This window comes from Sylvia atricapilla, chromosome 5 (genome assembly GCF_009819655.1).
Source record: "Sylvia atricapilla isolate bSylAtr1 chromosome 5, bSylAtr1.pri, whole genome shotgun sequence".
NCBI lineage: Eukaryota > Metazoa > Chordata > Aves > Passeriformes > Sylviidae > Sylvia > Sylvia atricapilla.
This window is the reverse complement of record NC_089144.1, coordinates 16400527-16471711: the sequence shown is the minus strand read 5'-3', so window position 1 is coordinate 16471711 and position 71185 is coordinate 16400527. Positions and strand designations below refer to the sequence as shown.

Below are 71185 nucleotides of genomic sequence, written 5' to 3'. Positions count from 1 at the left end.
CAATTATATCTGCATGTACCTAGTTTACTCTGTGAATGTATAACACAATAGCTGATATATTTCTTTCTAATGTATCCCTTACAGTTAAAACAACCCCCTACTTCCTATTTGGCAGCAGTGACCTTGCTTACTGCCTCCATCTTAGTTTTATTTCTTCCTTCTCCTTACAAACCTTTAATTTATCTCCTTTTCCTACTAGGCTTGGGCTTCTTCCCCTACTATAGCACAGGCAGGTTTAGAAATGGTTTTATGAACTGAATTTACAGAGATAAAGAGCCAGCTCGTGCAAGTCATGTGTACAAAAAAGACCAATTAACCTTGAGAATCAATCCTGAAGGAAGCTGGGGAAGATTTCTGCTATTCATAAGCCTATGGTGCTTTTTCTTTCCCCTCTTTTCTTTGAAATGTGCTATTGGGTCAAGCTGTAAAGAAACTCCATTGACTTCAATGGTGCAAATGAAATTACATTTTGATACTGAGTTTGTCTCAGTAGTTTTCTTTGAAGAATGCATGTTCTAGGAAAAAAAGCACAGAGACAAGTTGTAACTTCAGTAAAGATGTAACAGGCTGACTTTGGACCAAAGAAATTTCTTTTAATCAAGAGAATTGTAGAAATCTTTGCAATTTACATTTTTCACAACTTGCTCTCTGGAGCAGAAATTCAGTTCTGTGAAGTTGGATGTAAATGCACGAGGGGTCGTTTTACAGAGTGTTAGTGTAGATAGGAGTTATCAAAATAGAGCAAGTTATTTGTTTAAAGAAAGAGAACATAGGCAGCAGAGATAAAGACAAATGTTGGCAACCAGTTCTGTTATGCTGAAGGATAATTTGGTGATAATACCAAAGATTTAAATGAAAAGTGGCTTCTAGATATGGAGTGAAACCTTTATATTTGTATTGAAGGTATAAAATACATTGGAATCTCTCATTGCTTTCTTGGAACATTACATTCACAGAACACTGACTTTATTTTTTTTTTAATGTACAAATGTGCTATATATAGATCCCCTTGACTTCAATAAACAAGTGACTCTTGGTTTAGAGAGCACTTCTCACCAGTCTAAATAAGATCTCATGTCTGACATGCTGCAAGTTGGGAATTGCATTGAATTTATAATTTTCTCTCCAACTTTTACAAGACTTTATTAATGTCAAGCTAAAGGAAAAGAATTATCATTTGGTTATTGAATCATACTTTGGAGTTAAAAAGAGATCATATTAGGGAAATTCAAGGAAGGAAGCTCTTACTACTAACAGGAAACTGATAAGAAACCTCCAGTGAAGCCAAGTAGGAGTCTGGAAATTCATGGATATTTGCAAATTGCAATGTGGCAATCCTGAAAAGCATTGAAGTTGTCCTTGAAGTCGATAAGAGATGAGAAAGCTTCTCTCCTCAGCTGAACTCCAGTACAATTTTTAGTTCTGAAGCAAATATTGTTGGGGTTTTATTTTAAAAAAGTCTGAAATGCAAATCTCCCTCAGCTTCTCCTAAAGGAGGATGGATTCAAAGTGTGCTGAAGGCAGGGGAAGTTTTTCCTCTGAATTCAGGGGTTTCTTGAACTGCTCTGTGTCCTTCTCTCCCATCCATTTCTCACTTAGAGCCTGTGCTATTGCTTCTGTGTTTTAGCTTCTTCACAATGAAAACACAGAGCTGCTCCTTTCGTAGTTGGCTTGGCAGCAGTGTCATAGGATACTGTTAGACTGAAATACATTAGAGATATGAGGATGTATAAGCAGCTCCAGTCTATCTTGAACCTCATCCTCAGTCTGCCCTTGATGTCCAGTAATGCTGTGTATAAATACACACATGGTTAAAGGAGTGAGGTTGGGTGATAGACCTGAAGGTTTTTATAATTTGGATAATGTAAAAATGCAGTGAGGTCCACATTGTTATTAAAACTTTTCACCAAGACATTTCAGAAATGGTGGGTGGCAGTGGAGCTTTCCTTCTCTTAGTTCAGTTGTGTGATTCCCCTTGGAGCTCATTCCTGCCCCAGGGAGATTTCTTCTGGGATGAGGTGGGGACAGGTGTGTCTCAGTGGTCCCTTTTAAAGTAGTTTTTTCTTTGTGGAGAATTTTCCTTTTAAATGAGATTTTTCTTTCTCTCATTTATTTTCTTTATCCATACTAGATTTATTGGTTCACAGAGTGAGGGTCCTGCTGTCAGCTTTGCTCTGCTCAGTTTGCCTTACTTGGCACTCCAGAAATGTGGCAAATGCAGTCAGACAGAAAAGACCCCAAAGTGTGAGCTGTTTCTCCAGCAAAGCCGGGGACTCTTCCAGCCACTTCAGAAACAAGTAACACATGTTTTATCACAAAGTTTTTCTGCTGACAGATCATGTTACATTTTTTTCTTACCAATTGATGGAGTACCAAATCCCCAGTGGCAGGAGGACTTTGTGGATCAAATCCCAGGTGTCCTTTCAGAGCTTCATTCTTTAAAGGCTGCAGCTTTATTACTCTGTGGAAGTGAAGACAGTTTGGTGTATTGTATGGTTTGGTCCTGAGTAAGGCTTTTTTTGTTTTCCTGCTTGAAACTAGTTGAAAGATAGTTACTGATTTGGTGGATTTGGATGGTGTCCCTTTTCTGAGTCAGTTAAAAGCTAAATTTCTCTGGAACCAGCTGTTTCTCTGCTCAGCAAAACTCAGAACAAGCACACTCCAGTTCAATATGGAAGTCAAGCTTCATTTTTAAAACAAAAAAATGTAAAAGAAATCTGAAAATGACAAGGCCAGATGTTAAGAGTTTGTCTACTTGGAGGTTAAAGTATTCTGTACCATTTGAGTGAAAAAATGGATCTTCTATATATAGAATGGCTAGTGAGGATATGAGGGCCATAAACATTTTCTAAAATGGTTCAGTTTGAAAAGTTTACAATAATGTGGTCACTTTCCGCAAAATATCTGAGGAAACTGATGTTTTTCCAAAGAGCAATTTTTCAACCAGAAACTCCCAGCCAGTTCCTGTCCATAAGTACTGATCTGACTGAGCCAGAGCCTCTGCCATGATTTAAGGGCAGATGAGGTCCTCCTGGATGAGGAATTTGCCCTGCTGTGGTCTGGAGCATTTTGGCAGCAGCAGAAGCTTTGGGGGATCCTGAGGCCCTGGGAAAGCATCTTCCAGAGACCTGCCATTATTGTATTCCCTGCTTCAGCAGGAGGATGGGAGGGGATCTGCCTATCCTGGATGTATTTATGGGGTAAGTCAATGTTTTTTTGGGGGTGATAACTTCTCTGGTAAACACTAAGCACCTCCTTTCCCAAGTTTAAAAACAGGTTTTTTTACCTCTAAATTTCCTCCTGCTCCTATTCCCAGAACAATTTATTTTCTGTCTTTTCATGTATAGCCTCTTAGCTTTAAGCTTACAAATGTCCTGTGTTTGTGCTGAATATAATCTGCTTAATAGAGAATGATTGCCTGAGGCTACAGACCTTAACCAAGCATTAGGCAGATCTAATTCAGCTGTGGTGCTTATTGGCCTGCAAAAGCCAGTTTGTGTTTGGTTTTTGTTTGTTTTTTCCGAGGTTTTTAAAATTTATTTTTTATTTTTTATTATTACTTCCCCTTTCCTGGCTACCTAAATCTTCAGAGAATCCTTAGTCATGTGTTAAAGCTTGCTTGGCCTGAGGAGTTAATCCTTTCTAAAACAAGCCTTTTCTCACTCACATGTGTGGGTATTCATGAAAGCTTGGTGTAAATCCAGGAGAGTTTTCTTCAGAAACTCACGGCCTTTGCTAAGGAAAGCACATTATTCACCTAAGGAAGAGACCACCAAATATTTTCAACATATTTTATTTTTGCGCTCTGTAATATTTTTCTCATATATCATAATTTTAATTTAGACTTAATCTCTGCCTTAATTTTGGGTGAGTAAATTGTTGAATTGCTGGAAATTTGTTTCTTTCTCTAAGCCAGTGAGCAGAGGTTCCTCTGCCCCATCTTCCTGCAGCAGCACCCAACCTGAGCTCCACGGGTTAAGAACTACTGTCTGCTCCGTGATTTTTAGTAGGATTTGAGATGCAAATAAATCTGTGCCTCCCTTTCTTCTTTTCCTAAATTCTGCTCATGAAAAATGACTTTCTTGCTGTTTGGGCTCACATTCATTTCCATGAGCTCACTGGTTCATCAGGACTTTAGGGGGAGCCTATGACTGAACATGATTGTAAAAGAGCTTTTTTTTTTCCTTTCGGATTTAGGATGAAAGTGAAATGGTTGTGGGAACTGCAATATTGAATAATAAGACATTTTTTTTTTAAAAAAGAATTATGTATGAGATCCTCTTAGGCAAAAAGATAAACTTTACTTGCATGTGAGTCCTAGAAAACCTTTGTGCTTTTATGACTAATAAATTATATTAGAAATTTTCCTTTCCAAGCCACCCAGCTAGGGTTGTACTAAAAAAAAAAAAAAAATCCATGAGCTCCAGGCACAAGTAATTACACTGCAAACACTCCAGTTGTCCTGGAGAGACTGTACAGTCCTCTGTGACCCCAGTTACAGCCCTGTGTGCACATCTTCCCTTTCAGCTCTGCCTGCAGCCTCACAGGTCACCTGCCCCAGGAGGGGAGGATCAGTTAAGTTGGGCTTTCCTAAGCAAGTTATTCTCTGATTTACTGCAGAGATCTAGATATTTAGCTGCTGGTTCATGTTCTGCACTACATGGGCTGTCTTCAGATGATTTAGCACTGTGGGAGCTCTGTTACTGCCCAGGACCCAAGTGGGTGAAATATCTATGAGAGGAAATATCCTAAATCACCTGGGTGGTGAGCTGTGCCCTGCAGGCTACAGGTTTTCACCACTAACCCCGAGGTTGGACCTTGTTTTGCAAAGAGTTTCCCATGGGCAAAAAAAGACCTTAAAAAGCTGCTTTCCCACTTCTGTCTCCCATCATCTAACATGATGCAGCTATGCAGCTTATGATTTGGGTAGCATGTGGTTGTAGAAGAAAAAGGTAATTAGAACTTGATTATGTGCCTGGTAGCATCATCTGCAGCGTTTTTCCTTCTTTAAAAGCTACTCTTGTGTAAGTGCAATGGCCCTGTGCAAACAGCTGATGGTGGCCACATCATTACTATTCCAAAATACTGAGAATCATTCTCTGTGCAGGATGTGACAATAGTGTTCAATGGTCCAGTTACACTCACTTCTGTCTACAAAATTTTGGTCCTGGCTTTTCATAGTGTTTTCTCTATTTGGGTCACTAGCAGTGAGAGCTGGTGTGCAGCTCCTGGCAGCTGAGGGGTTGCAGGCAGGACCAACCACTGGTGCTCACAAATTGCTTCTGGGCAGCAGATGATGAGGATGGGAATTGTCTGAGTGTCTGCAGTGTGCTGCATTTCACAGTTGCACAGCTGTAGTGAATGGCAGAAAGGAAAAAGGCATCAGGATGAGCACCATTATTCTCCAGTGTGCGTTTATCACTGGACTCAGGCAATGAACAACATTTTCTCTGTCCTCTCTGTGAGTGGGATGAGGACATCTCCCTAAGGTTTGATGAGGCACCTCCCAAATCCACAAGAGGGTTGTTTTTGGTTGCAGCTCTGTGATTTGCCCTGTCAGGTTGTGCCTCTTCACCTGGTACCCTAAAGTCCTTCCTGGCTTTAAACACAAGGATAATCCCGGGATTACACCTTCTTCTTCACTCTACAGGGCACCCATCACCCACCATTGCTATCCTATGGCTCTTTGGTCTCCACAAGGAGGATATGACCCTTGCATCCCTCAGTGGTTCTGCTTCCAGACTGTGGCTTTCTCACCCAGCCAGCAGCTGTGTTGCTCTGCCAGCATGGGGAAAACATCTCAGAGCTTCTCCTCTGGCCTGGCTTCTGCTGCTTGCTGATGGCCCTGCCCTTCCTCATACGTGATTTTTATCAGTAAGGGCCAGTTAAATCACTAATGCCATAATTTGTCTGCCCACATGATTCCCAAGCACCTCACATTTTGCTGTGTAATAACTCAGAGGCACTTGTTTCTTTGAGGCTGTCTCTGTGAATCACTGTAATGTATTTGCACAGTGAAAAGGATTTGGAATTAATGTAGCCTGAATTGTGGCTATTGATTTAGTTCCCCTTCCAGTTTGGCACTGTGTTTTTAACAAAGGAATGCTGGCCAATCAGTTCATATTGTGCTGAATCATTGTTCAGGGGTGTTTTTTATTTTAATATCCTTGGAACGGTGGAGTGGCAATAGTGGTGCTCCAGGGGCAACTGAGCTCCAAAGGGATCAGCCACTCCTGGGTTTAATTTTGTCCTGATTTACTGCAGCATCATATAGTTAATTAAAAAAAAAATAAATCAAAAAGCAGAGCAAACCCCCAAGCTTGGGCAGATGGCCTGTGCTGGTAATCCTTCATCATAATGGCTCCTGACAGAGCCGCTGTGGCTCACTGCTTCTCAGGGTTTTCCATCAGAGAGAACAGTTTTCCTGGGTATGAAACTTGGTTTGCTTCACTTGGGCATCTCTCACAGAAAAAGACAACACAGGAGAGGGAATGACTTTTTTGGGAAGGGAAGCAGCCTCATTCCTGTTAAGATGATCTGCCAGTTTTTTGCTTACCACTTGTGTTTATGTATTTTTTAAAGTATGTTTCAGCCTTTGAATTGGAAAGCTTTTGTAGAGGCTGAAGGTAAAAGCCTACAGAAGCAAAACAGCTTAAAATGGTCACCGATCTTCACAAGAGACTGACACGTGAGTTAGGGAGTCTGGTGTTGCTCACTGGGGATTTGATTAAGCAGTTAATTCCTTCTCTTTATGGATTCCATGGATGAAATTGTAATACTTCTGCAGGAAATCCCCGGGATCCTTCACTGGGGGTTTCCTGCAGACCCCCCCAGGTTATTTTCTTCAGGAAAGCCCCAGAATGCCTCCTTGACTTTGCCATCTCTTGTGTTGGATTTTCCAGTGCTGTTGGAGGTGTCAGGTGGATAGAAAGGCTGTAACTGAGACTTGCTGCCTTTGCTTTTCTGCCTGTCTGTATAAGCGTCAAATACTCAGCCAGTGGTGGAAGATTCATAATTACTTCTCTGTCTCTGTGCCTGGTGGTGCAGAGTTGTATATTGATTTGCTGTAGTTGAGATGAGCAAATAATTACGATGTTTCATTACGAACATTGAATTATGGCATTTGGCAGCCAGTTGTTTGGTGTGTGACAGGTTGTGAATAGATATGATAGGACATTGCAGGGATATAGGCACGTGGAAGACAGTATTTTGGGAAGGCATGGGGTGGCTTTGTCAGGGCTGCTCCATCCCTGGAGTCTCCCTGAGGGCTGCAGGAGACCCTTAATTCACAGTGATTGGGGTTGTCTCTGCCCTGGGTGTTAGAATTAATTAGTGTTGATGTGATAAAGGTTCTGTGGGTTGTGCTGTGGTTGTATTCTGAGTCCTGACAAAATTTGATGTCCACAGTATTTCAAATGAGAGAAAATGTCCACTCGGTTGGTTTTGTGCCTTCTTATTGCTTTTTTTTTTTTTTTTTTTTTTTTTTTTTTTTTTTTTTTTTTTTTTTTCTTAGAAGCAGAGGTTATTCTGGGTGGGATTTGCAGTCTTCCCCATTAAATGTGGAAGATTTCTAATGCATTTCGACAAGCGCAGTTTTAGCCGGAAAGCCAACCATGTCCTGTTGCATGGTGATTTCAGAATGAAATATCCTTTGCTTTTCAACTGAGCAAACCTCATCTCTCCTTCCTCTTCCATTCTCCTTTCTCTGCCCCTTCCTTCCAGCTATCAGAAGGAATGACTTTGACATCCTGAGTGGTTTCAGCTTAAAGACTCTCAGGTGACAGGGACTCCTCTGAGATGACATGTACCATCCTCTGGAGGCTCCAACTCTCTCTTTGGACAATCAGAGACATTTAGACTCTTTTAAATGAGGACAGCAAACTTCCATACTCTGAACTCAGAGCAGATTTGATACTGTTGAAATAGGTACAGTTTGTAGAGAAAATAGTAGAGAAAAATGGAAATGTAATCATGCTATAGCTGTGCTTAATTCTGATTTTCAAAGCCAATTAAAAATATGTTAAGTTGTCACTTCAAGATATAAGCATGTTATGCCCATAAAACATCTCCTAATTTCCACTGTTCTTCCTTCAATGTTGAGCCTTGCTTAAAACTTCAGAGCTCACAAAGTACACTGTGGTCAGTGGTGGGAGGAGGCTGTGGGAACCTATGCCAGCACTAGCCTGAGAAATGCAGAGTTCACACTATTTGGAAATCAGCTGCTTTATGTGCAAATTGCCTTTCAGTATATTATTATTCTTTTTTATTTTATTTTATTTTTTTTTTATTTTTTCACCTTGACTACATTAACCTTGTGCTGGCAGCATGGGGCTGGCTGACAAAAGATGGATGATGGTGGTGGCCTGGCACAGCAGCCCACAAGCCTGTGCCTGCAGAGGGGAAGCGTGTTTGCTCAGTGAAGGCACGTTGAGCAGCACTACCTGCCTAATTGGCTGGAGAACCCTGTGCCCCTGACTTCATGTGATGAGCTTTCCTTGACAAGTAAACAGATGGATTATCAAGAAAGCTTTGCAGAATGATAAAAGTGGGGCTAAATGTTCCCATTTTGTTGCTTTTTGAAGCTCTGCAGAGCTGCTGTTTGGAATTGCCATGGCAAGGGCTGCTGCAAGATCTCCTCCCACGGTGAAAGCAACTCCCTTCCAGCAGTCCCTTAGGCAGGATCAACACTACAGATTTAGAAAGCTCTTAACGAAGAGTTTGATCCAGTCTTTTGACCCTCAGGAGACCTGCATTTAATTTTCTTGTGTGTAACTTGCCACAGCACTCGGGGCATGATTCCAAGCTGGTGAAGAGCTGCTGTTGTAACAGGTGCCTGAATAGGAGTAAAGCTCTTTTATAACTTTTACAAATAAGGACCTAAATGTCCTGGCTCTTAGCTCCTGGACAGAATTACATTTGGGATAAGAACACTTGTCTTCACTGAAAGTGTTAAAGGCCAGGTGGGATGGGGCTTTGAGCAACCTTGTCTAGTATGTGGCATCCCTGCCCCATGCCAGGGAGGTTGGAATTAGATGATGTTTAAGCTCATTTCCAATCCAAACGATTTTGTAATTTTGTTAGAAAGATGCTTTGAGGATAAAATCACCAGAGCACCCAAGCTGTGCTTCAGTGTTCTGTGTTACAAGGAAGCAGATGTAAGCTAAACTCTCAATTAGAGGATTTTTTAATAGACTCTGATTTCTGATCTTACATCTAGAGCTGACAAGAGCGCTACAGAGCAAGTATGGACACCAGGGCTGTTCTCACCCATTTCACTGGGTGTCACCACTACCTCAGAATTTAAATTTTTCCAGTTAAGGTAGGAATATGAACCCCTGCAGATAGATCCTGCTTTGGACATGAATTTGCAGCAAGCTTAGTGACTGCCAGCTGGTTCAGAGCTCATGTGCTGAACTTGCAGCAGGCTGAGAAAACTTTTGCTTAATGGAGACTGACTTGAGTAATCTTTCTTCCCTCCTACACTGGCCTCAGGTGACACTCCAGCTTTGGGGAGAGGGATAGGTTTGTTCTATTCTTACAATTTCAGACTTTCCTTGTATTTTGTCTTTGGTGCTTTTGGTTGGTTCCTGTAGATTTTGATGTTAGGGCGTGCAGCTGCCTCCCCAGCTGCATGGCAGGGATGTGGAGCCGGACTGTGGATCTGTCTTGGAGCAGTGCAGTGAGCCTGAGCCTTCTGTTCTGTAAATCTCTGATCATTTACTTCCTTACACAATGAAACTGATGATAAACTCAGAGGGAGTCATCTGCAAATCCTGCAGCTCCAGTTTCTGTGCTCTGTCGTGGCGATCAGCACGGTCTTGTTTCTATTTTGAGCCTCAATTGATTGAACTTCTGTTTGCTGGGTTTTGGCTCCATTTCTCCACACTACCTGAAAAGGAGCTGAGGGAGCAAACAGGTTTCCTGAGCTATTGTTACTGCCTGGAGCAGGTCCAAACAGCTTGACCACCCCACGCAGCCATCGAGGGCTGGCCAAGGGGACTGGGACAAGAGGGGAGCCTGGCATCTGCTCCTTGCTGGAAGGATCAGGCTGAGCTGGCTTGGCAAGGACACAAGGAAAATTCTCACTGGAATCTCTGATGTCACGAGAGAGGGAAGAGGGTTGTCTTTGCCCCAGGAAAAGAGTTGTAAATTGTGTTTCCTGCTCCTCTTGCTGAAGGGTATTTCCATCCAAATCTTTTGTGACCTCTTCCCATGGGAGTTTTGCACAGAAGTAGGAAAAAGAAATAATGAAAGGGGAGAAAGCAATTATGTGGAGTTTGTGAGGAAATATTACTGCAGCTGTTTTAGATGGAGCTTTAGGTCACAGTCCTTAAAGGAAAGGGAAGAAGAGCCTTTGGTTGTTTGAGGTTTGTCCTGTGGGTCTGAATGCCTCTGTGCTTTGTCCAAAGTGATATATTGTTGCTCCTGTATTTCTGGGGCATCTGTATCCCAACCACTCTGCAAAGACCTGCTCTTGTCTCAGGCCAGGTTAAGGTGGTCTGCTGGCAACTGCTCTGATTCAGAGCCACATGTGCTTTTCCTGAAGTGTGATTTTTCTCTTACCAGAGGCACAGGTTTATCTCCAGCAGCTGAGGTGAAGCACTGAAGCACTCATGGTGCTGTGAATGGGCGGTTGCATTGCCCCCATGATGTGTTTCCTTCTCAGTGTCCATGGGGATATTTTCTATCCAGCTCTAGTTCCTGAACTTGTTTCCTTGCTCCTGACAATCCCTTGTGGCTGGTCTGAACCTGTGTAGAGGTTAATTGGAGTGGAGTTTGTTCATTGTTTGTTGGGGTGCTGCAGAGACAGAGGCTGCAGGAGAGATCATGAGGCTGGAGTAGCTCTGGGTGAGGAGAACAGATTTGTAATCAACAGAAAGGAACAGATGCCTTTAGTTGTAGTGCCTATATTTATATTTGATGTTAATATTGCTCCCAGAGCATTAGCACTTCAGTGACATGTAACACAACTTGAAAGCATCTGGGGAGGGAGGGGATAAAAGAAATAGGTTTTTCGAATCCCATGAGGAGATCCAGCCTTTAGCCACAAGGTTTCAGTGGGCGTTAGCAAGCAGAGAAGGCAGAAGTTAGCTACAATCTTCCTTCAGAGCACTCTGGGCATTGCCTTGATGTGCCCATGCCACAGACCCTGAGGAGCCCTGGTGGGACCCTGAGAGGGAGCAACATGAGTGTCCAGTGCTCCACCTGCAGCAAGGTGTTGTGTCAGGAAAGGAGCTCTTTCTCAGAGCAGCTTTTGGTTCAAACATGGGGAAAGACATCAAGCCCCTGCTCTGTCCTCCTTGCCATCCGTGTCCTGGTGAGGTCAGTCCCATCCTTGTAGCATCTTCTCGTGCTGGTCCATGGTGGGGTTTACTGGAGGACTTGGAACTGTGAACTGATTGATTCTGTGAGTGCCATTAGTCACCACCAGCACACAGGTGGAAGATGAACGTTAATTCTGCAGCACCTAATGAGCTGTGATCGCTGGAAGAGTTTCAGAGCAGAGACAAGGTGTTTTGGTTCTGGCTGCACCATCAGAGGGTCCCATGGAGCAATGGTCACATACTCCAGGCTTCACCCAAGACCTGTGTGTTACTTTAACAACCTTTTGCCATTCCGTTAGAAGATAAACAAGAAGCTAGAGTCTCCGTGGGTGTAAATCAGTGTGGCTCTGCAGGCAGCAGAACTGTACCAAATTTTTATCAGCCAAGGGGAGATGGAACCTGTGGGTTAAATGATGACAGAATTATTCTTGTGTGAGTTGCTGTGTGTGCATACAAAAATGCACGAGCCTGTGTGTACGTGCCCACACACTCATTAAAGGTGACTTTTTTTTTTTTTTATTTGTTTGTATTTAGTGCACCTTGGAGGCTTTACCTAGACAAGAGTCATAAATGAACTGTCATCAGATCATTAACACATCCCCGACTTGTTAACAAATAATCACATGATTTGTAGTTAAAAAAAAACAGTTGAAAGACACGCTGAGTAATATTCCTCCAGGTCCCCTGGCATGTGCCTATATTAGAAATACATGTGATACAAAGCACAGGACAAAAATGATTGATAGCAGGTTACAGAGCTCTTCATTACAATGAATTAATTGATCACGTCTAGCAGATTTTCCTCCCAGCGGAATTGCTGGATATTGGACATGTCTCTCATTTCTCTTCTACCCCTTCTGTTGGAAACACGCCAGACAGTTTTATACCATCATTTAAATTTATTTGTGACCTGAGAAAGTTGTGTTGCCCTTGAGGCAGGTAACTTTTTAACTTTCAGCTAAAAAGTTTGGTGGTATTTTAGGAGATACAGGGATGGATAATAGAAAAAGTTTTCTGATTAGAGGGAACTCCTCAATCTAGTCCTGGCAGCAGGTCTCACCTGAGAGCTGAGTTGAAATGTTCTTCCTGATGCTTGAACTGCTCTTATTTGACTGGCATCCTATTCTAAACCAAACATTCTCCAAAGATATTAACCAGCACTATTTTTCACATTCCTGAGCAGTGGAACAGTGGAACCCAAGCAGATGCTTGCAGGGAATATCCCTTCAGCCTGGGAAGGGGATTGTTGTGACAGATAATGACAGGGATGTGATGGTAGGGAACTCGAGTGGGAAACTTCTGCAGTTTTCTGTGCCGTACTATTTCACGTCTTATTCCCTCTTTCTGGTAGGTGCTTTTGGTGGCTCTTATATGTGGAATGACCTGCCAGACACAGAAAACAGGTTATTAACCTGCTGTTTTTACAAGCTCTCTCCTGGCAGAGGTGTCCTCCTTGTTGCACTTCTAACTGGCCTATTACAGAGTCTTAAATGTAAAGAAAATAAGTGCTCCAAGCTTTCCATTTCCCTGAAGCCATGCAGACAAGTGGGCAAAATACTGTAAAATTGTGTTAGTAAATTCAAGTCTGTTTTTTGGTTATGCCCTTTGCCTGTGGATAAGGCAGTATTATCTATTTAAGGACTCAGCTTCTGGATTCCACTCCTGACCTGTCTCAGTATTTGGCATTAGGTAAGACAATAAAAAGGGGTCTGGTTCCCAGAATAATTTGCAGAGAAATGTATCATCTCCAGGCGTGCTAAATGAGATTATACTTGTAAGGCAGGTGAGTGAAGACTTCTCTAAGATTCCACCAGCAAGCCAGCAGTTGATGGAGTATGACTTATGCCTCTGGCCCATGATAACCTGCTTGTGCATTCTAAAAGAGACTCAACTCTGTTTGGCAAAGGATTTGATGTCTCCTGCTGTTTTTACAGGGTGCCATTTGCTACATCCATCTCATGCTTTATCTGAGATGAGTTACAGCCCTCAGTCCCCCATCTCCAAATCACCCAAGTCAAACTATGGGGAGATGATGGAGCAGAGTGGAAGGTTTAGCTCCTCCTCTCTCCTTTAGGAAAAGAATATTTTAGGTCTTAAGATACAATGCAAACGTGAATCATCATGACTGATCTTTTTCCTGATGGCTTTCCTGCAAGTTGCTTTTTGCAAAGTGGGGATAGGTGGTTTTGAAACAGGAATCAGCATTTCACCAAAGATGCAGCTAAAGCACAAAGCTTATTCTCTTAACTCTCAATTTTCTATGGTCTGACTGGCATTAAAAAGTCTCTCTTTGATGAAGATTTGTAAGGCTTTGTTGCTAAGAACCAGAATATGCATTTGGAAATTCTATTGAGTGGCTTTGGAGATGTGTATCCCTAGAGACTGTGTTAATTTCCATATTCATTAAAATGTTCTGTGGTGCCTGAGAGACCCAAAGCCTTGAATAATACAGCTGTGGAAGCTGGGAAAAGAGACATAAGTATCAAGGAGTGCAAGGAGCCATCAATTTAATCCAGTCTAAGTCTGTGTGACCAATAGGTCAGTCCCGCTCCTGACTGAAAATGCTTTTCTTCCTCTTTTTGCCTTTTTGCCTTGGCCACCCATTGCCACTCCTTCCTGTGTCCACAGCAGTGCTGACACAGTGTGCAGGGAGCTGTTCTGCTGAAAACTAGGGGAAAAAATGACTTTATGATGGATCAGGTTCTTTTTAGAAGTAGTGCTGACACAAGGGAAAAGAAAAATGTAGTTTGAGGCAGGCAAAGTGCTCAATACTTCTTATTAGCTTATTAAGCCATCACTGGAGATGCCTCTGCCAATAGAGTTTGGCTGAAAATAATCTTTTCGAGGGCCATTTTGTACCTTTCTGTAGAATTTTTTCTTTGGTATCTCCTTCCATGAAAGTCAATGAGATTATTTTAAAAGGGAGAAAGTTTTTTGCCTTCTCTAGAGCTTTACTTGCAAGGATGACAATGACCATTACCTGTTATTTAAACAAAATCAGGGTGATGAGTACATGAGCTGGTTAACTGTGGCTCATCCTGTTGTTCCTTTGAAGTGAATGGATATCTTTTATTGACTTAACTGGGCAACAGATAAGGCACTGGATGAAAGAGACAGTGTTTTACTAGAGGCTGCTTGTTTCTGCAGGTTGCAAAAATAAATAATCCCAGACACTTTCAAAGATGACTGGGCTTTGGCTGCACATAGCTTTTTTGTGAATTTTTATTTAAAAGAAAAGTAAGTTTCTCATAGTCAAAGGGCTGCTGGCTGACCTGACCTTTTCAGACTGAAAATGGTCTCCCTGAAAGAAAAAATAAGGTAATGATAATAAAAACTCTCCTACCCATTAGTAGACTGCTGCTGAAAGGGATTTGACAATGGCTGAAGGAGTGTCAGAGTGAGAAAGCACCATCTCTGCTGGAAGATGACAGTCTCTGACCTGGCTGGTGCCCTGTGAGGCTGGAGAAATCTCCACTGATTCCAGCCAGAGTGAGGGTGCCTGACAGCCAAGAGAGCTGTTCAGAACACAGCCCTGTAGCTTCTTGCTGCTGATGCTGTGTTACATAGGAATTCACTGTCCTTAAGAAACTATCTTCAACAAATCATGTAATAAATATATATAAATGTATAGCACAGTAAATGCGATTTCTCGGAGGGATGCAGCCTGCCTTTGGGGCCAGCCATGCTCTCTGATCTCTTTATACGCTGAAATGGTATCTTTTGGGCTGTGCTTTTCAACAAATAAACTCTTCACCCCCACGTATTTCTCTGAGCTCTTCTGCTCAGCTCCCTTGCTGATGATATCTGCTTCATTAGCTGCCTGATGAATGGTCTGAGTACATTAGCATCATTTTATTGAGCCAATAACTATGAGCTTCACCCTGCAGAGCTGTGCAATATCCAGCACTGGGAGGTTTCTAAAAGGTTAGACAAACTTCTGTCAGGTATAGTTTAGGTGTGGGGGGCAAGAACGTGGACTAAATGGCTTCTGAAATGCCCTTCTAACCCTGCAATCTCTTAATTTAAAACCCTGCTGTAGTAATAGCACATGATTTCTGTGACAAGCATCTCTGAGAGGCTTGGTTGAGAGGTGGACTGGAAGCTGTTCAGGGGCTGCACCAACACATCCAGAATGTCCATGGCAGCCCAGCAGGTGACTGCTGGGTGCAGCAGGAAGAGAAAGCAAGGGCTTGTGCTACCTAACCTCAGATATTTGTGTGCAAAAGAGTCTGTACAAGCCCTGCAGCTGTGGAGGGAGAAACAGATGCAGCTCATGTGTCCTACTCTGAACGTTGGGATATGCTGGAACCACCTCCTGGTTATCTCTCTGGTGATCATCATCCCGTGCTGCAGCAGGCTCACCATGAGCAAAGGAAGTCCTTTGACCTGATTAGTGTGTGAGCTCAATGCCTTTTTCATTCCCATATTGGGAATGAAAATATTCATTGGGACACAATATTCATCCAAACACTGTTTTATCAGTAGTTGTTTGTAAACATTGCTAAGGGTTGTCTCTGTCTTCCTCCTGCTGATGGAGCTGCTCATGGCTCTCTGAACTTCATCCATCATTCTCCAGACATCTGTCCACTGTAGGTCACTCTGCTCACTGGCCGAGGACTGGACATTTATTTTAACACTTTTAGGTTAGAATTCTGGTTTACATTTAAATAGGTTATATAAAAACTTAGTAAAATGTCAAATATTGATGATATATTTTTGCTGAATTCTGGCTTTCATTCAGTAAACCTCTTTAGTTCATCTTTAATTTGCAGATGGCTTTGGCAGTGTTCCAGCCTCAGCTTCTGGTGGTTGAAACCTGGTGCTTGAATTAGATTCAAGATGCAAATAGGCTGATTTTGAGAAAGTCTGAATATATGCAGCTGCCTTGTGAAGTTCTAAGTAATGCAATTAGGGCTGGGATTCTTACTGCCAAAACAGCCTCAAATGAATTAGGGGGTCCAGAAAAGAGAAATGTGGCAGAATACACGTAAATGTCTTTAGGAATTTGGGGATTTGGGAATAATTGAAAGCCTGGCTCTAATTTTCAGCTGAAAATCACTGATATAAGTTATTTCAAAGGAGATTAAAGAAGAATGTGTTCATGTTGGAGAGAAGTGTAGAGCTGGGATTTAGGTCTGGAGGAGTGATGTGACAGCCCTGCTGACACAAGGGTCTGCTGCTTCCTCCTGGTCTGGGGTGATAGGAGCACTGAGGGGCAGCAGGGATATTTGGAATATAATTACAAATAATGACCATGGTAAAAGAGGAGGAAGGGCTAGAAGCTCAAAACTAAGAAGAAATGGGAACTTGCTTCTCCTTTTCAAAGCCTGAATTAGAAGACACTGATAAGCAGCCCTTGAAAGCTCTGGAGCAGTCCCAAAGTATTGAAAGCATAGTCCCTGAGTGTGCTAATGCTGTGGATGCCAGACATGGGAAACAGCCACACAGGGAGAATGCCATGTCTCTGCATCTGTTGTCTTTCAGGGTGACATTTCTTGGTGTAGCAGGCAAGTGAAAATGTTGACTCATTTTCATTGAGATGAGTCAGGGGAAAATCACAGTAGTGCTCAGTGAGCTTGGGTTCCCTTCTTACCTCTGTCTGTAGTCATTCTTTCCTTAAAAGAGGCTTTTATTTGTGAGGAAGATTGAGGGTTTTTTAAATAAATATGCAGCTAATCCCTATTGTACGTGTAAATATAGACAGCACAGAGGTCTGTAAAGATTATGGATGCCCCTTTTGGCAAGCAGTATCTTTTAATAGCATTGTGTGCAGCTAATTGGGTTAAGCAAAGTATCAGTGGAACAAGAAATCCACGATCAGGGAAGGAGTAAGTGTCAGACCTCTTGAGAGTTGTTAGTTAGTAATATTGGCCAGGTAGCACTGAAGATTTTTTTTGTTTTAAATTTTTGGTTTTTTATTTGGCTCAGTGGTGTCTGTGGTTGGAAAACAAGAGGAGTAGAGAAAGCTGTTAAATTGCAGGAGCATTTTGCTACTGTGTGTTGTAACAGATATGGTAAAATGCTCTTGCTCCTGGGCTTCATCCAGTGTTTTCTGCCCAGACTGAGTGTTCAGTGCATTGGGGACTGGTTGTAAGGACTTGTGCCCTCTCTGCTCTTCAGTTCTAATTAAATGGAAGGAGTGCAAGGCATCTCCCATCTAAGTGAAGGCAGGAATGAAGAAACTGGTGCAGAAAAATAGCAGAGGCACTGAAGAGGGTGTTGCTCTTTGTCATGGAGAAAGCTCATTGCCACGGGGACTGTCTGGGAGAAAGCTCTCCAGTCAGTGGAGAAGAAAACGATAGCTGTAGAGTTTCAGAAATGCCCTGAAATAGGTGTTTACTTTAGGACAGAGTATCTGTGCCCTGGAAATGCCTGTGTCAGTCGACGGTTGTGGAGGACTGTGAGATGTCTAGCTCAGATGTAGAGGTCTGGAGACATCAAACATTACACACATTGGGCCTGAGGAGCTGGGCAAGGAGGGCCACTTGGTACCACTTAAAGTGAGGACAAGAACTGTGTGAGATGGGGGCAGTGGAGCTGCAGGGAACACAGGGTGGGACATGTCTCGCTGAGGTGTTGCTCAGCCAGCTCCTGGTGGGCTGGGAGCTGTGATGCCTAAAGTCTGAGCTTTCATGTTTTTCAGATTCTGTGCTGCCCAGAGGTGCAGTTCTGAGCCTCGTATTAAGTGCTAGTCAGCTCTCTTCATAGAGTAGGGAGACAAAACAAATCCTTGTTCTGCTGAAGACCAAGGACAAATTTCAAGCCTGAAAACATAAACAATGGTGGGTTGAAGGGAGGAACAAGAAGGATGAGATCTCACAACCTGAAGCTGTAATTGGACAATTAAACCCCAACATGCAAATGGACCAAAACTTAGAAAAATGTAAGACCTTGTGACAGGTGAAGCATTTTATGGCCATTCTTAATCCACCTTGGGTGTAGCCCTGGTCAGGCTCTTGTCCTGCCCAAGGTGTATCCTGGAGGCCTTTCAATAAATATCTGCTTTATTCACTAGCTCCGCCCAGTCTCTGTTCCAGGTCAGCCTTCCCAAGGCATCAGCTGGGGACGGGCTGCAGGGCAGGAGGTGTGGGTGCCCCAGGAGATCTCTGCTGGAGCTTTGCACAGGATGTGTGTGAGGGTGCCAGGCCACACAATTGATCTCATATTGATGGGTTTTGAGCATAGGGTGCTGGAAAAATTCTGTCGTGTTTCCCTCCCCCGGCAGAGCCGTCACCAGTGCACCATCTCTGATGTCATGTGTGTGCACAAGGGCTTCTTTTTTGTGCAGGGTGTCCTTCAAAAAGGACACTCTTTCTAGGTCGGAGTTTCTTATTACAGCTTTGCATGGTACTGCTGATGTGATTTCAGTAATTCTCCAAGAACAATAAAACAGAATTCAGCACAAAGCAAATGCAGATGACTGTTTTTGGTAGCATTTTTTAGGTTACTATTAACCTTTCATTTGAAATTTAATGCCGAGGACTACACATTGATCCTGAGCAATTTCTTGGAACAGCATCAACTTTCTATTTAGAAAATTGCATTTTTTCCAAGTTTAACCCTATGTGGGATGTTGTTGTTTTTTTTTTTCCTGAGAGACACTTTTCAATGGAAGCTTCCTCTTTGGTTGTGAAATTCAAATTGGTTTTGCCAAACCCTAGGAATTATGATCAGTAAAACAGGAAATGCTATAAGAAATTATAGCTGAACTGGGGGAGGGACATATTTTGAAGATGAAGGCCAAGTGTAGAAAAGTAATAAAACAGAGTCAGAATTACAGTTAAAATGAAAAGAGGCCTGTGGCCAGATGCAGAGATACTGCATGAGTGGATGGAAGTGGGAAAAAACATTGAAAGCAAAGCCAGAATAGTGGCTGGCAACAGATAACATCTGGCAATGGATTTGCCATGAAATTCACTTCAGAGAACTGGTAGGTGAAGAAGTTTTTCCGTCATGGGGCTGGAAGCAGACAATCTTTAATGTTCCTTTCAATATAAGCCATTCTATGATTCTGTGAGGAAATCCCAAGGTAATGGCATTTTTCCATGAGCAGCAAAGGTGTTGTAAGTGTCCCATGGTACTGAGGTGGCTCCGTGGTCAGCCTTCTGTATTTGGAAATTCAAATTCCTGAGGCAGATTGGGAGCACTGAGACGAGTAAGCAGCATTAATGGGCAATTTCCAGTTAACATTCCTGCAAAAATTCTATGTGATGGAAGGTGTGAGTGCTGCAGCCAAGGTGTGCTTCCAGCTCCTAGGGATGGACCTGAGCTATGTTGGGGGCTGAGGACATCACCCTGGCTGCTAAACCAGTTTGGGGTGCTGGATCATGTAGCTGAGCCACAGGTTCCTGCAGCTGCATTCACTCACCATAAGTAGCCGCACTGGTTAATTTAAAGCTGAAGTTGTGAAGTGCTGCCCTGCCTGTGATGCAGCACTAATGTGTTCTGGTTGTAAAAGATGGATACAGCTGGGCCCACAGTGTTTGTTTCATAGAATCATTGAATCACAGAATCATTTATGTTGGGAAAGGAGCTTGAAGATCTCATGCCAAACCCTCCCTGTGCCGTGGGCAGGGACATCTTCCACTATCCCATTTTGCTCAAAGCCCCATCCAACCTGGCCTTAGCCATTTCCTGCAAATATTCAGCTGACTCACATGGAGAAGACTTGAAATTCTCCTCATTTGCTTGCAAAAAACCAAACAATGGTGAGCTTAATACTTCTCCTACTGTTACCATAGTTCTCCAGAGATATTCAGATGTTATGTAGAACTTAATAAAGTTCTACATAAACATCATTAAAGCCTTTGCTATTTTGCATCCAGGTGCAAATAAAAATCTGATTTCTCTGGAATTAATATTTTCATGGCTGAATATTTATCTTTGTAGCTCAATCAGTGGTTTAGAAACCCAACTCACAGCACAGTGGAAAGGAAAACTATTTGTCTCAAAAAAACCAAACCCAGATCAACACATAAAATATGATATAACACACTGCCAACTCTACAAATATACTCAGTTATAATATGTTCTTTCTCCCTTTCATCTCATTATGCAATCTTTCAGGAATACTTAAAAAAATAGTCCTGAATCATCTCAGTATGAAATCTGCCTACAAGGCAACCAGAATACACAAATGTAATAGATTCATCTTCTAGTTCATAAGACATAAGAAAAAAAATCTATTAAATTAAATATACAAGACTGGAATGAAGCAATGAAAAGGATATTGAAGTGCTCTGAGTTACTTTCAGATCCATTTTCTGTTTAATATTAGATTAAAAAAAATTACAGAGTGCAGTTTGGTGTCAACAATCCAGGTTGCTCCCATAGTCACCCTCTCAAAGCATACTTCAGTGATGTTGAACCAGCAGTGAAATCCCTCTGCAGCCAAAGCGGGTCCCAAAAGTGGGGCAGCTCTGAGGGACACGTTGTGCAGTCCAGAAACATCCCCTCTAATGGCTGGATAACTGTCAACTATCAACAGGGATTCAAAATTCAGGACACTAACAAAAATTATAAAGAATAAAAGGCTTCTCCTCTCCTTCCATGTTCAGGCAGATGAGTCAAGTTTCCAACCCTCCAGCTTTAACCAGTCAGGTGAGGTTTCTGGAGACATAGACCCAACACAAATCATTCCCTCTGACAGTAGGAGAAGTATTAAGCTCACTATTGTTTGTTTTCCTGCAAGTAAATGAGGAGAATTGCAAGTCTTCTCCATGTGAGTCAGCTGAATATTTGCAGGAATTAACTAATCTCCATCAGACCCAGCATGCATCAGCTCTCATCCACCTGAGCCCCCTTCTTCTGCTCCATCCTGTACAATGTCAGTTCCCAGGAAAAACAGGAAAAGATTGCCCCCAAATAATCCCTGTGTGCACAGTGTAGCTCCTCCCAGGGCAGTGGCATTAGGGCCTGATGCCTGCAGTCATGGCAGGAAGGCAGATTTCTGCTGCCTCTTGGTTGGGGTTTGCTGTAGTGAGGGTGAGCTGCACCAGCTAAAGATCTCCTGTGCTCCTGCCTGGGGCTGCAGAGACAGCCACTGCCTTCCCTCCTTGGATCATGGCCAGTCCTGCATGGAGAAGACAGACAAATTGAAAGGAGCCCAACAGACTTTATGGGTCACCACACCAGGCTGCCTGCCCCAAGGCTTCTCAAACATCGAGCCTGTGGCTAAATTTTCCTCAGCACCATTCTTTTTGGCAGTACTTTTATGGGCCAGGAAGGGATGGGCAGTGTTGGAAGTGGGGTTCCCCTGAGGAAATGGAGAGGACTCCATCCAAATTAAGTGGCTAGTTTCCCTCTGTAGCCAGTGGGGAGAAATAAATGTTTCTAGGATGTGTTATCTCCTTGTCCCCCCTGCAACAGGTGTCTAAAATAGGCACATGACTAATGACTAATGTTTTACCTTGATTAGCTGCAGAGGGAGCTGGAGGTGGCTTTGCCCATATGGAACCATCTTATGGAGCTTGCCAGGGCATGTCTTTTGAACATGGGTCTTTCCCCTCTGAAGGTGGTTATTCACCATTTCTGTCAGCTCCACCCAAACTGGTTGAAAAATTACATTTTGCTGAGGTTTATTTTAATCATAAACTTCTGGGCTATGAATTTGAAAACAGAGCTATAAACACAAAACTAAAAATGTAATTAAATGGGAGTCTAAGATTTTGTGTGGGATCTGAATCAATGCTATTAATATGACAAATAGCTAATATTCTTTCCTAGCTGATGCTAGGAAATTTCTTACTCTTTTTCTGAGTACTCTTTTACTGAGTCTGCCCAGGGCTTATCTCAGCCACAGAGACCATGGGACTGATCTCCCCTCACATCATCATTCTGCCTTGAGGTACTCCTCAGAGCTGACCTTGGATGACATTTTCAGAGGTCTCCCAATACTGGCTTTATCTCCTAATTTGCCTGGGATTTCTCTGAAACTGACAAAGAGGGAAAGGCACTTGCAGAAGGAATCATTCCATCCATTTTGCACATCCAGCCTATCATGGGATGACTTGTGCTCTGCAACTTGCTTGTTCTGTTGATCAAAGAGGATTAACAAAGAGGAAGCCTCATTGGCTGCTGTTGATCAGATACTGTGATGGACAGAAATTTTCAATCAATCAATCAATTCAATCAATCCTGCTCTTAGAGACTGGGAAAAAAAATTCTAGTGGAATCTGCATCCTGTCTGTCAAAGTGCTTTTGCAAATCCCACCTTCTGCCCTAGCATTTGTGCTGCACAGCATCTGATGAGAGCTGTGCTTGCTCTGTGATGACACACAGCAATCATCAAAGCTGCACAGTATGTTTCACGCCAGCCACTTCCTCTCTGGTTTAATTACAACTGAGTTTGCTAATCCCAGTCTTGATTAATGAGCTTAATATGCAAATGTTATGATGAAACTGAAACTCTTTGTAATTGCTTGCAGACAGATTACCACTTCGAGTACACAGAGTGCGACAGCAGCGGCTCCAGATGGAGGGTGGCTGTCCCGAATCCGTCAGTGGAGTGCTCTGGACTACCTGACCCCGTGAGAGGGAAGGAATGCAGTACGTTGTGACTTTTCATTTTACAGACTGCTACTGGCTTTTTGTGCTGTTTGCGTTTGTGGGGCTTCCTAGCTCTGTCACTGAGGTCCTGAGTTTCCCTGAGCTGTCCTTCCCCTCTGTACTGGTTTGAAAGCAAAACCAGTACAGAGAGACTCCAAGTCAGAAATACAATTTAATAGGAGGGGGAAAAAGGTGAAATAAAATAACTAAAAAGCAATAGTACAAAAGACCCCTGAGAGAGTCAGAATACAACCTGACACCCTGTTAGTTAGGGTGGTGGTAGCAGTCCAGATGAAGTGGTCTTGTTGAAGCAGTGATCCTGTAGAAAAGTCTGGACGCTCTTGTCCTCTGGGAATCCAGTGGGTAAGGGCTCCCTGTGCTGTCCCCAATCCCAGATTACATCCAGGTGGGAATGCTTGGCTCCTCCCCCTGGGCAGAGCATCTCACAATGGGATGATGAGTTGTGCAGTGGGTCCTTGATGGCCCATTAACCAGAGATAGCTCCCAGAGGGAGTTACCTGTGAGTCATGGGGCAAGGCATTGATGGGACATTAACAGAAGATAGCCCAGAGGGAGGGGGCAAGGGAACCACTGCCCCACTTGGTTTCAACAGCTCATGAAGATGGTGATAGAACACATACTTTGGGCACATCTTACATTGTAACCTAGGACACCCTCCTGTAGTCAGGGAGCCCCTGAGATATTGGGAAGCCTGGACAAAGAGCAGTGTAGATCAAGCCAGTGTGGTTAGTATGACATTCTCTCATTGTTCTATCTCAAATGGCGAGTTATATACACTCCAGTAAAGTTTACAATTACAGGCCATAAAAAGAATGCAAACAAACATTATTTATCTTATTCTTAAAGTGGCTAAAATGGTCATGCCACAAAATCTAGACCTATCAACACCTAAAAACCCACTATCCCATGTGCACACCTGTCCTGGTTTGGAATAAATTAGGGGAGAACCTCTAAAAGGAGTCCCCTAAAAACGAACCTCCACCACCCCTTCCCCCCGCCAGCCCTGGGTTCGGGAAGGAAAATGCCTTGGAGGAAAAGTGGAAAAAACTGGTTTATTGACAAATAATAAAAAAAAAACCCACTCCCCAACACCAAGGAAAAGGAAAACAATACTTGAGTTTCTGTGAGGGGAGGGTGCAGCGCTTCTTCTGCGGGCCCCGGATATTCTCTGACTTCTCAGGTCAGGTCTGGAGCCGGTCCAAAATCTTCGGGGGGTGGGGGGGGAAGGGAAAAGAAAAGGAAGGAAAGGAAAAAAAAAAAACAAAAAGAAGCAGTGAAAGCCAGCGGCAGGGGCAGGCAGCAAGTAGGCAGAGAGAGAGAGAGAGAAGCAGAAGCAGCAGCAAGAGTGCAGCCGAGCCAGAGAGACAGAGAGCAAGCAGCAAAAGCGGCAGGCCCCGCCAAAGAGGGAGGGGGCAGCTGCCAGACACAACGATGTAGTCCAAGATATGGGAGAGGGGACAGTGTCAACCCAGAACAACACCTTAACATAATTTGTAACTGCGCCATACGTCTCACAGGCCTAAATTAGGGGCCCAGGCTGTGGTAGCTGAACCCTCAATCCAAACATAAATCATGTCCTCACTCTCTAAGAAATTCTGCAACACCCTCCAACCCAGCTTTCTGTCTCCTGGAGATGTGGAGCAAGGGTTGTCTTTGCCGTGTATCTGTGCAAGTCACTGTCTGTACAGGTACCCCTTTTTATGCTGATTCACAGATGAGGCACATCTGTGACAGCACCCCCTGAAGAGATGGCGTTGCTTGTCTTGAGCTGCCCTGCTCTCCAGTTCTGCAGCTCTCCAGTTCATTTATAGCTGTATTGGCCAAAATGGTGACCAGCAGTGGTCAGACTATATTTCCATAGTGCCCACATTCTCATTTCTGTCATTATTTAGCTAATTCATAAGCTGAATGCATAAGGAATGGTAAATGTCTTATTTGCCTGAGTTATTTTTATGATGAAGCTCCTGCATTTTATTTATTTATGCATTTATTTTGTAACAACTTGGAGTGTTTTCATATCACTTGGTTCTGCTGTTTTTTAATGTTGAAACACTTCTTTGCATCTGGGGATATAAACAAACTGCTGCTCTGCAAACACATCCCTCACTGTTTTGTAGCTTCCCAGTCTGAATGCTCTTTCCCATCACACTTCCTTGCTCTAGCAATTCTTTCCACCAAAGATCCTAGCAGTAATTTATACCAGAGGGTATAAATTATTATATCTGACAAACAGGATGAACAATGGCAACATTTTTTCGGTTCTATTGTAGCAGATGTCAGATTTACTCACTTCTGACTCGCCTCCTCTAAAGGTTTATTTTCATTTCTCTGTGTTCCAGTGTGAGGTACCTAAATGTTTTCTGTAGCAGTGTTGATCACTGGAAGGTTTCTGACTGCTTGCAAGTATCATTTGAGAATGTGTCATTCCTGGTATTTGGATTTAGTTTCCAAGGTTTTAGATGTGGAATCTCTGTATATCCTTAGGATGTGCTTTTTCAATTACAGAAATACAGACCTGAGAAGCACCTCAGGTGATCCCATAATTCGTCGTCCAGCCCAAATAGCTGTAGTGGAAATGACTGTCACTCATGGCTGATGTTTGGCTGGACTGCTTTCAGGCACCTCTTGTGATGAAGAGCCCAGAAACTCTCCAGATATTTGCTCATATATTTAGTTCTTTTCATTTTCCCTCCTGTTAAGGATTTTTCTCCTGTTGAATCTCCCTTGTTATACTTTAAGCCTATCACTTTTTGCTACCTGCACTATAAAGGAGCAGCTAGTTTTATTTCTTCTGCTGCACAACCACTTTTGGTGTACCCTGGAGGACATAGGTATAACTCATTTTTTCTGCTGTACACTATTTGTTCTTAAATCTTGTGATAAATCGTTTAAGTCCAGCAACATTACACTATCCTCTACTTTCTGCTACAGATTTTGAAAAATGGCTCCTTTTCCTCTTCATCTTCTATTGTTTGTGCCTATTTCTGGTCTTAAAACAATTCCAATGAGAATTCAGTTGGTTTATAACAATAGATGAATCTGGCTTCTCAATATCTGGCCCCTGCTAGACAAGGTGAAAACTTTTCCCAGTAGATGGGCTCTGATATTATACACCAAAATACTGGATTCTGTTAAATACACTGGAAAACTCATCTCCTTGTTGTAGTGTTGCTGTTAAATCCCATGGCAATTCAGCTGGTTTGAGAAGCTTGACTTTTTTACTGAACCCCTCAGATCGCATCTCCCTGGGCTCTTGGAGTTCTATTTTTTTTTTTCTGTCTGTAGTAAATTAACTGGCTTCAGGGGCTGTCTGGCTATGTTCTGGTGGCAAAAGTAATTTGATGTTTTCTCATCTCTTAGTCTTTCACCTTTTGCTTAAAGAACAACCAATCTTTCAACTTGAAAACATGAATCTGCCAACAGCTGTCAGTCACTGTAGGAATGTCTAGGGAATACCTTTCACAGCTTGGTTAATGTAGTGGTTTTTACTGTAAAATATTTTAACCAGCGTAGAGTTTGGCTGACTGTCCATTCTCCATGGGTGGGATAAACCGGGAGAGGCACCTTTTGAAAAGTGACTGCCCTACAAATCTCTGGAGTTTGCACGTGAGGGTCTGTTGTTGATGATAAGTTGTGTTGAAAATGCTGACAGATATCTCCTTATTGTCTTGTCATGTTCTCTAAGCTCATGGCTTCTGTCTCATCTGACAGTACAGCAGCTGTACCAAGGATATGTTATACTAAAAGCATGAATTTCTGCAGCCTAAGGAAAGCAAGAAGTTTTGTATCTGACACTTCTACGACTCATGTTCTTAGTGGATTGTGTGCAGAATAAGATTTGTGCTGCAGGCTTAGTCAGGGGTTGCACACAACTCACATTAATGGCTCCTTGAGATGCCTTCCTTCTCTCTTAGGCCTGGTGCTGTTTTATTCCAGGGTCTAGCAAGAAATCAAGAAATGCCAGAAATCTGCCATATCTCTGAGCTGAGTCTTTCTGGACATTCTACAAGTTTATTCAGATTCTACTACATCTCGTACATCTCTCCTACCCTATGCCAGGACATATGAACTGGGGCTCGTTTTGGCATTTGGTAGAATCCTGGAGTCCCCTTGGGTCTCTCTTTGGTGCTTCAACCTGCAGAATCAGGGCCTTCAGTAAAATCACTCTGGGTAGGACAAATTCCAGCTTCCAGTATCCTCCTTCAGAGGTATGTTATCTTCAGAAGTTTTGTTTAGCATCTGTTAGCCCTGAGATACCCTGTGGCCAACTGTGTCTCTGCTTTTAAGAAAGGGTTGCATATGCATAGCAGTTGCAGTTATAAAGCAGCCTGAGCTCTTAGGGCTTTTTTTTTTTTTTTTTTTTTTTTTTTTTTTTAATTTTTTTTTTATTGTCTCCTTGAGGTTGGTAGAGCCCTAGTGGTGTGGGGGAATTTGTAGGAGAAAGTGAGTTTTTTTGGACACATCTGCCATCACTGCTGACTTCACAATGTTTGCAGCTGTTTTCATCTACTCAGAAATGCTGCCACTTGAGAATATCTGCCACTGATCCTTACTGCTCCCTGAAAAGAGAAGTGATGTGCAGCCGTCACTAATTTTGAGTCCTGAGAATACTGTGCCAACCTCTCCTTCTTCCAAATGCTCAGCAGTTGCTCTCTTTAAATTGTGCCTGAACTAGAAATTTGAAAGATAGTATAACAATATGTTAAATGTCTCCTGCTCTGTAAATACGTCTAGACTGTGGCCTCCAGCGGAGTGGAAAGACACTTGAGATTGCTAAAGATGTGTTGGCTCAGGTGCATCCCGTATCTGCAGCAACTGAACTGTGGCATCAGAGCTCAGTTGGTGTCTTGAGATGTGCTCGTTTGCAGGATGTTGTGTTTTACTGCTTTTCATTTGAATGAAAGCATTTAAAATTAGGTTGGATATCTCTGTGCTGTGCTGCATTTTGAAGCACAGAGGAGCACACTGCAAAGCACAGCTGACTTTGTCCTGCTGAGCACAGCTTCAACATTCCCTGAAACTGCTGTAGGCTCCAGAATCTGTCAGGATTCTGCCCTGTTTTTGAGTCTTCAGAAACTTAATCAGTTTCTGAAGTGTTTTCTGAGAAAGTCATGGGATGCACAGTAGAAAGGGCTGTCATATTTTGGCTGCTTTATGACCTTGTTATAATATTTTGGCTGCTTTATGACCTGGTTACTAGAAGAAGGATTTTTATGCTTTTTTGTTCCTATGAGCACAGAGCAGCACAATGATCCACCTTCCCCTCCTGCCACCCTCTTGCCCTCCACATCTCTCCCGTGTAGATGATAGGTGGGAAGGAAGAAGGAGGCTCATATGAGAGATTTTTTGTGGTGCTGTAGGAGGTCCTGCTATGCAGTGACCCAGATATGTGAGGGAAGATGCAGTAGCAGCTCTGCAGTTGCAAGGCACTGGGACAACGTGCCCTGTTCTGTATTTCACTCCCCTCTTTTTTTTTCTGTTCTCCCTGCTCTGTGGGGCTGCAGCCATCACAACTTTCAGAGCCTGCAGCCTCTGTTTTCCCATTCACTGTGGTGTGGTACCTCAGTGGTCACCCTGTGGGGCTGGGCTAGGTCTGGACAGACCATGGCATGGCCACACCAGACTGCTGGACACCTCTCTCAGGTTTCAGTTTGTTCAGAGCTGAGTCACATTTTTGATGCTGCCACATCACAGTTGCAAGGGTTACTGTGAAGAGATACATTAAAAGTCCAGAAAGATTTTGGCTAGGGAAAAGTATTTATTACTCCTAGAGCTACTCTGGCTCTCCTCTCCTTCCCATTTCAGACGTCCCCTCTGGGCATCTTCCCAGTACTGTTCTGGAGGTTGGGCACATACATGGAGGTGGGGTAGCAGACAGAGAGCCTCCTTCAGCAGAATCCAGACCTCTGAATCACTCCTGACAGTTGGGAATGTGCTTTACTAATTTATTTCCTTCATTTTTAATTACCACAGATCTCCCTCTGATCCCTTCATGAGTCTGATAGCAGGAAGGGAATTTAGCTGATAAGGATCACTGCCATCAGGGCAGTTGCTTGGCTTTTTGAATGGAAAATATTGATGGCAGTCCAAGGGAGCAGCTTGCTTTAGGGCTAAGCCCTTGCCTGCACCCCCTTATGGCTGGGATCTCTGAGAGCCCTTTGTTTTGGTGTGGGGCTGTAGGCAGTGTCTAATGGGGTCTTTTTGGGATTTGGCAGTGGGAGCAGCACTTGGCATGGTGCTCCTGCTGACACTGCACTGCAGTCTGTTTCTGTGGCCACTGTCAGGCTCTTCTGCCAGCCTGACCATATGCTGCATGTTGTACACTCCAGAGTCTGAATTTGGAGCCTTCCTGCCTTCCTTCCTGCCTTCCTTCCTGCCTTCCTGCTTGCCTTCCTGCCTGCCTTCCTGCCTGCCTTCCTGCCTTCTTGCCTTCCTCCCTCCCTCGCTCCCTCCCTCCCTCCCTCCCTCCCTCCCTCCCTCCCTTCCTTCCTCCCTCCCTTCCTTCCTTCCTTCCTTCCTTCCTTCCTTCCTTCCTTCCTTCCTTCCTTCCTTCCTTCCTTCCTTCCTTCCTTCCTTCCTTCCTTCCTTCCTTCCTTCCTTCCTTCCTTCCTTCCTTCCTTCCTTCCTTCCTTCCTTCCTTCCTTCCTTCCTTCCTTCCTTCCTTCCTTCCTTCCTTCCTTCCTTCCTTCCTTCCTTCCTTCCTTCCTTCCTTCCTTCCCTCCTTCCCTCCTTCCCTCCTTCCCTCCTTCCCTCCTTCCCTCCTTCCCTCCTTCCCTCCTTCCCTCCTTCCCTCCTTCCCTCCTTCCCTCCTTCCCTCCTTCCCTCCTTCCCTCCTTCCCTCCCACCCTCCTTCCCTCCCACCCTCCTTCTACAGCCCAAGTACCTGGTTTAGCCTCTGTCCAGGTGCACTGATATTCTCATCTCAGCAGAATCTTTGCCCAAAAAATTCCTTAAAGGGTTCACATTTTGACCTCATATTATTTTAAAATATTAACTCTCTTATTCCACAGCATATTAGTTATTTTTTACTGTCCTAGGCAAGAATAGGTTGTACCTTACCTCATAAATATCTGCTCAGTTTTTAGTACTGTGTGCATAATAAAGAAACTATAGTGAAAATATTAGAGCATTTTTTAAAGGAGTTGGATTTGCTCTGTTCAAGAGGAAAAAGTGTGGATAGAGTCATTATTCTAGTCAGCATCAAAATGCCAGTTGTAATCAGAAAGATTTCTTAAGAAAAGAGAACGGAAATGCTGATAATATAGAAAAACTTGATTAAATTGTTGGAATAGGATGCCAAGGGAGGTGGTGGAATCACCATCCCTGCAAGTGTTAAAAGACCACGTAGGTGTGGCACTTGGGGACATGGTTTAGTGGTGGAGTTGGCAGTGTTGGGTTAATGGTTGGACTTGATGCTTTTAAAGGTCTTTTCCCTCCTTAATGATTCTGGGATTCTGTGGCTCTGCTTAGCAAAGTGCACCTTTACCTGGTGCTAAGGTGGGAGCAGCTTCTTTGAAATCAGAAATGTTCTTCAGTTTTGAAGTGAGTTATGTGAGTTTACACCAAATGTCAAATCAGTAAAAAGCTCCATTGACTTCAGAAAATAGACTGTCCTCAATTACAATGGGCTTTACTGGAGTCTGAGAGCAAAAATTGTCCTGATTTATTGCTACTGGGCTGTGTTTGTTGAGTGTATTCTAACTCGTGTAATCTGCTCCCAGGATACCACAGGAGGAGATACGAATCTTCCTGCTAATTGCAGACTCAATTAAGCAAAATGACCTTTTTAAGGCTGTACACTTTATTACACTTCGGGGCAATTTAAGTGATCAGCAGGAGTTTTAGCATTTTTCTTTCATAACATAAAAATTAAATGAAGGGTTTGAGTTTGATGTTGGCAGTCTTTGGTAGAGCTGGATATCCCAGGTAAGAACTGGGCCTGCTCCCAACTCCCCTGAAGTCAGTGGGCATCTGCAGATTTTGTGTGCACACGTATTAACGCAGGGCTGCCATGGAGCAAAGCTGTTCAGCCAGCAGGGGTGTGCACAGCACAGTTTGAGAGTTGCCACTAAAAGGCTGTGATCTAGCAAAGCACTCGAGCAGATGTTCATTTATTTACCCTGTTCCTCTTAGAGCATCCCTGCTAATTCATGTTCCTAACTCTAGTCAGATTTGGGAGGTTTACTGATAATATTATGTTTCTCACCTGGGCTGAAGCTTGAGGCTAGACTTCATGGCATTTCCGTGTGGATTGATACCCTAAGAGATACCCCAGTTTTACAAGTGTTTTTCCCAGAATTTTTACTCTGTGCATGAGCAAGACACTGCCTTTGGAGAACAAGTCACATTGTTGGGTTTTTGAAGCACAGATTCGAAACAAAACAGGTAAATAGTTAAAAAGGTGAAGAGTTTGCACTGAATCCTCAGAATTTAATTCTCTTCTCTGGAGAAGAGTTACTGGGAACTGCATGTTGATGTGTGTACTGAGTTTATGAAGGGAAAGGTTGGCCTTAGTATCTTTTGATGAATTCTTCACCTTGTTTGTGTACACAATGTAATTAAAAAGGCTAAAAAGAAATTCCTCTGAGTCGCTAATTTCTCTTTCAGTAGGAAAGCAGCTGGCAAGACCTTGAGATTTGTTACGGCTTGATAGAGAGATGAGGGGCAAGGACTCTGTGTGTGTGCAGAGAACATCAAATAGCAGTAGAACCATTTTGGTTGATGAGCAATCAGAATGTGCCTGATGGAGTCAGTAGGGGCTGGAGAGCTGCTCACTCATCCCCAGATCTGTTTCCTGCCATCTCCACTGGGATGGCTGCTGAGACCCTGGTAGCAAATGTGCTTCCTAACCTCTTGGTGATCGCTGTCTTCCTGCTCTCTACACCACACTGCCGTGAATTGATTATTTGCATTCCAAACCCACACCTTTCAGTGTCCAAGTGATGCAATACTGTGATAATAAAAATGTCCTGTGTGCCAGGCCAGCTGGGGAAAACAGGTGAACTGAAAATAGCTTTGCTCTATTTAATTATTTTTTGGATAAAAGGAAATATTATTTATTCCTATGAAATGCAAAGGTCTTCCACAGAAGGTATTCTTCCCCAAGTTTCAGGTATCTGGTTTCAGTATGATCACATTTTGAGCCTAAACAGCCTAGACAGACTTTTTTTTTTTTTTTTCAAATTAAGATTCAGTCTAGTTCCTGGTAACACACTGGGAAATAATGACTGAAGAAAACGAACATCAATTATTCACAGTCTATTGGAGAAGCCTCCTATAAATTATTCACAGAAGACATTCTGAAGCCAGCGAGATTATAGGAAACATTAATAATAAAGCAATGATTTCCTCTCATCCTTTGTCTTCCTCTTTTTTTTCCTCCTGATTTTGTATTTTGGTTGGTCCTTGATTCCATGTTTTGTGGACCCCGATGCCCCAGGGTATCATGGAAAAGCCCCTATGTGCTTGTCCATGGCCACATCTTCCCCTCCAGGCTTGTGGCATGTGTCTGCTGAAAACAGCAGCTGTTCAGAGACACAGTTGCCTGATGCTGCCAACCTCATATTTCCACCTCTGCCCATGGGAGGCTGAGACAATTCAGCCCTGACTCTGCCTGCAGGAGATGGCAGCATCTCACCTGAATCCCAGATGGTGGGGCTTTGGATGAACAACACAGGAATGGAGAGGGGAGAGATGGAAAACCAGTGTTTGAGATTATTTTTGCTTTGTATTTTCATTGGTTTGGGTAGAATTACTCAATTGCTATCCCTTTCTAATGCTGTTACAACTTGGTAAAATCCAGTTCTGTCTCTCTCTCTTTTTTTTTTTTTTTTTTTTTTTTTTTTAATCCTAGCTATCGAGAGCCAGGGAGACACAGAAGAATACACATGAACATGCACATATTCAATGGCAACAGAATAAACAAGACCCAAGATAATTCTAGGTATTGTTAAGTAAGAAATGTCTGGAGGAAAAAGTCTGCTGAGAAGAGTGGTGGAGGTAGAAGTAGTGGGTCCAAGTGATGTGGGATGGGAAGCTGGATGAGGAAAGAGGTGAGACTTGAGTGGCCAGGGCTACATAAGGGAGGAAAGCAAATGAATGTATTATAGTTTGGTGTTGGAGGATGCAGGCCATTGAGATACCTTTGGTTAATCCTCTGGTGAAGTCTCAAATATGTGAGGATCTACTCTGTCAATTTTTGTCCATGATAATCCTGTGCTGATCCCCAGCATCAGAGAGTTAAGCAATGTGAGAATGTTATGGTCAGTTAGTAGAAATGTGCCAGCTAGTATTAATCGTAGTCCACCAAAATCACCAGGAGGGTCACTGCTCTACTGAAAGACAGGAAGTGACCCTGGAGAGTTGCAGTCAAAGGGCAAATAAGAAAAGCTTGTTTATGGTGTGTTTTGCCCTCTGGGGAGCTGTTTCCCTGTCTGCAAAGTGATTGTTAAGTGCAATCAGATCTGCCAAGTGATGTGTTGCAAAAAGTCCTTGGAAGTGGTTACACTGTGGGCAGGGCTGCTACTTCAGGATGCCCCAGTGCTCATGGTGTGTCCTAGGAGGGATGTGGGACACCATTGATCTTGACTCCCAGAGTTTAAGAGTAGGAGGTTTAATTAGATTTGTTTGTCTGACCTTGCAGACCATGAAAATACACCCAGCTAGGCTGGTGGTGGGGCTGATAATGGGTATTTGACATGAGCTTTTCTTCCATATGGTATCCAGTTATGGCATGAGCCACTGGAGAGACAAAGGTCCATCACATGCCATGACAGATTGTTCCAAAAATCAGTTGTTCCTCCTATTAAAAATCTGTGTGTTACTTCCAGTTTGAGTTTGTTTGGGTTTAGCTTCCAGAACGTGGCTCTTCTTATGCATTTCTCTGCTTGATTAAAGAGTGTAGCAGGATCTTGTGTTTTCTCCCCCTGGAGATGCTTAATCAAGTTGACTCTCAATCTTCTTGTGATAAACTAAATAGATTAAGCTTTTCAGATCTCTCACTGCAAGACATTACCTCTAATTTTAAAACCATTTGAAGTCCTTTTGTTTTGTAAAAATGCCAAATCCCATCTATATGCAATATAAATATATTATAGCAATCTTGTTCCCTGTAATACACGTTTCATCCCACATATCTCTACCTCCACCAATAAATTTATCCAACTCTTACTAGTGCCTTTTTTGGATGCCTTGACAGTGCTCCTGATGCTCTTGATGAATGGTGGGTCTGTTCCCATCCTCAGGTTGCTGTTCTCTGGGATACATTTCAGCCCTCTGCAGGCAGGGCTGGCAGTCCTTGCCCTCAGCAGCTTGTCTTGACCTCTCACTCTGCTAAAGCACACTGACTTTGAGTGGGCCCAGGCTTGGTAACAGTCTCTCCCCTGCCAATCTTGATACCATTCCTTTTCTTTCTGCCTGCAGATGGTTGAGAAGAATGTGGACAGCCATCAGACTCAGTCTGGGGGAGGCAGAACTGCCCCCTTCCTCCCTGCTCAAGGATGGCTTTGTATGGACAGCCCCATCTGAGATCTGTTACTCAGGCAGTTCTTAACCCCTTTAAGATGTGCCCCTCTGGTGTTCTGAGCACTACCTTTCTTCATCAGAGTGACATGCAAAACTGAGCTAAGTGTGTTAGGAACCCTAAGTCTGTGACATCCATTCTGTCACCTTTATCAAGTCACTTGTAATCCTTTTAAAGAATGACTTGAAGTCTGTTTGACAAGACTTACACAGTGGTGGTGATCAGTACTGGATCTCACGTCAATTTTTTATTAAGTGCATATGCTGTCGGCTTTATTGCATGTGTGTATGAATGTGTGTAGCTGCCTGTGGCAAAGTCTAGTTAAGCTGAGCTTTACAACATTGTTTTGTGAGAAAGACTAGTCACCTGTACAAGCCACTTTTTTTTTTTCTTTTTTTTTTTTTCCATTTTGTAGTTATTTAAGAAAGTTACCTCTGCTTATCACCAATACTTGTATCAGCTCCAAAGGCAGTAGTGTATCCAGCACCACAGTGTGTCATGCTGTTCCTAACTGCCTCTGGAAATGTTCTTCCAATTTTAAAAGTGCCCATGGTGGGGCAAGTCATGAAATCTTTTCATGCATTTCACAGCTTTCTTCACAGAAAGACAGATCACATTCAGTCCTCACAATGTGTGTTGCTCTGTGTAAGTTGTTGTGTAGCACCCAAACTGATGTTTGAAAGGTATAATAGTAAAGTTTGCAGTTAGAGAGGGGCAGGAAATAGTGATATCCGCTTATTCAGTAGAGATGCTTTCTCTGAAAATTAAGTATCAAATACCTAAACAAATGGACTTTGGAGTCAGGAGTGTTCACAAAGTCTCCCTCTAATATGAAAGACTAATTTTTCCTCTGGATTCTGAAACAAGAGGGAGGGTTTAGAGGAAGACAAATCAGAGCACACACATAAAGTACAGGATTTGTGTTCCCAAAACTTTGCATCACTCCTTAACTTCCTATGTTGTGATTCAGCACTTCTTGTTGGCAGCATCTCGTGTGTGTCACCCTCACAAACACAGTGATGCTGCAATAGTGGCAGCTGTTTCTGTGGCTGCTGGGAAGTGCTGCATCTGTGCTCAGCTCCCCTTAGTGATATGGACCAGCCACGTGGAAGGAAAAGCTCCTGGGATGGATCATCTCTCTGTGCCCTGTCCCTCCACATGTAACTCTGACCTCCCTGTCTCCAGCTGGGATGAACTCTCAAACTGATGCAATTTAGATTAAAGAAGGTTTGCCCTGACTTTTGGTCTCCCCCTTGATGGAAGACCAAATTGTGGGACTCTAGGAGAGCTCACCATCTTCACAGTCACCACACACTGTATTTCCTCCCCACCCTCCTCCAGCTGGAACGAGACCAAATGTTGCATCTGTTCCAATGTTGATAGTGGTTCATGTTGCCATTATCCACATTCAGCCCCAAATTGAACCTGGCAAGCAGCTGCATGCTCAGAGCCAGTTTGCTCGCAGGGGGATGTGTTTGGATGGGGAATGCTGCTGCCTTTGAAATACAATTCTTAGAAGGAAAAAAGATAATTCTCCACCTAAATAAGCCAAAGTCTCATCTGTTTCCTGGAAGGTGAGAGATAAATGTCGTGTCCTGCATGGCAGCTTGTACCTTGATCTCTTGTACCTTTTTATTTCTCTCAAGTGATTAGTTTGCAAGGGGTTAAAACATATTATTTCAATGAAGTAATAATCTCTGCTCAACCTCACCACAGTGGGAGAGAAGGCTCTGCTGCCCTCAGCATCTTCATTATGGCAGTGAATTGCTCACGGTTCTTAACATTTATTTGAATTTCATGACTCTGGAGTGGTTAAGCAGCACTCTCAATTTCTTGCTGTTTAACTTTCTTAAAAAAAATAATCTGAAACTGTTAAAGAATTCAAAGACGTCGTGAGAGAGCTTACTTTGTTACTTCCCTTCCTGATAGCTTCTCTCTGCACCCATCAAAAGAAAAAAATAAAGCAAGATTTATTAATAATGCTAAAACAGTGAGTCAGGACATCTTTATATATTTAAGGTGAAAAGCTGTACAGAGTGTGGTCGCATTTCAGACACACAGGGACATGTTCACTGCTTTTGTCCAAATCTCTGAGGAAAGCTGTTTCCCACCCCAGGTGCAGGGAGATCCTATAGTTTAGGCTGAGGTCACAGTCAGTCAGGTGAGGTGTTAGCTCTACCTTGTATGCCAGTACTTATAGTGAACCACTTCCCCTCACTGAAGGTGGATTTTTTGTCTGTCAGTCTTTCACAGAAATTCATCATGGCAGGATTTTCTTGTTTATTCCCACCCCAACACCCATCTCTGCCTGGATCCTGCCCACTTTCCTTGTTGGTCCATCACCAGTGAGCAACAGAGTTAGAAATCTGTTGGCTTGAAGGCCACTGGTTCAAATTCAGAGTATGCTGATATGGCCAACATGGAAAAATTACCCTTTGGCAGATCATTCCATCAAAATGTATCTTTTATCTGCTTTCCAGTGGCACACATCAAGGACAATTACAGAAAGAAATCCTGCTGGTACTGGGACAGAAATGGGAGGCTGTGTTGGATTCGGATGGAGATTAGTGTTACACAGCCATGAGTTAATCAAAGTTCTTATAATAAAACAAGTTTCTCCGCAGTTTAGATAAACACTGGCACATCTGTGGAATCACATTTTCTGGGACTTCAGCTGGCATTATTGCTTTGGGCCAGTTTCACCACTTTGGCTGGCAGTCTGGTCTCATCCTGCAGTTTCTCAGGCTAATGAGTTTATGTCTGTCAAAGAGAGTGTATGAAATATCTGTCACTGTGCAACATGGCGTGTGTGAAACAGAAGAAAATCCCATAATTTCTTGAGATGTGAGTTGTGTGCATTGCTCTGGATCCTGCTTTGGCTTGACTAGCATAGTTAAGTTAAAAAATCTGCAAACATCACAGGAAGTACTATGGGCTGCAGAAGGTGCTCATTTGTTTTCCATTTAGGATGTTCAGTCTCAAAGAGGACATGATGCAGCATGGGACTGAGGGAAAGTGGGATGGCCTGCCATTGAAACGAGTGTCCAGGCAGGAGTTAGGATCCCTGACACAGACATGGGGCTCTGTGGGCATAAGGACTTCAGCTACTGTCCAGGTTTCTGTTTTATAATGGGAATAATCTTCCCTTAGTAGGCAGAGATGTGATCAGGGGGACAAGGAGCATACAGCTATTGGGAAGAAATAATTTCAGAGACATCAGAAAAAAAACAAACCACTTTGTGAATGTATGTCCTAATTGTATTTCCCATAATTACACAGATTTTGAATACTCTCTTTGCTGTGCTGACAACCAGTGGTTATTTTCTCAGCATGTTAATGTCACCCTAATCAAAGATGCTCATGTTCTAGTCACAAACCTGTGGGTGACCTTTTCCAAGACCACATGGTCTATCAGGCAAGATGTTTGAGGCATTGTAGGTAGTTCATATGAGGAGAAACACAGAGAGACTTTTGGATTAGGTTTACTACTCTCAGCCAAGGCTTGTAGTGTTACATGAGTATCAGCCTGCTGCTGTATGCCCTTCCTAGCTTAGGTGAGTGAGAAAAGTCTGTTCTGGCCCTCAAATACTGGTGGTTTTAATTGAGTTCAAGGTGTAACAGTGGGGTGAGAAAGGGTGAGGAGAACTCTATTGTAGATCCTCATTTTCACAAACAGCTTTTGAACACAATCTATCAATAGAGATTTTGTTTTCAAAAATCCTTTGTTAGTGGAGGCAAGCTGCAAACCAGGAGCTGTCTCTGGGGTTTGGTTTCCTGTGCTGCCACATCAGTGGAAACCTTAAATATCTCAGTTTTGCAGCTGATGTGTTGGTATTTCTGCTGTTATGTTCCTGGGACTGGGACATTCTCTTTGGTTCTCTTTAGTGGCAGTTCAATCTTAATTAATTAAGTGACTAAAAAAAAAAAAAAGACATTAATAAGGATTGATGAATCCATTCCTATGTTGTAAATGATTGTCTCCCCAGCTTTCTCCTGTGCCTCTGGTGAGTACCTGGAGATGAAGAACCAGGTGTGCAGCAAATGTGCAGAGGGGACCTACTCTCTGGGCAGCGGGATCAAGTTTGACGAGTGGGATGAGCTGCCAGCGGGATTCTCCAACGTGGCAACGTTCATGGACACAGCAGTTGGCTCATCCGAGGGTAAAGCCGACAGCTGCAACAAGTAAGGACTTCTGTTTGCACCTGGGTTGGGCAGCTGTGGGTAAGCCTGAGACAGCTCAGCAGCACAGAGCTGCTTAATGACTCCTCTGAGCTCTGCAGAGGGTGGCCAGCCCTGCTAATGGCAAACAAGGCTGGCTGTGGGGTGAAATCTGGAGCCCCATCTATTTGCTGTCAGCATGGTCCCCTTGGGCTCATCAGCAGCCACTGAGTTTAAGACCAGCCTGGAGCTGCTCTTATTTGTAGCTGGATCATGGCAGGGGCATGGTGTATTAAATGTGGCTAAAAGGTCCTTTTACAGCCTATTTAGAGACCTGTGGTACTTGCAGAAGGTTATTTCTGAATGTAATTGAAGGTGTATTGAACCTGTGGATAATAAACCTTTCTTATGTAGGCTGAGTCCTAAATTTTTCATACCATATCCTTTCCCATGCAGTTTTAATGAAAAGTATTATATTTTATATTATTCTTGTAACATATAAAAATAGATATAAAAGAAAATTATTATATTTACTGTATCTGAAAAATAAATGGAGATCCTGTAATAAATTTAAAAATTCACTGCAGTTAGCTGTCGTGGGATTCCGGGGTCTTTATTATGTAACGTGTTTTTGTATAGCAGTGTACAAAAAGTCTCCTCAGTATCTGTGATCTCAGTTGAGGCTTGTTTTTTTATGTTCATCAGCTCTTCATGGACGCCTCGAGGGAATTACATAGAGTCAAACAGGGATGACTGTACAGTTTCTCTCATCTATGCTGTGCACCTGAAGAAATCCGGCTCTGTCTTCTTTGAATACCAGTATATTGACAACAACATCTTCTTTGAATTTTTTGTAAGGCCTTTTATATGGTGAATCCAGCCTTATATTGTAAGAATTCAACCCAGATAAAGATCATTAGCAGCAGCTTTCCCCCTTCTAAGCTCCCTGCATGCCCATAACTTGTTACTGCTGAACAAGATAAAAAAAAAACTGCCTCACTTTCTGTCACTTATATTGTCTTGTGGCATTTACTTAATCTTCAAAACTCAGTCTGAACTGATCCTGTCTGCCATGCACTGGGATTTTTCCATTAAGGGTCATGACTGCCCCAGTTAGTTCAGTCTTTTGCTAGACAGGTATTGGTGGTAGATGCTCCCATTTAGGGGTGTCCGACTGGAGATGTCTTTGAAGGTACTTGACATTTAAAAAGACTTTTTCCAAGGCAGAAGTATGTGGGTATGTGGAAACCTTTGCTTTTAGGTCAATTTGTGTCCTAGTAATTTAGTAATTGAGATGAAAAGAAAAGCAGGAGAAATTCAGGTGGCTTTCAGTAGGAATTAGGCTCTGAGGATGTGTCTGCATTATGAAATGGAGAGACTGGGGATCATTAGCTCTGACACTGAGCAGCCTGGCTGGGCTTGCACCATGGTGTACTCAAATTGCTAAAACAGTCTGGTCAGCAGTGACCAGAATGGGGAAGGCAACCCTGCTCTGCCCACTTGGATGGACTTGTTGCTATCCAGTGAGCTGGAGGGTTCCCAGCACCAGGATTTGCAGTGGGGTGTAAATGCCCTACAGTTACTGAGGTGCTTTGGAAAGTTCCACTGTCCTTGTTATGTTGTACCTGCCATTTGGGACAGGAAAAGAGTGGGAGAATGACTCAGAGAGGCAGATGAATAGAAATTTTCAATCTCTTCTGTTATTGCCTTTGTATCTGTCTGACAAGCTCTGTTTTTCATCAGAAAAACACAGCTCATGGCACCTCACAGGAGTGAGAAGTTCTAGCTGGTGTTGGTAAACATTTCTTCAAGTTTGGAAAAAAGTGCACAGTATCCTTATCCATAGTAGAGCTGGGAAAGGAAGACAAAAATTACCTGTTGGAGGCACCTTCATGATGCTACATCAGTGTGATAGATAGCTATTGCACTTTGATACCAGACCATGCAGGCAATGTTATTTAGCCATTTCTGATTTGTATTGGACTATCCTGCCTTCTTCATGGGAAGAGAGCTGCAGCTATGCTCTCTGCTGTCAGGTGAATGTGCCAGGAGTATGAATCCCAGCTCCAGTTGCTTGACTGACCGGCAGATCTGCTCCTGCAATAGATCAAATATAATCTTTCTCTGAGCACTGGCTTTGAAAATGGCTTCTTGATTATTGCTTTTATCCATATCCCACTCCTTCGCCTTCTCTGAATTTATCATTCCCTGTTCAAGAAGCAATGAGTGGTGCAGTCCTTTGTAGAAATGCCCATAAATTCCTAGTCAGCCTCGGTATTTCAGGAAAACCATATTTAATGCTCCTGTAAAAGTCATTTTTTTTTCCCTCCAGCATGCCTTTGTGCTTAAATATATTTAACAATGACACTTTAGCTCTGGACGGTGGCATTTCAGTGGCAGTGGTAGGTTACTAAGAAATGGTGAGGTGTTTGATCTGCCTTTTCTTGGCTCCATTTACATATTGAGAAGAGACTTTACACCTAATGAGACTATATATTCTTACCTTCTCGTTGCAGGTGGGAACCAAGAGACATGGGTGCTGTAGCTCAGGTTGCACAGTAAGATAATTAGGGATCTACCATCTTCACACCTCTTTTCCTCAGTGCAGTTGGTCTAGGTGGGAACTGAGTGAACAGATGCTTTGGAGGATGTCGGATTGCGCAACTTATTTCAGACTTGACGTGGAGCAACTTTAGGGAGGATCTTTGACTCCAGGTCAAGTGGCTGAAAGTGTTGCAGGGGCTCTTCTCCCTGGTGCAGTAAAAGCAGAGTGAGCAGAGTGTGTGATCTCATGCCTCAAAGGAACTTAATACATTTTCATCTGAGAAGACAGGTATAGGAAGAAAGAAGTGCACCAAACCCTGCTGCAAGGAAATTGTTCTGAGCTGTGCTGGAGCTAGGCAAGAGACAAACAACCTCACACTTCCGCAAGGACAGACTCTCCATGGCATGTTGGCTCTCCCTTCATAGCATTTCTTTCATCCCTAGGTCAGGTGGCAGCAGGCCAAAGACAAAACACATATTGGCTGTAGAGAAAACACTTTGTCTTTCAGCTTTGGCCCATTCACTCCTGCTTCCCCTATGACTTAGAAGCCTCTGGATTTTAGAGAATTAATTCTTGATAGGCTTAGGAGAAGGAGGAAGCAGAAAGACAAGATGCTCAGCATCCTTGTCTGACCATATAGTGGGAGGACAAATCTGAGATCATCTTGTCCTGCTCTTTTTTTACCATCCATGTCAGAGGGGGCCAGTGGAGGCACTGTTAAGCTGTAGCAGATGTTGAAACTTGGGGGTTTATTTCGCCACAAGTAAGGCAGCTGTCTAGTACGTAGACAAGAGGAACAGAGCTGAATCTTATAATTCCCAAAAGTCATTATGCTGATAGAGAGATGAACCTGATCGTAGTCACTGATCCTGTGTTTTTATTAACAGATACAAAATGACCAGTGCAAAGAAATGGAGTCCACGGCAGACAAATGGGTGAAGCTCACAGACAATGGGGAATGGGGCTCTCATTCTGTAAGTGTACAAAAAATTCCTTCATGAAGTTTTTTTTCATTTATTTTCTTTAATTTCCTCTGTCCAGACACCAAACACAGGCCAGCTCTTGTGAGTGCATTTGAAGAAGCAGAGCTTTCCTAGTACTGAGGGGAAAAGTCATGGAGATCCCTAAGGGGCTGATCCCAAAGGATATGATTTAGATGCTAGACTTTGCATTGGTTTCCCTGGGCTTTGAATCAAATGTTTTATGAGGTTAAATAGATTTATGCAAATCTGCATGCCACAATCACTTTGCATGATCGTAATTGAAATCTTGTACAACAGTTTTTTGCTCACGAGAACACAGGATTGTTCTCTGTGTCTTGGCAGAGCAGTGGGAGTGGGGTGTGGATGTGGAGAAAACCAGGACAGGCGTTTTATTCTCCAGTGTGTGCAGATGAGCTGGACTGCACCCAGCTTCTGCTCTCCAGGGGCTTGTGTGAAAAACCAGCTGGCAGCACCCGGGTGGCCCCTGCAGCACGGGTATGAGCCTGTCCATGCTGGGGTAGGAGCCCTTTGGCTGGCCCCTGACCCAGCTGGATGAGTTTTCTCTGAGAATGGATCATGTGCAGACCAGCTCATCAGCTGAGGCCTGGCTTCCTCTGTACCATCATACCCTTGTCCCCAGAGCCACATCAGCAAAGGCCCAGCACAGGTGACATTATGCCAGAAGAAGAGGGCTTTTATTGGCATAGGCAGCAGCATACTCAGTTTTCCCTGGTCTGCTTACCATCCTGGAGAAGAAACTGTGTTTCTGAGCCAGCTCTGGTTGGAGTGCTTGTTAGCTCAGGTGCAAGACCAGTGCAAGTTACACTGGGAGGCTGGAAAGCTGGCTAAAGGAAGGATGAGTGGCATGAACTGAGAGGTAGATCCAAGGCCAGGGCATTGACTTGTGTGAGCTGAGGGATGTAGACAGCCTGCATGGGAGATGGTGCCCTCTGAGCTCCATCATCTGGGGTGTGCAAGTGTTCTCACTGCCTGTGCCAGTTGTTCAGATGCCTGGCTGAAATGTAGACATACAAGCTAGGTGAGATGATGATTCTGGCTGTCCTGAAGGGCTTTTTTTGCACTGCAAATCCTGTCAAGGTGTGTTCTGTGAGCACAGTTTTCCAGTTGCTGCAGTTTCTGCCCTCAGCAGGTCAGTCCTGCTGCACTGAAGCTGCTGTTGTGTACCTCGCCTCACACAACCTGATGCCTGGACCATTTCAGTATGGTCCCAGTTCCCCTGTTACATGTCATAGCTCAGCTCTCCTCTGCCCCTGGGAGTAGGAGATGTTTTGGTGTGGGAGATACAATATGCTCTATTTCCACTTCGCTGAATTTTTCAACTCTTTATCGTGTGTGAAGTAAAACTGTGGTCCTGCCAGGCCTGTAGAACACTGCTGTAAATCACATTATCCTGGATCCTTATGCTGGTAGAGTTTACCTCTCTTCTTGTGTGAAAATACAGCACTTTCAGGCCAGTATCCTGCTGTTGGCAGTAAACATCTTGTACTGTGCTAGAAGACATGGAACAGCTTTGCAGGCCAGGCAGGGGCTTGGTGAACCTGCTGCTTTTAGTGATGAGAGTGACACTGTAGTTACACAAGTGAGTTGAAGGCAGAAGACACCAAAATTTCTGCTGGAGGAGTTTTCCTGCCTTCCTGCTGCCCCTTACCTCAGCCATGATGCCACCAACCCACCATCCTGCCACAGGGGTTGTGCAGCCACTTGCTGAACCATGCCAGGAAAACAAGTGGGTCAGGACAGTCAGAAATCAGGTTGTTTTCTGTATCTCATCTGCTGTTTGTGGTCACAAGTGAGCAGAAGGGATGAGGCTGCTGCTGGGGACAGCCATGGTTTGTGCCTGGCTACTGGTCATGATACTGTGGTGTTACATGCAGGCAGAGCTTGATTTTTAAAACCTATAAACAAAACTCACTTGTGAACTGGATTTTCGAACTCTGGGTCATGTCTAGTTTCTTTATGAAAGTGTATCTCCATGCTTTAAAAACAAAGTGATTGACTATATCTGAACATAAGGCTGGAGATAAAAGCTCTTCAGTGCCAGGGTTAATTGGATAAAGGCAGGAACAGCTTTTTCCAAATTCTGCTTACAACAAGGTCAGAAACAGCTCTTGGTGGTTTTCCAGCTGTGGTGCTGGGAAGCATTTTTATAAAGCAGACTTTGGCACTCCTCAGATATGTCTGTACAGCATCTGTCCATTGTTTCCCCATTACCTCTTTACCCATTAAATAGCATAGGAAAAGCTGCTAGGATGCAAGAAGTTTGAATAATGGAAGTAGGAAATAAAACAATGTCTTGGCAAGGGGATGTTTGCTAACTCACATGTGTTGTTGCAGGTAACTCTGAAATCAGGTAGCAATATATTATACTGGAGAACAACAGGGATTCTTATGGGCTCAAAAGTTGTAAAACCAGTTTTAGTGAAGAACATCACAATTGAAGGTAAGCAGAATTTGTCTTTGAGGTTTTATCTCACTCTTTCTTCCCATGTTTGCCAAGTGCTGTTTCTACTGCTGGACCTGCAGCACTGAAGTGGCTTTTTTTATTCTCTTGCCCCCATCTCCTCGTCTGAAGAGTGGAAACTAAACAGCAAAACTTCACCGTGAGGAAAGGCTGAAAAATTAGTTTATCTGGTAAATGTTGCCATCTACTGGAGAAGACTGGATTAGCAAATGGAAAAAAAAAAAAAACAGATTTTCTTTATTGTAGTATAGAAAGACCATGGTTATTAGTAAGCCTCTCAGCAGTGATAAATGGATGTATATAAGAGTGACAGTTAAATTAATATTCAAATGATGTGTTTTATCTGGAATTGCTCTTTTGGTCCTGGTCTAAGTGTAATAAAACTGGGAGTGTCATATAAGGTCCTTAGATGGGTCACACTTTCATTGAGGTATATAGATTAAAGACCCAAATGTGTGGGTCTGTAATACTTTAACACTGAAGTGTGGGTCTTTAACACTAAAGTGTGACTTTTATGCTGTTTTACACAGCTGGTTTGCTCTCAGCCATAAGCCCAGGTAGGCAGCAGTTACAGATGTGTCTCTTTCAGTGCTTTACCCAGAATTTTTCTTACAGGAGTTGCGTACACGTCTGAATGCTTCGCCTGCAAGCCTGGTACCTTCAGTGACAAACCAGGTGCCTCTGGCTGCCAGGTGTGCCCACGAGACACCTACTCTGAGAAAGGAGCTAAAGAGTGCACCAAGTGTAAAGAAGAAATGTATTATGCAGGTACATAAACCAAATGGGATAACCAGAATCAGGCAGGTCTGAGTAGGTGCAGTCACTGGCTGTTTCAGATGCGAGAGTCATTATATCCAGCAGTGATAGTTTCCAGTTGATACCTAAAGGGGAAATGAGTGACTTCCCAAAATATGCAGAGGGCACACAGATACACAGTGGGCCACAGCCAGACCTTGTTAGTGTCATCAGTGTTAACACGAAGGGATGGAGACCTTTATGACCTGGAAGGGGATAGTTCTTCTGAAGGATAGAACAGTCGTGCTGTGCCCTCTCGTGGCAATTTCTGTTACAGGCTGGTCACGACACGAATTTGCTTCATCACTGCCTTTAGCCTTAACACGTTTTCAGCCTTTCCAAACACTCCCTCCTGGCTTGCCCCTGCCTCCTGTAGGAAAATGTGGTGATCTTATGGCAAAACTTAGTTCCCAAAGTCCTCTGCTATTTCCAGCTGTGGTTAGTGGTGATCTTTAAACAACATGGTCTAATCTGTTCTTCATAGTCAAAAGGTCTTCAGATTTCTTCCTAGTAGTAGTTTTAGAAAGTTCTTGAAGAATAAGTTACTGACCATGGGGCCTGCTATCACTGATGGTTGCAAATGCTTGGGGATCTGTGCCTGTGCTCACAGTGGAAAAACGGCGAAATTATCTGGCAAGAGAAAACATTGGGCCAATGTTGTAAGGACGTTTCTACAGGATTAGAGTGGTTTTGCTCCTTATCAAGTGAGAAAATATTTCCATGCTTGGTAAACTGTATAAATTTCTTTTTGAAGTGGTGAGGGTTTGAGGGAGTCATAAAATGGTTTGGGCTGAAAGGACCTTAAAGATTATCTTGTTCCAACTTCTGTGCCATGGGCAGGGAATTTTCCACTAGACCAGTTTGCTCAAAGCCCCGTCCAACCAGGCCTTGATTGTTTCCAGGGGTGGGATATTCACATCTTTTCTGGGTGACCTGTTCCAGTGTCTCATCATCCTCAGAGTAAAAAACTTCTCCTAATAAGTGTCCCTGTGTACACTGAATCAGTGAGTTTCAGTGTGACAGTATAAGCATAGCAAGTATTTTCCTTGTTCCCCTGTTTCATTTCAGGGGAAGGTTCATGCAGATTCCATTAAGAGTTTGATTTTTCATTTTCATTGGATAATTTTCTGCTGACTCATTTTAACCTCCAGGTTTCAAGCTTATTACATTTGTTTCCAGGGACCATTTGATAGTTTAATATCCTGTTTCTCACCTTTTGTTTTAGAGGAGGGATCCAGTGCATGCACAGAGAGACCTCCATGCACAAGCAAAGACTTTTTCCAGATCCATACCCCATGTGATAAGGAGGGAAAAGTAAGTAGAAGGCATGATACTGTTTTTCAGCTCACTGACCTTGTTGCTATCTCTGCATTTGAAAACAAGGTAGTTCTTTTTAGGAATCTGTTTCCCAATTACTTTTCCAGTTTTGCTTCCAGTACTGAACCTGAGGCTTTGGGCTTGTCCTTTGCCTGCCCTTCATCCCTCTGTAAGAATCTGCCAGATATGGGTCTGCTTAAGGGATATGTTTTGGTGAGATGATAAGCTCCTTGTGGTGGGTCTGATGGGGTCACTGGGGCTGCTTCCATACTTCATAATGCTGGAACACAGGGTGAATGCTAATGTCCCAGCATAAAAGCAATTCTTTAGTTGTTAATAATCTTTCTGGCATACTTTAGGCTGGTAATGACTGTCCCAGCAGTGCCCAGGCATAATTCAGGTGATACCATGGCCCAGGAGCATTGGATATAAGCATCTCTATTTCAGGTGGAAGGATGTTTGGCTGCATAGGTGTGATGTGTGTCATGTCCCTTGGTTTTAGCATCAAAGAAGAGCCTGTGGTCAGGTCAAATAATGGTACATACATAGCCTGGAGTGTTCATGTTCAGCTTAGCTGCTGGAAATGTTCTTGTCCCGTGGGATGCCTAAATCAGCTGGACTCTCAGGACATTGTTTCACACCAGAGACCTTAGATCCACTTGGTCTGTCATAGAGGGACCTGCAGGTGGAGCAGCCTGGCTTTATCCTAGCAGTGAAGTGGGATTTTTGGAGGAATTTAGAGAAGAAACTTGCTGCTATAGGAAGCCCACAAAGTTGTGGACACATGGTCAGGCCTGTTTTGTCTCTTTCCTTTCCCATCTCACTTAGATCACATCTCTCAGATGGAATTGCAGAGTCAAATTCCCTAACACCTGTATGTTGCTGGCCTAGTGTCTGCTGGCAGGTGGAGTATTTTGGAGTCTCCTGATCCAAAAGGCAAATTTCAAAATGCAGCTGAGAGCTCGTATGCTTTGATAACAAATCATCAGTGAGTTTAGCCCCAGAGCTGCCAGGCTCTGCAACTGGTCTTGACTCACTGATTCCTGCTCTGTTAACTGTCTCTAATGACTCAAGAAATTAGCAGCAGTGTTCATGGCTACACCCCCAGGTACAACTTTAATTGCAGCCTCCTGCAGATTGTTCTGTCACTGCTCTGTGTGGTCCAAGTCTCCCTGACACTGAGCAAGTTCCTGTTATTATGTGACCCTTTTCCTGCCTTTTCACTGGCCTTCCCCGTTACTGATGGATATCATTAAAATGCAAAATGGGTTTTTCTGCAGACACCCTTCACTGTCCAGTTGCAATGACAGCAGCAGGTGTCACAAATACACAGATACTGGCTGAGTTTTCAGGATTGGTTTCACTGCTCTGCATCTCTGGAAATTGGTCCAGGCTTGCTGTACTCCCCAGCCACCTCTCCTTGTGATGCAGCTCAGTGAGAGGGCTTCACTCTGCAGGCCCTCTTCAGGAGAACAGTGGCTGAAAAGGACCAGCCTGTTGATCCATGGTTGCTAAAATAAGCCAGGTTTTCACTGAACAATAGGTTGTTGTCTCCCTTCTGCTGTCCCACTCCATGTGTAGAAAGGGCCTCTGGAGATTTAGGAACTTGACTCTTGACTTTTCATCTACCTGTTGATTGAAGGATCCTAGGCTGAGCTCTTCAGCCCCAGTCTCAAAACCCCTCACCACGTGGCCACAGGCACCCTCTGACCCTCTTCTCCCTGCTCAGAAGCTGTAGGATTCCTGTGGTATGCAGTGTGTCTGTGCTCTGGGCAGCCACACAGGTGCTTTGCCAGCTCCTGAGCCTTTTTGTTTTTGTGCACCCTGATGCTGCTAAAGCATTTCTGGGATCATTCTCCAGAAAATCCTCCCAAGTGCTCAGGGGCAGCAAGGACAGGCTGATCCATAGGAAAAGGTGCCACTCTGGCAGCAGGAGCAGTCCCCCAGTGCTTGAGCAAAGCAGGCAAAGCAGACCCTGTGCCAGTGACCAGATTCATCCAAGGCGGCCAGACGAGTCCATGGAGATAAGGCACAGCCAGCGTCAGGCTGGGACATTGTGTCCATGGGTCAGTCAGGGTGTGGGTCAGCCAGGGAACATGACCTAGCACAGGCATGGCTGCAGCAAAGCACAGGCAGGGATGGACACTGAGAGCCTCAGCTCAATTGGAGCTCCCAAGAGCCCGGGCCCCCCCTGAACTGAGGCTTCTTCCAGATCATTTTTTAAACAATTTCAAGAACTATCAACACTTCTTGGAGTGCTCTGTGTTACCAGAGGGCAAACCCTGAGTGCAAGCAGCTCAACACTAAGGATGACAGGGGGTCTGGATCAAACTCAGAAGGTGAAATCTCCCTTACCTGAGCCTCCAACCTCAAAGATCTCTGATTGCTAGGACCAAAGGGTGGAAGTACCTAGAGTGGGAGGACAGGTTAAACTCTTGCCCGTTGGGTTTCTCAGCTGTGGAACTCAGCTAACTTTCATCTTGAGATACAAAACCCTTTCAGAAAGAGACACGAAGTCAGACAAAATTTGAAACACAACTTTGTGGGTGATGCCTCTCACCTAATCCTTCTCCTGAAGACAAAAACTTGTGTCCTCAAAGGGGTGTGATGATGAAGGGGTGATATTGTTGTATATGTGAACACCATATACACTCATGTAACACTCATGTTAGTGTTCATAAAGTGCTCCTTATGTGATGATGAGGGATTGGAGGGGCTTGGGGAGAGCTCCTGCATGGCTTTGACATTTTCTCAATAGGTGAGAAATGGCAGGAGAGAAATTGGGGACTTTTCAAAGAACAGGTCAGTATGAATTAAAAATGCATAACTTGTGGTTCTCTCTGCTAACAGATGCCTTCCCAATAAAGGGCTTTTATAGAGCAGAAGTTATGTTTTGTGTTACTGTGGTTAAAATGCAGAGATTGCATATCCAGTTAGAATTATTTATCTGATGTTCCTCAGAACAGCTTGCATGGGGAAATTTACTAATTAAATAGGAATTAAATTTACTAATTAAATAGGAAATCTTCTAATTAAATAGGAAATTTACTAATTAAATAGTAATTGTTTTAAGCTTCACATTTTTGTCTTGTTCCTAAAGTCTGGTATCTTGGAACCTCCTGTGAACCCAGTCACTTCTGTTGCCCTTAGCTGCACTTCCTTTTATTGTCCTGCATGTGCAAGGTTTGGTTTTGGCCTCAAATGATGAGAATTTAGTTCATAAGGGGGGCCTTCATTGGTGAATCTAGTCCTAAAACTTCATAGTACATCATGTGAGCTCAGTGTCTCCTCCTTCCAGACTCAGATCATGTACAAGTGGATTGAACCCAAGATCTGCAGAGAGGATCTCCCCGATGCATTGACCCTGCCTCCTTCTGGAGAGAGGCAGGACTGCCCACCCTGCAATCCTGGCTTTTACAACAACGCCTCATCCTCCTGTACTCCCTGCCCACCAGGCACATTTTCAGATGGGACACAAGGTAGGAGTCTGCAATAAAATTTCATATGTCTCCAAAAGCAGTCATTTGCTTGCATGTGACTTAGTTTAGTGACATACCATCATAGGCCAGTGTTCATTTTGTGTTAAATACTTGTTAAACAATGTTGGACAGCAGGATGTGGATATCTGTTTTCTCTCTTGGGTCCTTTCTTATCAGTGATTGCTGCTCTAAGTTGACCTGCTGTGTTTTGGATGCGTTTCTTGGCTGATAGAAACATTCTGAGAGTTATTTTAAGAGGTTCTGGGAAGGGAATCAGAACTTCTACAGTCAGCAATTCCTCCTCAACCATTCTCCTGTTCATGCCAGATTTTCTCCTGTGAAAACTTCATTTTAAGCTCAGTCAGGTGAATACCCTGACAACATTGTCTAGTCTAAACTCTGACTTGTTGATTCTGAGATGCAGTGGCCCAGTGGTCCCCTACAGCATTTTGTGGGAATGTTTATCAAAATTTCGTCTGTATCTATTAAAAAGTAAGTGTGACTTGGGGGAACCAGTTGCAGATTACTTAGCACAAGATTATGATCTTTTATAAAATGCTGCTCTCACTTCCACTCTACTGGTCCTGATAAGTCCTCAACTGTTTTACTACAAATAAATTATTTTCTTTGCTTGCAAGCAAAGAAGTACTTTCGTTGCAGAGAGTATTTATGTTCTTCAAAACATTGTTTGACATGTGCCTTGGCTGTGTGATATCCTTTTCTGCCCTCTCACCCTTAGAGTGCAAAGCCTGCCCTGCTGGGACTGAACCAGCTCTTGGGTTTGAATACAAGTGGTGGAACATCCTGCCAGGAAACATGAAGACATCTTGCTTTAATGTTGGCAACTCGAAGTGTGATGGGATGAATGGTGAGCCAAACTCCCTGTGCTGTTTGCCTGTCTCCTGCATGGATCCTGGTTGTAATGGAGCACCCATCAAAATGAGTGTGCTCTTGGCTGCATGACTCACAGCACAGTTTCCTCCCTTTCCTTTAGTTGCACCAGGCTTGAAATTTCCTGTGGGAAGCAATGTCACAGTATCACAAAGAAACAGAAAAAATCTCTTGCACACTAGAAGAGGGCAGGAGCTGCAGCCTGTGTGAAGTTTCCTCAGCTACTGGCTTTGTGCCACCACTGGCTTTAATGCATCTTGAGATGCATTCATATTCCTATTGAAAAAAGCATTGTTTTGTCTTCTCCCTAGTTTATCTAATTTTCTCTTTTGTGATAACTATGCCAATCGAAATCACACATAATTATTTTGAAAATCTTAATCACAGTCTGCGATTTTATTCATTTAGCACTCAGAGCTTTCTCTCTGCATGTGTGCTAAAATTGCAGCAGAGAGCAGTCACAGCTCGCTGGTGAAAGTGATCCTGTTTGGGACTACTCCAGCCTTCTCTGACAGATTTTCCTCAGTCTGATCCACCCTGTCAGACTGATGTAACTCAAGCTTTGAATTATCTGTGTTGAGCAGAGGAGAACTGAAGTATATGGTTAACATTTAATACACAGATTCACTGATTCATCTGTTTTAAGGCTGAAAGATATCAGATGGATCATCCCCCTTGAGCTGCACAGCACAGGTCATGGAATATCAAGTGCTTTGCTTATTTGAAAGGTGACAATTGCCTCTAAAATCAGCAGTTAATACAATTGCTAAAATTCTTAATTCAAAAGCATCATGATTTTGTTCTGTAGTTTATATCAGGCATTTTTAAAATACACTGAAATACTGAATTGTTTAAAAATTATGGCAACGTAAATTTCTTTTGCCACCTATTCATTGATTTTTTTTTTCTTTTTCTGTCCTGTGAAGGTTGGGAGGTGGCTGGTGATCACATCCAGAGCGGGGCAGGAGGCTCTGACAATGACTATCTTATCTTGAGCCTGTACATCTCAGGATTTAAGTAAGGAACAGGATACTTTTAATCTTTTTATTTCTGTCTCTCATACCTCTTTCACAATATCTCAGGGATGATCTGAGTCTTCCTTTCTGAAGTGGAATAATGTAATGAATAAGAGACAAGAGGAATCTTGAATTTTATTCCCATGTCCCCAGTTTATCCATTGAGGCAGACAAGAGGGTGAGAGGTTTTAGCAGTATTTGCTTCAGCCCAAGAGACAGACAGTTGGCTGTCTGAAAACTGAGAAAAGATGTTGCTATCCCTCTGTTTCTAAATTATTCCACAGTAACCAGCTAAACCTGCCATGGGATAGGTACTGGAGCCTGCCTTAAATGTATTTTAGTGAAACCCAAGTTACTTTGCCCTGTGGCTCCAGGCAGCCTGCACAGTCTATGCTTCCCTTGGGGCTAACAGGGAGATTCAGGCACTGCAGGAGAATGGGAATCCCACCACTCCTGAAGCCTCAGACAGGCTGAAATACCTGCTTGAGGTAGCTTGTGTCTCTGTCAAAAGAGTGAGCTTATACTCTCAGCTCAGACCAGGTGCTGAGTGTTGAGACCAGTAAGGTGTGGAAGATGAAGCTCACCCTCCTTTTGCTGTTTTTCAGCTGAGGTAGATGGAAACACATTGGTGTAAATCACTTGAAGTATGTAATGTGTTTTAATAATAAGGTTCCTTACCAATATGGTCAAATTTGGGTGTTCATTATAAGGAGAGAACTAAAGAACTTAAGACACTTAAAAAATGACCCTGCTGCACCTGATACTCAGTGCAGGGGTTCTCGCCACTTTGCAAGGACAGGTTTTCTGTCACAGGACTTTGATGGCTTCACTGTACAAAAAGGAATTTGAAGGATTGACTGCTGCCTGTCTGGAGAGCACCATGTAAATATTTTGTTCCTTCTCTGTTAAACAGACCTCCAACATCAGTGACGGGAGCAACTGGGTCAGAACTCGGACGGATTACTTTTGTTTTTGAGACCATCTGTTCAGCAGATTGTGTGCTGTACTTTATGGCAGTAAGTGAGACCTCTTTCTCCATGACTGAGGACTGAGCCTGGTGTTCCACATGTCATTTTAATACTTCTGAATAGGTGTGATTAGTTGCACATTATGATTTTGTTGTTAAACAAACTTTATGGTTTGTTCTGATTAAGCATGGCCTTAGTTCAGTACCTGCAGGAGGGATTTAATGACTAACCCAGTGAAATTCCTCCATCACGTGAGTTGTGAAGCATTCCTGGCTATCTGCTTATTCTAGAAGCAGTCAATGGACACTAAAGAGCCATAAAGAACCAGTTTTTCCCCTGTTAAACTGACTGATGACATTATCAGTGTCTCTTGTGCTGTTGAGTTAGCATCGAGTAACAGAGTAACAAGTCAAGATGTGGGGCAGAGGGATGGGAAGAGGACAGTTTGGAAATTTAGGCTTGATCCTGTTAATGACCTGGAGGATCAGTAGGGCAGCAGACAGATGTTTGTTCAAAAGTCCATTAGCTGAGGAAGGCAAATGGATCTGCAGCAGCTTCCTTGCCCCTTCCACTGCAGGGAAAAGCTAGTTCTTTTTTGGATTTAGTGGCTCTTTAAAGGAGCCTGCTCTGAATATAAAGAGAATTGAGTGGAAATTAGGTGGCAATTTAGAGGAGTCTGAAAATTTGTCAGTTGTGCAGAACAAAATAAGCATGTTTGCTTTATTAAATGTTAAATGCAATTGTGGAGTCCTTTCTATATGCTAATCTTTACGTCATAAAACATTGGTGCTTAGTGCAGTGTGACCACACTTTTTGTTGTTCCTTTTTTAAAAAATTATGCCCATTTATAGGATATTAATCGAAAAAATACCAATGTGGTGGAATCATGGGAAAGAAGCAAAGAAAGACAATCCTACACTCACATCATCTCCAAAAATGCTTCCTTCACATTCACCTGGGCCTTTCAGAGAATAAATGAGGGCCAAGATGTAAGTACTTCTTTATGTGTGGTGCTTTACAACACAGCATTCCTCGGACGCTCACTGCCAGAACTCTTGCCTTCTTTGAAGGTCACAGGTTTCTCATAAAAGGCGAGTGGCTCTCACCACAAAGCAGCCCCTGGGAGGCAGCTGTGCATTAAAAATCCATGAGGAAATGACAGAGCCGTGGATAAGCTGATCCCTGAATGGGTGCACAGGGATGTGGGTGATGTCCTGAGGTGATGCTGGGGAAACCAGCTGGCTCACACTCCTGGGATTGTGCTGAGAGCGACCGCTCCTGTGCTGAATCGGGGTCGGGTAGCGGTGGAGCTGAGCTGCTGAGCACCAGAGCAGTGAGGCTGCTCTCAACAGCTTTTGGCTGTGAAGCTTTAAGGGTTAGAGTAAAGAACAGGGAGAGGGTCTCTCGTGTGCTTCTCAAAGGATTTATTCCCCCAATAAATCCTTGGTGGGGCAGTGATGAGGAGAACCAAAAGCCCGCAGCTGGCACAATCTTTTAAACAGGAGAGGAACAGGGAGAGGATACAATTCTTCAGCCAGTCAGGGATATTACTGGGAGGTGATTGAGGAAGAACTCAAAATATAGGAACCTATAGGACAGGCAGTGGGAGTGGAAGGGGTTGATAGGGAACTCTCTGGAACTAAGGGCAGGGATTTAGGTAAGACTGACATTATGTGGATGAGGTAATAGACGGGTCTAGGGAGTGAATGACAGCTGGGCAAGGGAGGAGAAAACTTGGGGTAAAACCAAACATACCAGGGGGAAACAGGAACAAACCATTCAAACAGGCTTACAAAAACAAGCATAAAGAAAACACACCACCACAGTGTCCCAGTGCCATGGTGTGATGACCCCGGGGTGGTTTCCTTGGCTCTCCTTCCAGAGCAGACAGTTCATCAATGACATGGCCAAGATCTACTCCATCACGGTGACCAACGCAGTGGACGGGGTGGCCTCGTCCTGCCGGGCCTGTGCCCTGGGCTCGGAGCAGTCGGGCTCGTGCGTGCCCTGCCCGCCGGGACACTACATCGAGAAGGAGAGCAGCCAGTGCAAGGAGTGCCCAGCCAACACCTTCCTGTCCATCCACCAGGTGTACGGACAGGAGGCCTGCATCCCGTGTGGGCCTGGCAGCAAGAGCACCAAGGTACCCAACCTCAGTGTTCCTGGGCAATGGGCAGGCAGTGGGCAGTATTTATTGGGCTGGAAGCTCTCAGAGAGCTGCTTCTAGGGCTTTCCTACAGGCACCTGCCTTGTAAGTGCTGGAGTATAGCTATAACCAACAAGCCCACCAAAGATGTCACTAGTCTAATTTCTGTTCGTAAGTAATCAGATAAAAGTGACAACATCAGCTTAAAAAGAGGTTTATTTCAAGAAGATGTACTGCGAACAGTGTACAAACAGGGCAAGAGCCTATGTTACTTCCACCAAAATTATCCCAGTTGCCTGCTCTTTTAAACTCAGGGACTTCTTCAGCTGGGTGATGTTTCTGGACCTTTGGGAACCTGTAACATGTTCCTTTTACAGGAAACTGTAAGCATAAGTAAACATTAATCATGTTCAAAGAGCTGCACAGGTACTGGAGAAATGGCTCCAGTTTGTATTCTGCCCGTCTTCAGCTGTGTTCATATCCTGCCCTTGTTTCTTGAGCTGTTTCTTGTGTTTCCTTTGTAAATTGCAAGTGTAACTGAGGCCGTGTTTTGGTCTGTTTACACAGGGCTTTAAGCTGGAACATTGGGATCCTAAAAGCACTCAGAACAAAACAAAGCAAGAAATTGCTTTCTCTTGGCTAATGCAGCAGACAACAGAAAAACCAGGCTTGGGGGACATCTTAGTCCTGATATGTGATTGCAAGAGAGTGAAATGGGAATGGGAATTTTCTCAAGGGAAAGATCAGTTACAGGAATAGGATGGAGTTCCCCTTCATCCTTAACAAGGGAAGAAGTCCTGTCTGCACCCATGCTTTAACGCTGAGGTGAATGGTTTGCTGCTGTTCCATAACTGCTCTTTAATGGATGTCTCTGCCTTGCAGGACCACTCTGCCTGCTTCAGTGATTGCCTGGTGTCCTATGTCAAAGATAACCAGAGCCTGAATTACAATTTTAGCAACCTCAGCCAGGTGGGCTCGTTGATGAGTGGACCTAGCTTCACTTCCAGAGGGACCAAGTTCTTCCACTTCTTTAACATCAGCCTGTGTGGGAATGAGGTCAGTTCAGCTGGAGTTGAGGGTTGGCAGTTTGAACCAATTTGGTGCTTGTGTTGATGCTCCGGGGTAACCCAGAGACAGGACAAAGACACCCTTTCAGCTGAGTTGTCACCAACACTGTGCAAACATTTCCCTTTGGACCTTGCTTTGCAGTGCAAGAGGAGCAGCCAAGGGATTTTGTGTTACAAGCCATAAACAAAGCCCAGAAGAAAACTCCTGTCACACACCTCATTTTTCTTTCTTGTGCCTTTAAGTCACTTATATCATGACCCTGACCTTTGTGTGCTGCCATCAGGGAGCTCAGATGAAGAGTTTGAGTATTTCAGCTGGCAACTGCTTTGCACATGTCCCTTATCACTTCACTGGAGATGTTATATGCAGAGCCCCATGTCACCCTGCTGTCTGCCAGTGCCCAGGATGCCCAGTGCTGACTTTGCAGGCTTGGAGAGTGATAGAAAATGTATTTAGTCTGTGAGTTAAACAGGTTCTGTCTGGGGCTTGGACTGAACCTAAGCATGTTGTCACACACATAAATTTACTTTCAGAGCAGTACCAGTGTTGTGCATTTTCCCATGAAAGCCAATGTGTAATTAACAATAATTCTCAGCCCTGTAAAGTTCCGAAGTCTTTTTGCCATGTACCGAATGATTTGCATGAGTTAAGACAAATGAACAGTCACATTTCTTTACAGCATTTTGCATACTTTTAGGCTTCAGTGTGTGTTTAACTACCACCTGGATTAGAGCTGCTGCCAGCTAGATCCACAAACACAGAGATATGCTCTCTCCTCTGTGGATCTGGTCTTCACTTTCCCAAACTACTACAGTGGTAATAGAGTACAACCAACTATGTGATTAGGTGGTGAGTGCCATACATTTTGTTAGGAAAACTGAGTCTGGTAATTTGTCTTTCATTGCTGTTGCTCTGATTCTAGCACTGATCTTGACATACGACACTAAAGCAGCCTTGAAGGCTATATATCTGTTTAGGGATTTCATGTATTTGTGCTTTGAAAATATTTAATCTGGATTAAATCCCAAATGAAGAGATATTCTACAGGATATTATTTAAAGGCAAGGGAAATAGGGTTTTCCTTTGCAAGTCATTTTACTATGCTCTGCAGGTAAACACTGTGCTGTCAAGATAAACAAAGAAGGGTGCTCCATAGTACAGATTTCTGATAAGACACCTGCCAGAGGTGACATTGTATTTTTGGCTCTGTACAAGGCTTTAATCAGAGCTTTGACAATGGCACAGTTTGTTGTGGTTTGTCCCTCTTACAATAGACACATAGAGACATCAACTTGTTATAAGGTAATGAATCTCACCCAGTTGGCAATCAGGAAGTTTGCAATCTCTCTCTTCCCAGACTTTTTCACACCTTACCAACAACCAACCAGCTTCTCCCTTTTTTCCTGATTGTCCACAGGGGAAGAAGATGGCAATTTGCACTGACAATATCACAGATGTTACTCTGAAGGACATGGTTGCAGAATCAGAAGATTTTTCCAATTTTGTGGGAGCTTTTGTCTGTCAGTCCACCATCATCCCGTCAGACAGCAAGGGCTTCCGAACAGCCCTGGCTCTGCAGTCCAACAGCCTTGCTGACAGGTTCTTAGGTACATGGTTTGTCTTGTTGTTGTTGTGAATGTACTCTCATGTATTTAGGGCTGCAGAGTAAATCCTTCTTGGCTCAGCAGCTGCATTACTTGGAGGGAAGACTGAAGAGGCAGCCCAAGATCAGTCTGAGATGGTTCCTGAGCTGTGAAGCAGCTCTGCACAGATGCCTTTTTGTTTTGCTGATGTTTCACTTCAGCTGATGGCTGGAGGAGAAGAGTAAGGGCTGTGCACAGTTTTAGTTTTCTATTTCTGTGTTATTCACTCTTCCTTGTGCTTGGTCTGGTGGGTCTCACAGTGCATAGCATTTCAGCACCAAAATCTGGATAGTCGAATTAAAAAGCACTGGTTTTCTTTTATGTTCTGTACCTGCCTCACTCAGGGCAAGACCAATGACTGTGATAGGCACATTAGTTCAGGTGTTTCTCCCTGTGCCAAGATCCCACTTGGGCAATTTTAGAAGATAATGTGGGGGATATAATTAGGCAAGGAATCAGGAGGCTTAGGGCAGCACATGGCTGTGCACATCATTAAGTTTTACCTTGGTCCAGCTCACGAGTTCCCAGAATCTGAGGCCAGATAAGACAATGAAGTCATTTGGTCTGCTCACCTATCCATTACAGCCACGGAGTGTTTGTACTTTCTTCCTGGCCCTGAGCCCAGAAACTTATGTTTGACAAAAGCACATCTTTGGAAGAGCATTCAACCTGGACTTTTAAGACTGCCAGAAATAACAACATTGCCACAGTCAGTCGTATTTTTTAACACTGGTCAAACACCATTTCTGTGTTTGTTTTTAAATCAGGCTTGTATCCTGTTTAAATTTGTCTGACTTCAGCTCTTGCTTTTTGTTAGTCTTTCTCCAGATCACACCAACATTTTTCTTCTTGAAGAAATATTTTGTGTATTGGAATCATCATACCTTTCAGATAAATTAAGTAGACTAAGTTCTTCTAATTGTCTTGCTATCATGTATTTATTTTGAGCACCTGAATAACTTTTGAGGCTCTTTCTACACATTCTATAACTTTTTATGTTTTCTTAAAGCATAGAATGGAATAGTATTCCAGTATTTAATTTGCTATGATGGCAATAAAAATCACTTTTGTATTTGGAATCCCTGTGTCCTTCTTTCTCCAAACTTAAGGGGTTTCATGATGGCTTCTTGGATCTAATATCCACTCTGACTGTTTTTTCAAAGTTATAGTTTCCAAGGGAAAACCTCTCTTTTTTAAGACTGGCCTTCAATTCTTGCTTGAGTTTGTTTGGGACATCTTACCAAGTGAACCAAGCAACCAAGTTGCTGTGCATTTTATTTTTAATCCTCTTAATCTTTGTCTCATCTTCACACTTTACCAGCATGGATTATACAGTTACTTGCAGATCCCTGATGTTAATCTTGCATTTTCACACTTCAGTATGGATGCCTAGAGAAGCCTGGAGACATCCCACGTTTGATGACAATTTCCCATCACCAGATAATTTTATAATGACTTAGCTAAATAGTTTCTAATGCAGAGCATGCCCTTAATTGATAGTACACTGCTAACTTTTTAATTAGAATCTCATGTGGTAATTAGTGAAATACTGGATAAATTTACATCACTTTCTTTATCAACCAAGTTCATCAGCACTCAAGGAATGACATCAGATTTGTTCAACAAGAGAGGTTCTCCATAAATTCTTGTCGACCTTCTCTCATTGTGTGTCTGTCCATGGACTGAAACCCATTTTCCATTACCATTATTTTGTCTCATCATGAGAGCCACATTGTAATTCAGGTCACCATATCCACTCTCCATGGGTCTTTTGACAACTCACTGTCATCAAAAGCTCTGTTAAAGGTCACTCTTAGGTATGGGTTTCTAGTTCACAAATATTCATGCCACTAAATGCCAATATTGTCTCCTGCCACTGGAGGAATGAAGGCAGTCCTTGTTTTGAAAAACAAGGAGATAGTGCTGATTTTTTTCCTAATACAAAGAAAAGAAGCAAAGCTCTTCTGGTGCCTTTTTTAAATCTCTGTTGCTAAATTGTAAAATGGTTGAAGTTTGCCTTTCCTAACATAGCAAGGATGTGGACCTGCTGAAGTGAGTCCAGAGCAGGCCAAAACATGGTCAGAGGACTGATCACCCCTCTTGGGTGACAGGCTCAGAGACCTGGGATTGTTCAGCCTGGAGAGGAAAAGGCTTCAAGGAGATTTTAGAATATCTTCCAGTACCTAAAGGGGCTGCAAGAGAGCTGGAGAGGGATTTTTTTACCAGGGGATGTAGTGACAGAACAAGGGAGAATGGCTTCAAACTTAAAGAGAGTAGGTTTAGATTAGATATTAGGAAGAAGTTCTTCCCTGTGAGGGTGGCACAAAGAAGCAGGGGCTTCCAACCCAAATCATTCTATGAGTCTGTGATTCTAAGAACTGTTTCAAGAACAAGTGGAAAACTTCTTTTCTTTAATCTTTTCACCACTTTCTGTCCACTACCACTTCTTCTTCTTCTAGTTATTTTTGGCTCCCTAGAAGGATGCAGCCCCCTTTGTACAACTCCCTCTTCTGAAATGTTGGAGTGGAGCACCAATATTTTCTGTCTTCTTTGGTTCATGGGGTTGGAAGGATCTCTAAGAACTTTGGTTACTTGCATTTTCCTCTTTTTCAGTTTCTGCCCAAAATCCATGTAGTTCACACACCAGCCTGTCATTTGTTCCATAATGTGCCATCAAGGATTTCCTATGATTCTGTAATCCTTCTGAGTCATCTCGCACAGAACAGCAAATTGCTCAGGTCATTATTTTGATGTGTGAGGGTTATACACTCAAGGCATATGCTGTGAGTGGTTGCATCAGATATCTTCAGCAGTTCTTTGCCAGCCTAAATTCTTTTATGTTTCTTTAATACCCAATGATTGCTTTTAATTAATATAAAATAATAATAAATATTTACACTGGTGTTTTATTTTTTTATTTTGCTATGTCTACATGAGGAAATCAGACTGTATGAGGAATGTATGTATATGCAAAGTTTAGTTAGGGAAAGTGTGTGTAATGTACAGTAATGCCATTTAATGCTATTAAGTGAGATCCACATGATCCACACCTTTCAGACTGAGAAAATATTACATGTAGACCCCTCAAAAATCCTCTCATAGTTTGCTTCTTTTTTTTTTTTATTTCTTACATTTTAGGAACCACTGTAGAAACAACACTGGACAATATCAGCATCAAGTCAGAAATGTTTCCTCCCTCTCCAAGCAAAATACCAGATGTGCATTTCTTTTACAAGTAGGTAAAGAATGCTGCTTATTGCTGTCAGGTGTCAGGAAAGTAAAACTGTGAGAGGGGATCTATAACCCACCTTTAATCTTTGCCACTTTAATCAGTATCTGCTGGATATTGATTGACATGTTGAAGATCATCTTACAAACTCTCTTTACTCAAATCTAAATTAGGCTTGATCCATAGGAGGTGATACCAGAGCTTTGATTCATCAAGATGCCACTTTCAGAGTCCTGTTACTTTCCATATTTTCTCATATATGACTTTGAAATGTCCACTTCTGCTTGCATATTTTCTTTCACTTCCATTTGTGTTTACTTTGATGCTACAAAAAAGGACTAATGAAGATTAAAAGCAAGTGTTTCAATATGCACTGTAACTAGTATGCTTTTCCCATTATTCACTCTTCTCCATAAGAAAGAATGCCTCAGTTTGGGCAGGAATTGGCTCAAAGATCAGCTCAGTTCAGATATTTACATGCTGGTGTTCATATCAGCTGTGTTTGTAAGCTGGGACTTAATTGAATATAGAACTGGATATCAGCACTTCATGCTTATGTGAATACTTGAATTATGTCTCTGATTCTGCTGAACCCCACACCAGTGACTCTCCTTTGAGCATATTATGAACTTGGCTTACAATGTCTATCATGCTGGAATAAGGATTTTTTTTTTTTAAATCCCCTCTGCTGTGTGCTATTTCAGGACAGTTTGGTTCTCAGGTTGCTAGGCTGGGAGTGAGCCATCAGAACCTCTCCAGCAGAGTAAGAAACCAACCACAGCACCTGTGATTCTCCTTTTCAATCCTTCTGTTCTGTTTTGTGGGAACGTTCACTCCTTGATGCAGCAGATTCCAAACTAGCCAGGAATCCAGAGCAGTTCCCTGAGTAGCATCTCAGGGCACTTTAAGATTTAAGTGAACTGGTGAAGCTTACCATCATTCTGTTGCTCTTTTTTTTTTTTTTTTTTTTTTGTTTTTTTTTTTTTTTTTTTTTTTTTTCCAGCTGGCAAAGTCAAAAGCATTGTGTTAAGGATATTTTGTTAGTATTGCAGCTGCATGAGTGATTACAGACCTATGAAAGAGCAATATCCATTTAAAGTAGTGGAAATGTGTTACTTTTCTCTTCTTGTTTGCCATTAGGTCTTCAACAGTGACAACCTCCTGTGAAAATGGCCGTGCAACTGTTGTGACAATGAGATGCAACCCCAACAAACCAGACCAAGGAGAGCTTTCTGTGCCCAGGTATTTCAGTCTTTGTGCCCTACTAGTGCCAAAAAGCCTTTGCTCCTCTGGTAATCTTTACAAAACTCATTAGTCATTTTATATTGTAATACAGTAGCAATGAGGAGTGCTCTCTCTCTCATCAGTCAGTTGTTTCTCCTAGATGTCCATCAGCTTCCAGCAGACAAACTGATTGTGTTTAGGCTGTGTGACATGTTGTTCTGAGCTTAAATGCAAAAGAAAATGCAGTGATGTTTTCTTGCCTTCACTTCCCCTTTATTTCAGTTCCTTATTTTAGTCTTTGACCTCCTGATAGTTGAGGCTTTGAGATGTAGCTTTTCTTCCTTGATCTACAGCAGTGGCTAGGGAAAATTATTGTTTGGGGAAAAAACAACCTGTTCCAGGAACTTTGTAATCTGTTATTGCAATGGTTATGTGCAAGTGCTTATTTTATATTTGAAATGTATTTATTTGTGTTTCATCACTGCATCCTGGCTGCCTTGTGCCAGTTGTGTTTAATTTGCCTGACTTTTTTTTTCCCTTCAGTCTGATTTGAGGGACTTTAAAAGCTGCTTTCTTCCAAAATCCTGTTTATGTCTGTATAAACATAACTTAAGGCATAAGAATGATTGAAAAATTGCAGAGGAAAAAAACAGTAAAAGAAGCAATTCTATTACTCTTTAGCAACACACTGTGATTTTTCAGAAGCTTCCTCTAACTGTGATAACTCTCTTCTTTGGTTATTAAGGCCCATTTTAGTCTGTCTGGATGTTACTACAGATCTGCTGTCAGCTCTCTCACTCATCCTCCTTCCCAAATGCTAAGTCCTTTTCCCAAAAGTTAACAGTGTGAGAAGTGTGGGATCTTTTGATCCCTGTCCCTCTCAGGACACACAAACTGAGCTTGCCTGAATGAAGGCAGAGTCGAGTCTTCTTCACAGGTGATGGGTGAGTGACTGATATTTGAACACCTTTGGAGATGCTTACCCCATTTTCTGGGGGGCCTATACCACTACAGATTATGCTGGGCAATAAGCCACTTCCAGTTTCTGTGTGTAAATTCTTCCAGTGCCAGTAGTGAAGGAGGAACAATCTACCTTAGAAAGTGTGAGCATGGGCAGAAATGGCACACAGCTGACACATGTACCTTATCTCAGTTCATGTAGACTTCTCCTTTCCTATCTCCCTTTGATTAGCTCAGCAGCCAGCTGTTTTCACACAGTGAGGTATCAGATTTATGTCAAATAGTGTAACTCCTTGATCCTCCAGGCATGGTGTTTAGTATCACATGAAGCTACACTATAAGATGAAAGCAGTTGAGGAGAAAGGTCTGTCAGTGCTCTTGCCATGTGGGTTAGAAAAATGCTCCATAATTCACAGAGGAATGTACCTGTTGTCAGGTATTCAAATCTGGGGAAGCCAGAATGGGCTTTTAGAAAGGGGGGTTTTTCAGTGCTTCAGATCAGGATATCAGGTTTCCAGATTATATAGAACAACACAACTTTAAATCCATTTTTTTTTTCTGCTTGAATATATTTCATGTTTACATGACCAAACTTCTTGCATGGCCTTTGGCCATTGCTGCTGTTAGACCTGATGTGATTGTCAGTAACAAAATCTACGTGACTGTCCTGCCACTGCCAGTACAACTTTCTTCTGCAGGTTGAATACAAAGTAGGCCATTAGTTTTTCTTGGAGTAAGAGAAGCTGTTATCTCTTCATTAACTGGTGAACATCCTTCTAGTAATTAACCATGACAGGACAAGTCCATTCCATATGGACTAAATCACCCAGATGTCATTAGAACAACAGCAGGAACCAGATAGCAGCATTCACATGGAACAGCCACCTTGTGCAGGAGAACAGTGATGGAGCTTTCTCCTCTATCCTATCCTCTCCCTCTCCCTCTCCCTCTCCCTCTCCCTCTCCCTCTCCCTCTCCCTCTCCCTCTCCCTCTCCCTCTCTCAGATCTTTGACAGCTCAACATCTGTTTTCACTTGAGAAAGCACTTCACAAACCAGGAAAGGTTCTTCCCCCAGATTCTTCCATCTGCTGACTTCACATATGTTTATCCATTTCTCTTACTTCCCATTCCCCCTGTTCAGCAGCAGAAGGTGGATGAGGATACAAACCCGGGAGTGTTTCTTTCATCACTGATAACTGAGCTCTGCTCTCCTCGTAGCTCCTGCCCCGCGGGCACCTGCGATGGATGCACCTTCTACTTCCTGTGGGAAAGTGCAGAAGCTTGTCCTCTCTGCACAGAGCAGGACTACCACGAGATTGAGGGAGCCTGCAAAAAAGGATTTCAGGTACAAGACCCATGTCTGGAAGTCAGATGGGCTCGTTTGGGTGTAACATGGGCTCCTGTTGAAATATGATGTGCAAATTGCTCTGTGAGTGGGTTGGAAGATCTCAGCACGGGCTCTGAGCTGGCTTGGATGTGAGCTGAGGAAGGAGCTGTGCTGAGACTCAGGAATGTTTGTGTCAATGGCAGCGTGGCTCCTGTAACAGAGCTGGTGTGTGCTGACCAGCTGTGTGAGTAAGGATGTGAGCTCTCAATGCATTCATAGATGCAGGACAGTTATTTCTGAATGATGGACTGCCCAAAGGACTGCAGTTGTTTCATAGCCATAAACAGCAGGGGCAGGCTAGGAAAGGTTTCCAAATGTCACTTCATAAATTCATCCCACTTGCAATGTTTTTGCTGCTGCCTTCTGTAGTCAAATATTAGGAAGTCCTTCCACAGGTTCAGACTGTCCTGTTGACCAACAGCTCCTGTGCAGGTAAAACTTATTCTCAATAAGCTGTCCAGCCCGAATTGTGTCATGTGGAGAGCTATACAGAGAAGGAAATCCTTTTGCCATGCCTGAACCTGCAGGCACAAGTAAGGGGATGACTGATAAGACAAAAAACCTGAAAACCTAAAGGATGTGTTTTGTTTTGCTTTCACTGAAAAGTTATCTGACCTTTCTACCTCAGAACAGCTTGTTTCTCTAAACAGTTCTCTCTTTTCCTACAATCTGCTCACTTTTTGGTGTTTTCTGTTTGAAAGGAAACCTTATATGTATGGAATGAGCCAAAGTATTGCATTAAAGGAGTTCCCTTGCCAGAAAAAAGGACTAGCACTTGTGAAACAGTGGATTTTTGGCTTAAAGTTGGAGCTGGTGTTGGTGCTTTCACGGCCGTTCTGCTCATAGCCTTGACTTGCTATTTTTGGAAGAAGAACCAGAAGTAAGTACTGCAAATTGTGTTCTATATAAAAGTTTGCTAAAAGCTTGATGGAGTGACTTTTCCTGCATCTGACTTTATGACATTACTGATGAGAAGTACCTTGTAGGATCAATCCATTCAATCCATTCATATACCAAGTAGATGTTTCTTCTGCAATGGTGGCTATAAAAAAATCCTGGTGAGAAAAGTATAGAACTTCCACAGAAATTTGCAGTGGCATAATTTCACAATAGAAACTGTGTCTTTTAACCCTTGAGAGTTTGAAGTTGACTTTAGGTTCTGAAGCAACATGTCTTTCCCAAGCTCTGGAGACCAGAAGGGTATCTTTAGTGTAATTAGTCCTTTTCAGCTTGGTAAAAAATTAGGTCCTTGACCATATTGCTTAGTTCTGTTTTGGTTGTTGCCCCAACCAGCAGTTCTTCATGCAGGAAGCCCTTTTGACCTCCCTGTGGTCTTTTGGGAAAAATGCTTCTTTTATAAGGGTAGAGGACTAGTTGCAGAGGAAGAGCTCAGTGTATTGTTAATACTGTTTTGGTTACATATTTTAAATGATTGAAAAGTATCTAAATTTCCACTACCTCAGAAGTAACTATATGGGAGGACTGCAGATAACCTAAATTACAAAAACCCTGATTATGGGACATTCAAAAAAAAAATTTATTCCTGTGTGGCTTTATATCTTCAGGCTGGAGTATAAATATTCCAAATTAGTGATGACAACAAACTCAAAAGAGTGTGAACTGCCAGCTGCTGACAGCTGTGCTATAATGGAAGGAGAAGATAATGAAGAAGAAATAGTGTATTCAAATAAGCAGTCACTGCTGGGGAAGCTCAAATCCTTGGCAACAAAGGTGAGTAGTAATTACCAATATTAATGTTAAAAATAATTGTTACCTTTATTTATTATTGGATGTGATGAGCCTTTGATGCTAATTTCACAGCAGGGCAGCCTCCCACGCACACCTCATCCAGTCCACAGTGATCTGCTGAAATATACTGTCTGGATAAAATTAAGAAATGTTGTAGGGTTTTGGATAAAGGCTCCTTCCTCCACAGAGAGATTTCGGTAGCATTTATTTATTGCATGGGTGACACCAGAAGAAAACAGTTAATGGCAGGGAGAACCTTTTTGCCTGGAATCCTCCCAGGCACATCCATTGCCGAAGCAAACACAGCTATTAGAGATACAAAAAATTAACATTGGCAGCACATCCACCAGCCAGCTGCCTGCAGCTCACCTGGGCTGGCTTCATGGCTGACAGGAGAACCATGATTTTGAGTAAGATTCAGCTAAAGAGGAAGTATCAGCTTCAGCCTGTTGCCCAACAGGGCAGCCTCATCCATTTCAACACCAAAAAAGCATTTTTTCTGCAGTAGATGTGATGTGGATTGTTGCATGTCTGAATTGACCCCACCAAAGTCTTTGGTGTCCTTTGAACATTTCTGAGAGGAGCCACAGAGGGCCATCATGGTAGATCTCAAAAGCTCTTTGGTCTTTGCTCCAAATGCCTTGAAATCTGTGCTGTGGAAAGGGTAGTGTTGTCTTTAAGGGATTCTGGTGGGGGCATCTGTTATGATCAGGATAAAGGCAAATGAAGTTTTCCCTTTCAAACAGTTTTGTTGAAGTGAGTTTCTTAGAAAATCTCTTAAAAGATAATAATAAAAATTAATTTTAAAACATTGTACTCTAGTTTATTGTTCAGATAATATCTCTGAATGTTGAATTTTGATTTTTTTCCTTGTATCTTTTTTTCTTTCTGTGATTGAGTGAAATGTAATTAAAACTTGTGTGCTGCCTTTCTTTTCCCTTAATATTATCTTCTTTTTATTCTTTTTATTTGACTGGTGTCCTCTTGCCACACTACCTGCTCCTCAGATATCCCTCCTAGGAGAAGTTACCATTGCACAGATAATGTGTAGAACTTTCCCTTGACCCCAGCCTGACTATTTGTCCTGCAAAATCAATATTGTTCCTTGTGGAAAGGGGCAGAAATTCAATATTAATTCTTAATTCAATAATGAGAATATTGAAAATGTAAATAAAATCAAATCACATAAAATTTTCTGGTGATCTTGCAAAAATAGAAGTAAGTTTTAGTACTTCAATATTCAGACAACTTGAATGTCTACTTGGAGTTTTTTAATGTCTCTGTATCCACTGTAGCAGGCCTCCTGAGTGCTCTCTCCTTTTTCAACAAGCTTGTCAGATGTTTCTCAGCTTGTTCCTTATTTTACTGCTAGATGACAATAGCTGGCAAACTCAACTCCCAGTGCTTACTCAGCTCCGTGTCCTGTATCCCTGCAGATAACTCAAATTTAATATATATTTATCAAAAACAAATGTTATAGGCATTGCTTTTCATTTATGCAAAAGATAAAGACATTAATGTCCTGCTACATATGCATGTAAAATAAGGAAGAAATATATGGAGGGGAGAAAAAGGAGAAACGTAAAATGAGAGAGAAAGAAAATCTGCAGTATCCTAACTATATGTTCAAGCTTCAGCTGTGGCATTTCTGCCAGCACGTCACAAAGATATCAGTGGGTTTGAGAGCCCAAGGGATTGAGGGCTAGGCCTGTAATATGGAAAGGGATGACTTTTTTTTAATGAGAAGATAGAAGCCATATAATTACCAACCTGTTTCAGATTGAGGGCTGTTGTCTTCAGCACCACAATACTAGGCTCTTCAAAACACGTGTTTTTCACTAGACTAGCATAGGACAATTTCTCCCCTTATTTCTCATGTCTGCACCAGGCTGTCGTGATCTGTGTGAGATGGCTTTAAAAATCAGATTCTGAAGGTAGTTTTGGAAAGTTTGCAAACTATTTTGGCGTTTGTGTCCACATTTCTGGTTCACCCTGATTCCTGCTGGCCAAATGGCTGAGGCTGTCATCCACCAAATGAAAACAGAGAAAGCAAACTCAACCCTCTAGCCCTAATTTTTAAGATGGCAAATTATTTGTAGACTTATTTTGTCCTGTAGGTCTTTCAGAGGAGATGTTGAGATTGGAATCCAGTCAGTGGTGTTCACACTCACATGCTATGCTTCAAGCATTTTATGTATTGCAGGAAACACATTCATAAGTGATAATAACCCTAGAGATGATTACCTTGCAATTCCCCAGCTCAGACTACCTGTCCTATTCTATGAATGCAAAATGCAGACTTGCCCTGTACCCTCTAAAATAAGTACCATGAACAATAGCTATAGCATCATTTTATTGGTTTTGCAAATTTTTTACAGAGTTCGTAATGTTATTAAATATTAAAGGGTCAAACTGTGCACTTAATTACTGTATTAAAAATAAAGTGAAGTTTTTGGCAAAGGATAATGAGAGAACAGGTGATTGTCCTGACTGCTGGAGAGAATTTGAGGAAATTCAGTTGATGGGAACCTGTCTTTTCCATTGCAGGAAAAGGAAGATAATTTTGAATCTGTTCAGCTGAAATCTTCACGATCCCAGAATATATGAAGAATTAATGCTGCCTTCAAAGAAACAAACCTAATTTCTATTTTTACAGGACTATATTTTAAACGTATTCTGGCACACATTGTAGTGGTGATCTTGGTGAGAAATGCTTGGCCATTTAGGAGGAAAGAAGACAGGAAGCAAACCAGAAAATTGGATTGCCTTACCATGTGATTGAGTATCTTGCCAAAAAAAAGATAAAGCAGATGCTTGGATTCCATACTGGGAATGCAATTCAACTCAGGAAGAGATAAACATACTGCAAATAACATAAATTTTTTGCATTCACCTGGGCAACACTCAGGCATGCCATATGATTTATAGGTACCTTTCATTTCCTTCTCACTCCTTCTGCGCGTATTCCTAAGAAATGATTTTCAGAGAGGCCTGCAACCTCCTGCAAAGGTTGTGTGTGGTTGTTTACTGGCATAACTGTGAGTCTCTCTTGAAATCAAAATTGTGAATGGTACTCGGAATGAGCCTCAGGTGAGTTTTGAACTTTGGAAAATGCTTTTGATTTTAATGCTTTGAAGGTCTGGATGGTCTTTGTTGACCTCTAATACAAGAGCAATTGTGTTGCACCTGCAAATTAAACCCATTCTGATGCCTAAGTCATGGCCATCAGGATTGGAGTAAAACCTAGTGCTATTAAATTTAAACTGGGCAACAGCTGTTGTGTAAATTGTAGGTCCGGACCCATCAGTTTATAGGCAGTAGCTGGTTCAAACTCTAGAGATGTCAGGTGGTACCTGCAGTGCAAATTGCTCTTGTCCCTTTCTGTGGAAGCTTGTCCTTTCAAGAGAGGTCTTTGACAGAGTCAGTGTCCTCCTCTAGGCTGTGTAAATGTCACTTTTCCCAGGGCTGGGAACCAGCAAAGCCTGAACCCTGGAGGTACAGCAAAAATCTCTAGTTTTGAGAATCAGGGAGCAGCTTTGTCAGTTGGGAGGCTTGTTGGAAATACTCAGCCTCCTTTATTCCTGGGCCCATATGAGGAAGGGGGATGGATGGATGGGTGGATGGGTGGATGAGTGGGTGGATGGATATCCACAGAGCTGAGCATGGGTTATGTACTTGCACAGCATCTAAGTGCATCCTGTGTCAGTGCAAGTACCAGCTCTGGAGGAAAGGCACAAAGTGGTGCCTTGGAAGCTGGAGGCTAGGTGGACTTTTCAATAAAATCAGCCACATTATAAGCATGTGATCTTCATAATATCCACAGTAATAATTTCCTGAAATTCCCTCTGAGGTCGAACTCAAAGGAATCTGAAACTTGGGCAAAAAATATTTGAGTGAAATTATGCAAGACTTGTATAGAGCCAGAGAAAATGAGCAACTATTCTTGTGTTGACCTCTGGTCAGACTCATATTTCCATTACAGCAAATTTATGTGAATTGTGGAATGCATCAAACCCAGAAAAGAGACATGGGCAGAAACAGTCTTTTTGCTATAAGGAATACAGATCTTTGATTTTATATGAATGAGCTAGGTCTATCAATAAAAGAGGGCCCACTTTTAAGTAAAATTTAGATTAAACTGGATTTTCTGCAGAAACTGAATTTTCTAGAGTATATTTTATTATGCTCTAGATGTGGACAAAATTTTATGAAGTTTAGATTTTTTTTCATTAGGGGAAATTCAGCTTAGTTATTTTATAGTTTCAGTCAAAGAACACACACTTTACTCTTTTGAGGAGAGATCCTTCAAGCATCTTAACTGAAGTGGTGTACATTTTCTGTTGGTCTTGAAAAGGCACTTCACTTTCCCAACAAAGATTTTTATGGGGTAATGTTGAATGTATATTAAATACACATTCCTTTTTGTATATTTTGTACCATTGCACACTTATTATTGTACATTGTATTTGTTGTCATGATGTCATTTATATATGGTTGTCAAAGATGATATGCTCACAGAGTAAATGGTTATGGCTTTGGGATTTCACTTCTTGGATCTTTTATGATGAGGGTTTTTATGTTGTTGATTTTTATTCAACTAGTGTGTTGTAGCATCAAAGATATATATCTGATGGACATTCATAAAATAAAGTAAAAATATATTTGAAATTTTGGACTTGAGATGTTTGGTGGCACTGCAGCCTTTCCTGAACTTTGCAGGTCTTCAGTCATG

General features: G+C 42.8%; 1 protein-coding gene across 2 annotated transcripts; it reads left to right on the top strand.

The window, feature by feature from the left end:
- Nucleotides 1-22753: 22753 nt before the first annotated feature.
- On the top strand, nt 22754-70098 carry ELAPOR2 (endosome-lysosome associated apoptosis and autophagy regulator family member 2). Of its 2 annotated transcripts, XM_066318776.1 has the most exons (21): nt 22754-22871; nt 38400-38595; nt 39277-39424; nt 42004-42090; nt 44455-44560; nt 45197-45349; nt 46602-46690; nt 49992-50172; nt 50912-51040; nt 51990-52080; nt 52993-53095; nt 53899-54036; nt 54930-55190; nt 56076-56249; nt 57679-57868; nt 61043-61139; nt 62274-62375; nt 64536-64662; nt 65406-65584; nt 66270-66435; nt 69001-70098. In XM_066318776.1, the coding sequence occupies exons 2-21, from the start codon at nt 38432-38434 to the stop codon at nt 69058-69060; spliced, it is 2745 nt and encodes a 914-aa protein (XP_066174873.1). In that variant the 5' UTR covers nt 22754-22871; nt 38400-38431; the 3' UTR covers nt 69061-70098. The 2 variants fall into 2 exon arrangements, with proteins under 2 accessions (XP_066174873.1, XP_066174872.1); XM_066318775.1 differs by lacking the exon at nt 22754-22871 and having other exon boundaries at nt 38362-38595.
- The last annotated feature ends 1087 nt before the right edge of the window (nt 70099-71185 follow it).

What these genes read in the sequence shown, in the direction of transcription:
- ELAPOR2 (XM_066318775.1), top strand. Translation starts at nt 38,384, where the DNA reads ATGATTGTCTCCCCAGCTTTCTCCTGTGCCTCTGGTGAGTACCTGGAG. An exon ending in GAAGAACATCACAATTGAAG is followed by an intron (nt 44,561 to 45,196) that starts GTAAGCAGAATT and finishes TTTTTCTTACAG; the next exon opens with GAGTTGCGTACACGTCTGAA. An exon ending in TCAGCCTGTGTGGGAATGAG is followed by an intron (nt 56,250 to 57,678) that starts GTCAGTTCAGCT and finishes GATTGTCCACAG; the next exon opens with GGGAAGAAGATGGCAATTTG.